General features: G+C 40.1%; 1 protein-coding gene across 1 annotated transcript; it reads left to right on the top strand.

Annotated features, from left to right (window-relative positions):
- Nucleotides 1-29,609: 29,609 nt before the first annotated feature.
- On the top strand, nt 29,610-66,743 carry MEP1A (meprin A subunit alpha). The gene is made up of 14 exons (XM_058553947.1): nt 29,610-29,678; nt 29,765-29,789; nt 29,880-29,930; nt 34,674-34,714; nt 35,236-35,311; nt 44,938-45,055; nt 48,626-48,801; nt 53,158-53,379; nt 54,591-54,740; nt 57,988-58,203; nt 61,713-62,186; nt 63,417-63,590; nt 64,116-64,416; nt 66,553-66,743. Exons 1-14 carry the CDS (start codon nt 29,610-29,612, stop codon nt 66,707-66,709), a joined length of 2,250 nt encoding a protein of 749 aa, XP_058409930.1. The 3' UTR covers nt 66,710-66,743.
- The last annotated feature ends 1,795 nt before the right edge of the window (nt 66,744-68,538 follow it).

Here is a 68,538-nt window from a genome sequence, read left to right as displayed (position 1 = left end):
TCAATACAATTGCAATCAAAATCCCATCAGGAATTTTTTTGTAGAAATTAACAAGCTGATTCTAAAATTTTTAAGGAAAGGCAAAGGAACTAGAATAGTCAAAACAACCTAGAAAAGGAAGAATGTTGGAGGACTCACACCACCTGATTTCAAGGCTTTAGTAATCAAGATAGTGTGATGTTGGCAAAAATACAGGCAAATAAATTAATAGAACAGAATAGTAAGTCAAGAAATAGACCCGCAGAAATATAGTGAATAGATTTTTTATAAAATAAATGCCAAGCGGGGCTGGCCTGGCAGCATAGCAGTTAAGTGCCCGCGCTCTGCTGCTGGCGGCCCGGGCTGGGATCCCTGGCGTGCACCAATGCACTGCTTGTCAGACCATGCTGTGGTGGCATCCCATATAAAGTGGAGGAAGATGGGCACAGATGTTAGCCCAGGGCCAGTCTTCCTCAGCAAAAAGAGGAAGATTGGCCTGGATGTTACCTCAGGGCTGATCTTCCTCACACACAAAAACAGAAAGCCAAGGGAATTCAATGATGTCTTTTCAACAAATGGAACAGGAACAATTGGCTATCTATATGCAAAAATAAATAAATAAATAAACCTCAATTCATAACTTGCACCAAATACAAAAATTTATGCAAAATGGATTATGCATTTGAAAATAAAACACAAAACTTTGATACTTCTGTTAAAAAAACAGGAGAAACTCTCTGTGGCTTTGGGTTAGGCAAAGATGATTTAGATGTGATGTATAACAGAAAAAAAAAGAACTGCTATTCAAAAGACACTGTTAAGTTATTCAAACTTGGAGAAAGTCTTTGCAAAACATATGTCTGATAAAAGACTTGTATTCAGAATATATTTTTGTAAAAGCTCAAAACAATAACATAAAAACAATCCAATTTACAAAATGGGCAAAGGATTTGAACAGATAATTCACCAAAGAAAATACACAGATGGCAAATACGCATATGAAAAGATGCTCTACCTCATTAGCCATAACAGAAATGCAAATTAAAACCATAATGAGATACATTGTACACCTATTAGAATGGAAGAAAAAAAAGAAAGACAATACCACGTGCTGATAAGAATACAGAGCAAATGGAACGTTCATTCACTGCTAGTGGAAATGCAAAATGGTACAGCCACCTTGGAAAACCATTTGGCAGTTTCCTATATAGTTAAATATACACTTACCGTATGACCCAGCAACTCCACTCCTAGACATGGACCCAAGTGAAATGAAACTTACAGTCATATAAGACCGGTATGTGAATATTTATAGCAGCTTTATTCATAATTGCCAAAAAGTATGGGAACAATCCAAGTGTCCTCAACTGCTGAATGGATAAACAAACTTGGTACATCCATACCATGAAATAAATATTACTTAGTAATGAAAGAGAAGGAACTACTGGTACGCATAACAACGCGCGTGAATCTCAAATGCATTATGCTAAATGTAAAAAGGCCAGACACGAAGGCTACATACGGTATGAATCATTTATACAACAATCCGGAAAAGATACAACTAGAACAGAAAACAGATCAGTTGTAGCCAGGGACTGGAGCTAGAGGGAAGGGTTGTCTACATAGATGCACAGGTAATCTTGTAGAGTAGTGTAAGTATCTGTTCTATATCTTGATAGTTGTGGTGGTTGCGTGATTGCATGATATATTAAAAAGTATAAATTTTACCATATGTAAATTATACTTTAAATACTGTTTTTATAGAAGGAAAGAATTAATGATTACTTAACACATATACTGAGACAAAGCTTTTGAAAATACCAGGCCCATGAGTGTTGACGGTAGAAAACGGAATATATACCAGGAATTCTTGGAGAAATTCTTTGGCAATACTTGGAGTTCAATGAATTCTCTAATTGGCTGTGCATCAAAATCACCTTTGGAATTTGTAAAAAATACATGGATTTTACTTCAGAGATTCTAATTCAGTAAGTCATGGCTAGGTCCCAGGAATTTCTGTTTCTTCAATATTTGCTGAATTATTGTGAAGTCGATCTAGGTTTAGAACTCCTGGGACATATAATTGCTAAAGTCCTTTCCAAACTAAACGTTCCTGTGACTCCACAGAATTTAGGGTGTATATGAACTTCTCTGGGGAAGAAAAGATCTTTACTTTTACTAACTTTAACTGAAATTCAGCATTTACTTTAGCTATGAATTTGGGTCACAAAATGCAGAAATATTAGCAGTTCTTGTGACTTTGCTGCACACAGACATCTCCATTATTTTCATTTCATATTAATATGATATTACAAATCATGGTATTTTGGATTATGAAATATTTTGACGATATTTCAGATATCTTAAAATATAATTAACACATCATTAGTTGGAAATGATTGTAACTATTGGAATTATCCCTGTGCCTAGTTATTTAAAATATGAATAAACATGAATAGGAATCACAAACTGTTATTTTAATATTTTGATAATTGCATCTTAATAAAATTTGTTTCCTTTGTAATCTTTTGCATTTTATTTTATTAATTTTAAAACATTTCCCTAGAAGAGGTCCAAGGCTTCACCAGATGGCCAAAGGGGCCCGTGGTACAAGACATTTAAGCCCTTTCATGGTAAGTCTTCCTGATTTGAAGTCTGATGGCTCCCCTAACTGCAGACACACCCATATTTAAATGAAAGCAGAGGGAAAAATCAGTCTAAAGTATAAACAGTGACGACTGGGTTTTGGATCATCTAAGGTATTTCTGGGGAACAACACCCCTCTGCTCAATCAGATTGGCAAGGGAGTTTGTTTACTTGTTTGAGCCAAGCTGACAGGTCGAGGGTAACAAGCTTGGGTCTGGAGAGACATGTTGAGCAATCTGAGCAATCCCATGTCACCCAAGGACCAACACTTACACTATGCACCCTGATGAAACTTCTACTATTTCAAGAGCCTGACAAATAAAACAAAGAAATGAAAGAGAAACAGCCAAGGTTGTGAACCAAGTTCAAAGACACTGGTTTGTAAAAGCAACAGATATTATGAGATACACACAAGTACACACACACACACACACACACACACACACAAAAGTACATGCACAAAATCAAACTGTAAATGTTAAGCTCTATGGGAAAGGGCCACATCATTTGTGTATTCTCTTTTAAGACACTGTATTTGTGAATAAACCCTGAATTGTTTTTGTTTTGTTTCATTTTGCTATAAAAATGTTAATTGCCCAGGGAAGAAATCCCCAGTGGAAATAAAGAAAGATTGGTCAAAATGAAGGCATAATGCCTATGTTTTGGAAAAGTGCCATGTCAGAGGGCATGAGAGCACAGGGCTAAGAGTCTAGGCTTTAGCCTGAGAGAAACGTGGGCTCCAGTGCCTCCCAGCCCAGTGACCCTGAGCCAGCTGCTAACATTTGTGAGCCCGTTTCTCCCAGGGAGAAAGGATGGAGAAAACTTGACGGCAGAAACATTTCTCAAAATTAATCAAAACCAATGGATGCCACAAAAAATAAGATAGATTGATGGAGGAATAGACGGATGGCTAGATGGCTTGATACGTGACAAAGCAAGCAGGAAGAGCTAGCAGAAAGTATAAGGGTGTTCACCACAAAATTCTTTCAATTTTAAGAGTTTTCTAAATACAATGTTGGGGGAAAAATCTAAAGACTTTTCTATAGCAGCAAAGGGCCTTTGGAAATGTTTATGGTGCCTACGAGGCCAGGAAACGAGGAGCAGTTCCTTCACGCTCTGTTGTATAGTTGGGGTTCAGGACCCAGGGGAGAGTAGACAGATCTGGGCAAGTCGAAGCAATTATGTTTCCAAGCACTTTGAACTTGAGCAATTTGGTTAGCCTGCCTTATCCTCATTTTCCTTGTTGGTAAACAGTGAAAACTATGTTGCCTCTAAGAACTAAATGCAAATGTACCTGGCACCCATGATTAGGAATTTAGAGTTATTACTATTTTTATTATCAAAGTCAAAAGGACCTTAAGATTCATCTAACTGAAACCCCTATCTTTATAGATAGACAATCAGATGCTCAGAGAGGAAAAGTGATTTCCCCAAATGTTGCATAGCTGCCTAGTTGTAGAACTAGGATTTGAATTCAGGCCTTCTGTGTTCCAGTCCAGTAATCTGTTCCTTGAATCTCTCTTCCTCCTGAGGCTTGTTCCTTCCATCTTATAAAATTCCACGGACCAACTACACGGCAATCAAATGTCAACAATAATTCCTATGCAGAAGAGAAATACCTAGCAGGAAACGATGCAGGGCTGCAGTGATGGAGTTTTCTCCCCTGCTGGCTTTGCTGCTCTGCCTTCAACACATGAGCAGTCCTAGGTTCCATAGGATCAAGGGACTTTGGGGCCGCCAGCCTTGAGTTCTCCAGGGATCTTGGGCCTGAGAAGCACCAAGATGTTTCTGTTTGGGAACTAGAGCATGGTGTGTGGCAACTTCATAGGTGTGGCAGCAGCCCTCAGCAAGCCATTTCTTGCCCCATCTCATTTGACCAGACCAGGGCAAAGAAGCAGCTCCCTCCTAGATATTTCGCTGGAGTCCCAAGGCCTGCCCACCTACGTTCCCTCATGTTGGGCTAGAGAACTCCAAATTCTTGCTAAAGTGTGGAAGAGAAATCAGAGAACTTCTACCCTCTAGGAACCATGGAACTGTTAGCAAGTTTGCACCCAGAGTTTCAGAAATGACAGAAAATGGCTTCTACTCTGTAAGCATCTTCCTACCTCCGGGGCACTCACACAGGGACGTTTCTCTGGCCGTGTCTTAACACGTGTACACATCGTGCTAGAGTTTGAGGAAATGAAGCCACAAAGGTTTCTTTTTTAATGTTCAGTACAGGAATTCTCATGGCCATATGATTCTGGGCCTCCTTATGAGTTGCTGTGAAATTTGATAATCATAGACCCTGAAGAATCTAACATAGCAAAATAACTTCCGCTGAGAAGTTAAGGTTGTGTATGAAACAGTAAAACTTGAGGTCTGGATATTATTGCTTTTACAAAATTAAGCTTCATAATATTTGGGGGGGTCTGTCTTGCCACCAGAGAAATCGCTGGAACTGGCTGGCAAGGAGCCAGCAGACACTAGATAGGTTCTTTTTTTTTTAAACAATGTTTTTGAGGTATAATTTACATGCCATAAAATGCTACCATTATAAATGCACCATTCAATGATTTTTTAGAATTTCAGAACACTTAGAACATTTTAGATCATTTTCATTACACCTAAGAGATCCTTCCTGCCCGTTAGGCAGTCACTCCCCATTCCCACTCCCAGCAACCACTAACCTACTTTCTTTCTGTGTAGATTTGCCTTTTCTAGACATTTCATACAAATGGATAAATGGGTTTTTAAGAGTAGATAATCACATCTCTATTAGTCATAAATTCTATCACTCACTTAAAGAATATATCTGAAGCACACACTGTGTACCAGGCACTATGCTGGGTGCTCATCCTACAGTGAGCAAAACAGACTAGATCCTGTCCAACGAGGAGGCAGGAAGTGAAAAACCAAAACCAAGAGAAGGTGATGGACTGCGAAAGGTGAGGCCTGGGGCTCTTGGGCCCCCTCGCCTGGAGCTCATAGTGTAATCTGAGGGAGTTAGAGGAGGCTTCTTGGAGGAAGAGGCATCTGAATAGAAAACTGAAGGGCAGGCTGGAGAAAAGCAGGAGAGCTGGGGAGAGGACTCTGCAGCCAGGGAACTGCCTTATGAAGGCTCAGACATAGGAGCGTGTGCGTTGAGTTTGAGGGACCAAAGCGAGTTTGCAAGGCTGGAGTATAGTATGTGTGAAGGAGGGGGGAAGACGAGGGCAGGTGGTGACCACGGGGGTGAACCTGGGGGTAGATGAAGCCAGGTCACAATGTGTCACAGTGTCACACTTGGGTGGTATCCTGAGGGCCACAAGAAACCTCTGAGGGGATTTGGGCAGGGTTGGTTGTGACATGGTGGCATTGCAAACAGAGTGGAGCAGGGCAAGAACACAGACAGGAAGACCAGCTGGGAAAGCGCTGGAGTGACCCAGGCAAGAGATGCCCTAGGAGGCAGCATGGCCGAGCGCTTACAAGCTTGGATTCCCAGGTCAGCCTGATTTATGAGCTGCTTAACCTTGGGAAAATTCCTTAAGTTCTCTGAATTTCTCACCTGTGAGTTGGGGGAAATAATAGTACTGTCTTCAAAGGATTGTTGTGAGAATTAAGTAATAGAGGCGTGCACACCATTTCATACAGAGACTGTGCTCAGCAGCTGTGAGCTATTGGCAGCAGGAGTCCACCGAGATGCTCCCTGCCTCTGCTTTGCTCGGTACATGTGTACTAAGCATCTGCAGTGTGTTAAGTGCTGTGACTAGAGGGGAAGACTATTCCCGCCCTCAAGCAATTTTAATTGAGCAGGGTACGTTCTTAACTGTTTCGTCCCATGGGCTCCCTTGGTTGCCTAGTGAAGCTTATAGACCTCTTCTCAGAATCACTTTTTCTTTTTTTATTGATGTTTTAATAGTTTTTAACATTGTGAAATCTGGGGTTGTACATTTTTGTTTGTCCATCACCATATATATAACTCCCTTCACCCCTTGTGCCCACCCCCACCCCCATAGCCCCTGGTAACAATACAGTTTTCTCTGTCCATCTGTTGGTTTATATTCCACATATGAGTGAGATCATACAGTGTTTGTCTTTCTCCTTCTGGCTTACTTCACTTAACATAATACCCTCCTGGCCCATCCATGTTGTTGCAAATGAGACGATTTTGTCATTTTTTATGGCTGAGTAGTATTCCATTGTATATATATACCACATCTTCTTGATCCAATCGTCAGTCGAGGGACACTTAGGTTGCTTCCGCTTCTTGGCTATAGTGAATAATGCTGCAATGACCATAGGGGTGCATAAGCCTCTTTGGATTGTTGATTTCAGGTTCGTTGGATAGGTTCCCAGTAGTGGGATGGCTGGGTCATAGGGCATCTCTATTTTTAATTCTTTGAGGAATCTCCATACCGTTTTCCATAGAGGCTGCACCAGTTTGCATTCCCACCAGCTGTATATGAGGGTTCCTGTTTCTCCACATCCTCTCCAACATTTGTTGTTTATTGTCTTGGTGATTATAACCATTCTAACGGGCATGAGGTGATAGCTTAGTGTTGTTTTGATTTGCATTTCCCTGATGATTAATGATGTTGAACATCTTTTCATGTGCCTATTGGCCATCTGTATATCTTCTTTGGAGAAGTGTCTATTCATTTCCTTTGCCCATATTTTGATCGGGTTGTTTTTTTGTTGTTCAGTTGTGTGAGTTCTTTATATATTATGGAGATCAACCCCTTGTCAGATGAATGTTTTGCAAATATTCTCTCCCAGCTGGTGGGTTGTCTGTTCATCTTGATTCTGGTTTCGTTTGTCTTGTAGAAGCTCTTTAATCTGATAAAGTCCCACTTGTTTATTTTTTCTTTAGTTTCCCTAGTCTGGGTAGGCATGTCATCCGAAAAGATTCCTTGATGACCAATGTCAAATAGTGTGTTGCCTATATTTTCTTCTATGAGTTTTATAGTTTCAGGTCTCACCTTCAGGTCGTTGATCCATTTTGAATTAATTTTTGTGAATGGCGATAGCAGATGGTCCACTTTCATTCTTTTGCACGTGGCTGTCCAGTTTTCCCGACACCATTTATTGAAGAGACTTTCCTTTCTCCATTGTATGTTCTTAGCTCCTTTGTTGAAAATTAGTTGTATATGTGTGGTTTTATTTCTGGGCTTTCAATTTTGTTCCATTGATCTGTGTGTCTGTTTTTGTACCAGTACCATGCTGTTTTGATTATTATTGCTTTGTAGTATGTTTTGAAGTCAGGGATTGTGATGCCTCCTGCTTTGTTCTTTTTTCTTAGGATTGTTTTAGCTATTTGGGGTCTTTTGTTGCCCCATATAAATTTTAGTATTCTTTTTTCTATTCCCGTGAAGAATGTCATTGGGATTCTGATTGGGATTGCATTGAATCTGTAGATTGCTTTAGGTAATATAGACATTTTAACTATGTTTATTCTTCCAATCCACGTGCATGGGATATCTTTCCATTTCTTTATGTCATCATTGTTATCTTTCAATAATGTCTTGTAGTTCTCATTGTATAGGTCATTCACCTCCTTGGTAAGATTTATTCCTAGGTATTTTATTCTTTTTGATGCAATTGTAAATGGTATTATCTTTTTGAGCTCTCTTTCTGTTAGTTCATTATTACCATACAGAAATGCAACTGATTTTTGTAGATTGATTTTGTACCCTGCAACTTTGCTGTAGTTGTTGATTATTTCTAATAGTTTTCCAACGGATTCTTTAGGGTTTTCTATATATAAAATCATGTCATCTGCAAATAGTGAGAGTTTCACTTCTTCATTACCTATTTGGATTCCTTTTGTTCCTTTTTCTTGCCTAATTGCTCTGGCCAAAACCTCCAGTACTATGTTGAACAGGAGTGGTGAGAGTGGGCAGCCCTGCCTCGTTCCTGTTCTCAGAGGAATGGCTTTCAGTCTTTCCCCGTTGAGTATGATGTTGGCTGTGGGTTTGTCATAAATAGCCTTCATTATGCTGATGTACTTTCCTTCTATTCCCATTTTGTTGTGAGTTTTTATCATAAATGGATGTTGTATCTTGTCAAATGCCTTCTCTGCGTCTATTGAGATGACCATGTGGTTTTTATTCTTTGTTTTGTTGATGTGATGTATCATGTTGATTGATTTGTGGGTGTTGAACCCTTCCTGCGTCCCTGGTATAAATCCCACTTGATCATGGTGTATGATCTTTTTAATGTATTGCTGTAAGTGGTTTGCCAATATTTTGTTGAGGACTTTTGCATCTATGTTCATCAGTGATATTGGCCTGTAATTTTCTTTCTTTTTATTGCCTTTGTCTGGCTTTGGTATCAGGGTGATGTTGGCCTTGTAGAATGATTTAGGAAGTGTTCCATCTTCCTCTATTTTTTGGAATAGTTTGAGAAGGATGGGTATTAAATCTTCTTTGAATGTTTGGTAAAATTCACTGGAGAAGCCATCTGGTCCTGGACTTTTATTTTTTGGGAGGTTTTTGATTACTATTTCAATCTGTTTACTTGTGATTGGTCTATTCAGATTCTCCAATTCTTCTTGGTTCAGTTTTGGGAGATTGTATGAGTCTAAGAATTTATCCATTTCTTCTAGATTGTCCAATTTGTTGGCATATAATTTCTCATAGTATTCTCTTATAATGCTCTGTATTTCCATGGTATCCATTGTAATTTCTCCTCTTTCATTTCTAATTTTATTTACTTGAGCCTTTTCTCTTTTTTTCTTAGTAAGCCTGGCTAAGGGTTTGTCAATTTTGTTTATCTTCTCAAAGAATCAACTCTTTGTTTCATTAATCCTTTCTACTGTTTTTTTGGTCTCAATTTCATTTATTTCTGCTCTGATTTTTATTATTTATCTCCTTCTGCTGACTTTGGGCTTTGTTCTTCTTTTTCTAGTTCTGTTAGGTGTGATTTAAGGTTGCTTATTTGGACTTTTTCTTGTTTGTTAAGGTGGGCTTGTATCACTATGAATTTCCCTCTCAGGACCGCTTTTGCTACATCCCATATGGTTTGGTATGGCATATTTTCATTTTCGTTTGTTTCCAGATAGTTTTTGATTTCTCCTTTAATTTCATCAATGATCCATTGGTTGTTCAGTAGCATGTTGTTTAATCTCCACATTTTTGTCACTTTCCCAGTTTTTTTTCATGGTTCATTTCCAGTTTCATAGCATTATGGTCTGAAAAGATGCTTGTTATGATTTCAATCATCTTAAATTTATTGAGGCTTGCTTTGTTTCCCAACATATGGTCTATCCTTGAGAATGTTCCATGCGTGCTTGAGAAGAATGCGTAGTCAGCTGTTTTTGGATGGAGTGCTCTGCATATGTCTACTAGGTCCATCTCATCCAGTTTTTCATTTAAGTCTACTATTTCTTTATTGACTTTTTGTCTGGATGATCTATCCATTGATGTAAGTGGGGTATTAAGATCCTCTACTATTATTGTGTTGTTGTTAATGTCTCCTTTTAGGTATGTTAATAGTTGCTTTATGTACATTGGTGTTCCTATGTTGGGTGCATATATATTTATAAGTGATATGTCTTCTTGGTGGAGTGTCCCTTTTATCATTATATATTTCCCTTCTTTGTCTTTCTTAACCTGTTTTATCTTGAAGTCTACTTTGTCTGATATGGGTATGGCAATACCTGCTTTCTTTTGTTTGCCATTAGCTTGGAGTATTGTCTTCCATCCTTTCACTCTGAGCCTGTGCTTGTCTTTAGTGCTGAGATGTGTTTCCTGGAGGCAGTATATTGTTGGGTCTTGCTTTTTAATCCATCCTGCCACTCTGTATCTTTTGATTGGAGAGTTCAATCCATTTACATTTAGGGTAATTATTGATATATGAGGGCTTAATGTTGCTGTTTTGTCACTTATTTTCTGGTTCTTTTGCATTTCCTTTGTTTCTTGTCCCATTTGTTTCGGACTGCCAATTCATTTGGTTGTTCTGTCTTATGACTCTTCTAGTTTTCTCTTTGTTTATCATATGTGGTTTTGTTTTGATTATTTGTTTATTGGTTACCTTGAGGTTTGTGTAAAAAATCTTGTGTATGAGATATTCCATTATCTGATGGCCTCCTATTTCCTTATACTAAGTCAATCCAATCACTTTCCTCTTCCCCTCCTAAGTTGTTCTTGTTATATCTTATTCTATCTTGTGTTGTGGCTGTGTGTTTACAGTGATGAGGTTAAATTTATTTTTGGTGAATTCTTTCCTTTGATCTTTGATCTAGCAACGATCAGACTCGTTGCTAACCTATTCTGGTAAAGATCTACTATTTTTCTGAGTTTATCTACCTATTTTTCTCCTTGCTCCAAGCTTTGTATTCCCTTTCTCTTCTTTTTTTCAGGCCTGAGGGCCTTCTTGAGTATTTATTGTAGTGGGGGTCTCGCGGCCATGAACTCCATTAGCTTTTGTTTATCTGGGAGAGTTACTATTGCTCCATCATATTTGAAGGATATTTTTGCTGGATAGAGTATTCTTGGCTGAAAGTTTTTGTCTTTTAGTATTTTGAATATATCATTCCAGTCTCTCCTAGCCTGTAAAGTTTCTGTTGAGAAATCCACTGACAGCCTGATGGGAGTTCCTTTGTAGGTTATTTTTTGTTTTTGTCTAGCTGCCCTTAATATTGTTTCTTTGTCATTGACTGGCTAGCCTTACCACTAGGTGTCTTGGAGAGGGCCTTTGCCTGTTGATATATTTAGGTGACCTGTTGGCTTCGCTTACTGGTATTTCCTGCTCCTTCCCCGGATTTGGGAAATTCTCAGCTATTATTTCCTTAAATAGGCTCTCTGTTCCTCTTTCCCTCTCTTCTCCCTCAAGAATACTTATAATTCTTATGTTACATTTCTTAGTAGAGTCAGATATTTCTCAGAGACTTTCATTTCTTTTTAGTCTTAGTTCTCTCCTCTTCCATCTGGAACGTATCTGTATTCCTATCCTCTAAAATGCTAATTCTTTCCTCCATATTGTCAGCTCTGTTCTTTAAAGATTCCAGATTCTCCTTTATCTCCTCCATTGTGTTCTTCATCTCCATCAGGACTGATTGCTTTTTCTTTATGATTTCAATCTCTTTTGTGAAGAAACTCCTAATCTCATTGAATTGTTTGTCTGTGTTGTCTCGTATTTCGTTGAGTGTTTTTATGATAGCTATTTTGAAATCTCTGTCATTTAGATTATGGATTTCTGTGTCTTCAGGGTTGGTTTCTGGGTGCTTGTCATTTTCCTTCTGGTCTGGTGATTTCATGTATCTCTGCATTGTGGTTCCTGTGTTGGCTTTGTTTTTCCTCATCCTGGAAATCTCTGGTTGCAATTTCCACCTGCTGCCACTGTGTGGTGGTAAAGGTCTCTGTAATCTAAGCCCCCTGTGCCCCGCCACGTTTTTTCCACTGCGATCCACGGATGGGATCGCTTGGTCTGGCCGGATCGCTTGGTCTGGTCTGGTTGGCTGAGCTGCAGGGTCCTGTTTGCGGGGGGGCGGGGGGGCTCTCTCTTTTGCCCTCTGGGTCCCTGGCATGGGGGGCTTCTCCTTTGCCCCTCGTTATCCGCTCTCTGGGGTGCTCAGATGTTGATGGTAGCCCTGTGGCTCTTCTGAGTCCTCTGTGTGGGAATTTCCCACTGGCTGAGAGAGCCCGAAGAGCTACAGTTTCCCGCAGAGGGCCGCCCCTCCCACCCTCTCTGGGAGCCCCCCCCGGACCAGCATGACGGATCTGATGGGGAGGGAGAGGAGTTCTCCTTACTTCTCCCCACTTCCTCCGGGGGCCCAGCACATTCCACTCTCAGATGTGTGGCAGTGTGGATCTTTCCGATCTAGCTTTTCATTGTCTGGGATTCCGTGGTTGGTCTGTGACTGTTCCTTTTGTTGTATCTTATCAGGGGAAGAGTTCACGGGAAAGCTCACTCCGCCATGACGCTGATGTCACTCTCAGAATCATTTTTTAAAAGTATAATATAAAGTATATAAAAGGTCCTTCTTGATTCTCACGTGTAACGAAAGTGGAGAACCACTACTCTAGGTGTCCGGTGTTGTGAGAGAAAGGCTTTTATGTATTCTTAACGGCCTTTCAAGTAGAATAATTCATTCAACATTTGCTGAGTACCTCCTATGTGCTGGACACTAGAAATACAACAGAGAATAAGGCAAAGTTCCTGCCCTCATGAGCTTACGTGGTGGGAGTGGGTAGGCAATAAACTAGTAAACTAGGGAATACATAGTACGTCAGATGGTGATAAGTGCTGTGGGAAAAATAAAGCAGGTTGTATTAGTCATGGTTCTCCAGAGAGCAGAACTTATAGGAGGTATCTCTCTCTATCTCTTCATTGTGAGGAATTAGTTCACATAGTTATGGAACCTGATGTGTCCAAAATCTACAGATCCAACATTCCAGTTCAAATCCAAGAGCAGGCAGGCTGTTGTAGTCCCAGGAAGAGCCGATGTCTGAGTTCAAAGGCCATCAGGTGGAAGAATTCTCTCTTATTTGGAGGAGAATCAGCCTTTTGTTCTATTCAGGCCTTCAACTGATTGGATGAGGCCCACCCACATTATAAAGGGCAATTTGCTTTACTCAGTCTATCTATTTAAATGTTAATCTCATCCAAAAACACCTCCACAAAAAGACCTAGAATAATGTTTGACCAAATATCTGAGCACCCTGTGGCCCAGTCAAGCTGACACATAAAATTGACCATCATCTGGGTTAACAGGAAAGGTGGTAACTGGGGATGCCATTTTATAAAGTGGAGTCAAGTCATCTCTAAGGAGAGGCCATTTGAGCAGTGACATAAATGAAGTAAAAGCAAGAAGCTGAGAAGGAGGATCATTCCAGGTGGAGGGAACAGCAAGTACAAGACCCTGTACTTGGGACAAGTTCAGAATATCCGAGCTACAGAAAGAAGCCACTGTGGCTGGAGCACGAAGCTGGTGGGGGGACCTCAGGGAAGAAGCTGGGGTTGGAGGGTGGACAGCAGCAGGTCCATGTAGACCTTGTGGGCCAAGGCAAGAATTGCACATTTAATTTTAACAGTCATGGAAAACAACTAGGGAGTTTTATCACGTCTCTCTGGCTACTGTGCTGAAAACAGGCTGTAGAGGGGCGAGGATGGGAGCGGGGACACCAGTAACTGAGGTTATTGCCATAATGAGGCTAGAGATGATGGTGGCTTGGGCTCCAGTGGCTGCAGTGAAGGCCGTGAGAAGTGACCAGATTATGGACATACTTTGGAGGGAGAGCAGAGGACCCACTTGTAGGGTTAATAGACAAATTAATAGACACATTAATAGAAAATAGACAAATGGTTGGGATGTATCCTATCAACCCTTTTCACAGACCTTGATCATATTTGATGACAATTCAGCTTTCACAGAGGAAATCCTTTTGCTGCAGTGGCCTCTGTAAGCTGATTCTTTTTCTGAATGACCACAGATGTGCCTACTCTTCTGGAAAGTTGCTCTTGCTTTATACATCACTGTATGCTTCTGTCTGTTTGCCAGGAAAGCTCTCTCTGCACATGCTGCCTTCACTATATCTTGGTAGTTCAGCTTTGCTTTGTGAGCTCTTTTTGGCTAGGTAAGTATCATAGACTTGTTTTGTTTTGTCTTATTTTTCCAAAGAACTGAAATGTTATTGGGGTATAATTTACATATGTCAAATGCACAAAGCTTAAGAGAGCAGTTGAACGTGCTTGCCCATGAAATCTACGCCCTAAACAGGATTAGAACATTTCCACAGCCCAAGACAGTTCCCCCATGCCCCTTTCCAGTCCATCTCTACCAGCCTCGGCTTCATCCCCCCAAACTCTGTTCTTATTTCTGACACCGTAAATTAGTATGGCCTATTGAATTTCATTTCAGGAAATCATTAGTATGCGTTCTTTTGTGTCTGGCTTCTTTCATTCAACAGAATGTATTTGAGATTCATCTACGTTATTGACTGGATCAGTAGTCTGTTCCCTGGATGAATATGGCACAATTTGTTAATTAATTCATGACGACGAACATCTGGGTTGCTTCCAGTTTGAGGCCATTATGATTAAACCTGCAGTGAAGATTATTCACGGTAGCCAAGATGTGGAAACAACATAAATGTCCATTGACAGATGAATGGATAAAGAAAATGTGGTGTATACACACATTGGAATATTACTCAGCCTTAAAAATGAAAGAAATCCTGGGGCCGGCCCAGTGGCATAGCGGTTAAGTGCACGCGCTCTGCTTCAGCGGTCTGGGGTTTGCAGGTTCTGATCTTGGGCTCGGACTGACATACCTCTTGTCAGGCCATGCTGTGGTGGCGTCCCATATAAAGTAGAGGAAGATGGACGCGGATGTTAGCCCAGGGCCAATCTTCCTCAACAAAAAGAGGAGGATTGACAATGGATGTTAGCTCAGAGCTAATCTTTCTCTCTCACACACACACACACAAACACACACACAAAAGAAGGAAATCCTCTCATACTCGGCGACATGGATGAACCTCAAGGACATTACGCTAAGTGAAATAAGCCAGTTGCAGAAAGACAAATACTGCATGATTCCACTTATATGAGATATATAAAATAGCCAAACGCATTGAAGCAGAGAATAGAATGGCTGTTGTGAGGGGCTGGGGTGAGGTAGAAATGGGGAGTTACTGTTCAACGGGAATAAATTTCACTTATGCAAGATGAATAAATTCTAAAGGTCTACTGTACATCACATCTATGGTTAACAATACTGCGCTGTACACTGAAAAATCCATTAAAAATATAGATCTAATGTTAAATATTCTTATTGAAATAAAATAAAACTCTACAATGAATATTGGGTACACAACTTTTTATTTACACATATTTTCACTTCTTTTTGGTAAACACCTAGGAGTGGAATTGCTTGGACACAGGGTGGGTGTATGTTAAACTTTATCAGAGTTTTATTTTTAATTTAGTTATCCTGCATGGAAAGCCACAAAAGCCTTTCGCTAGGTGTGTCCACTTAAGGACTTTGATCATCACACCTTAGATGGAGAACAACTTGTAGCGATAATAAAGAAAATGAAAATGATGATGAAGAGGAGGAGGAGAGGAGGCTCATGGTGATGCTTGTGTTTTGTCGTACTTGCTATGGGCGGCTTTATACATATTAAGTTATTAAATCTTTACACAATACAGAGAGGTAGGTATTATCATCCTCATTTCACAACTGAAGAAACCGAGGCTCAGAGACATTAATCAATGTTCTCAAGGTAACTCAAACCCATATTGCAAAAGCCCATCCTCTTTCTACTAATTCTACAACCTCATATAAGAAGCCCTTCTCGGGCCAGGCCCATGGCTTAGCATTTAATTGCGCACGCTCCGCTGCTGGCGGCCCGGGTTTGGATCCCGGGTGCTCATCGATGCACCGCTTCTCCGGCCATGCTGAGGCCGCGTCCCACATACAGCAACTAGAAGGATGTGCAGCTATGACATACAACTATCTACTGGGGCTTTGGGGGAAAATAAATAAATGAATAAAATTAAAAAAAAAAAAAAGAGAAGCCCTTCTTGTGAACATCATCTCTCATATCTTCTAGTGATGCCCTGACCAGCCTTCTGGGGGGCTGCTTTGCCATTTATGAGACTTTTTGAGTCCTCCTGGTGTCCAATTTGCTTGACAGCTGCTCTCTGGTATCAGAAGTGCTGACCTAATACCCATCTGCCAACAGGGTCCCTGTGATTATCAGTTTATTTGGCGCCCTTCCGCCCCCTCCACTAAATCTCTCAACTCCTTTCTCTTCCCTTCCCTTATCCCTATCAACTTTGCCCCACCCCCTTCATCATCACCACCAGCTCCTTCACCAAACTCCATTATAATTTATCTAAAGCCCACAAATGTGCATCCTTGAATCTTTTCTCTCAGTGGTTAGAAGAATCTTCTTTCCAAACTGCTTATTTACTCTCCAAAACATTTTGTTGTTTTTGTGAAGAGTTGTGCCCAGAATCATTTTCATAATGAAAACATTTGACCTAATGGCCTTATTTTGATAAAGCCACCATGTAGCATAAAAAGTATGATGCTGTTGAGTGCAGACATGCTATTTACGTGGGTACCTTTCTTCTATTTGATGGGAATTTCAAGTAAATACATTTCAGAAGAAAAAGTGGATCTTTTTATGATTTCATTTGACCTTTTTTCTCCTACAAATATCCAACTATAATTAAGATAATTAACACACATCCTGAGTCCTGATTTTTCAGCAATAAACTCCGTCCCAATAACAATAGCCTACATTTAGATTGTATTTCAAATCATTTTCATGTACATTAAATTAATCTCTATAAAGTCCTCTGAGGTAAATCAAGCAGAAGTGATGGGGAAGCACAGCCATTAAGTAGGAATTTGGTAAGTTAAGAAATTGGGGATTCTCTACAGTGTTGAATAGAACCTCAGGTCTAGCTCCACCAAATGCCATATATTTTGATGGGGTTCAGGGCAGGCCGCCCCAAGATGTGCCACTCTAGTATGAAGATTATTTCAAGCTGAAGACTCAAAGACTCAGAAAGAAACTTTGACATCCCCCTCCCACTAAATGCCTAAAAGGATTTAAGATAGAAGGCCATCACCATAGATAACTCTGGGCATGGATAGACTGGGAGGGTCCTTGCTAAGGCCATTCTTATCAAAATTCTGTTTACCAAACATTTACATTTGTAAGGGAAATCTCCATTTGTAAAGGTATCTCCCTCTCTGTGCTGGGAAGAAGCAGGGATGACCTCATCTCCAGTAACTTATCAATGCAGAAGACAGGCTGCATAATCTTACTGTGCTTTTCCAGTAATCTCCCATAACTGACTCCCCCCACCCCCAACATCCTCCTTTGTCTTTACCTAAATCTATTTAAGAAGAGAACCTCTGCCATTTTGTCGAGTTCCCCTGTTTTTCCAGATCTCTCCCATGTATACATTTTATAGTTTTGTTTGATTTTCTCCTGTTATTCTGTCTCATGTCAATTTAATTTGTAGCCCGGCCAGAAAGGCCCCAGAGTGGGTAGAAGATAGTCTCCTGTCCTTCAATTTCATCACCCCAATATCATGAGCAAAATCACAAATCCACCCCCTTTGTGGAGACACTCTTTTTAAAAGAATTGAAATAAATTTTTACTAATAATTATCTTTTGAAATAACTAAATAAATTACAAGTGCAGTTTAAATTGCCGATCATCCTGTGCTTGCTGGAATTTCCCTAAATTTAAGAGAATGATTTCTGCGACACCAAAGCTTTCATGTCCAGTTTGCTAGAAAATAGGCGCCCTCTTGTGGACCATATAGTACTAAAGAAAGACATTTCAGTCAGGAAGTATTCAACAGTCGAAAGACAGTAGCCCTCACCAATGTACACACTGAATCCCCAGCTTTGAATTATAGAAGCAAATGAAATCTTAGAAGTGGATGGTAAGTTTATGCAAAGCATCATAGAACCTTAGAATTTGAGATGTTACATCATCAAGGTGTGACATCATTTTATAGATAAGGAAACCAAAACTCAAAGAAGTTGAGTGACTTGTCCTCAAACCACAAAACATCACAAATCTGAGATTCCGCTAAGAATTTGTGACCTTTCATGAAAATAACGTTAAATGCTAAATGTCCATAAAAGACCATGTAGAGATAAGTGTCAAGAGGAAAACGTATATGTGGTAAGGCAAATATAAAAACTTTTAGCAACACCTTACTGTTATGCATTCCTTGAACGTTCTTGAAGTTTCTGACCCTACATAGAGTGAATTGGTGGGGAGGCTGGTTGGGAGGCTGATGCAGTTGTAGAAGGGAGGGGCGATGCTGACCTGTGATGGGATAGGAGCTGTTGGGAAGCGTGTTAAGTGGAGTTTTGAGAGTTGGTTATGAGGAGTAACCTGCAGAATTTACTGAGATTAATTGCCATGAGAGGGAAGAGGCAGGGATGGTTCCTAAGTTTCTGGTTTGGGGCAGTTGGGTGGATGGTAACTGAGCTAGGGGATATAAGAGCAAGAGTAGGCTTAAATGAATAAATGATGGCCAAAAAGGTTAATAGCAGAATTGTCTACATGTTTTGTAGGACTGAGACACATAGTCTGAAATCTTGTGTGTGTGTGTGTGTGTGTGTGTGTGCACATGTGTGTGTGTGAGTCCACATGGATATTTAACTGATAGCAAGGGGGTGGGAGAAAGTCCACACCCGGCTTGCAAGTGTTGATGAGGCTCAAAAAAGTCAAAGGCATAATGGAAGCTTTGTTCTTCTCTGTCTTATTCTTGCCAGTAAACTTTCATAAAGCCCCTGTTTTAAGATGTAATTACAATAAAATTAAATTAGCTCTAAACTACATAATAATGACATTAGGTTTTAATTATGATCACTTATTGATTCAAGCCTCCTACTTGACATTTGTTTGCCATGTAATTGCAATGGTGGGCAACAGGTTAGGCCTGGCTGGTCTCCTTATTCATAGTCTAAATGATTAGACACATGTTCTGAAAATTCAGATGGGCTGTACCTTTGGAGAGGGGGCTACATGTCTGATTCCTTGGCTTAAAATATTATTCTTTCAAGAGTTTCAGGATTTTATAGGGGTTCCAAAAAAAAGGGAGAAGACTTTGGAACACTGGGCAAAGATTCTTTAATGGTGGATTTTTTAGGAACTAAAACAGATGATAAAGGACATGTCTTGGGGCCTAGAAGGGCCAAATAGAGTGTCTCAAACTACACTTGAAAGACAGTCACCAATTTTCCCTCTTTGTAGAGTAAGGGAGATAAAGCAGATGGAACATGGGCTGTGACAGCAGACTGAGGTGAATTTAAAAGCTGATTACCCACCTACTGTGTGACTCTAAACAAATTAGTAATCTCTCTCAGTCAAGGTTTTCTCATCTATAACAGATGATGGTGATAATTCCCACGTGGTATTAGCCTGCTTGGGCTGCTATAACAAAATGCCATAGACGGGGTGGCTTAAATAACAGAAATTTATTTTCTCATAGCTCTGAAGCCTGGGAAGTCTAAGATCAAGGTGCTGGAAAATTGGGTTTCTGATGAGAGCCCTCTTCCTGACTTGTATACGGCTGCCTTCTTGCTGTCTCCTCACATGGCCTTTCCTTGACGGATACATGTGGACAGAGAGAGTGAGCTCCTGGTGTCTCTTATGAGAATCAGGGCCCCACCCTTATGACCTCATTTAACCTTAATTACTTCTTTAGAGGCCCCATATCCAAATACAGCCACACTGGGGCTTAGGGCTTCAACATATGAATTGAGGTGTGGGGGGTACAAACATTCAGTCTATAATGCACATCAAAGGGCATGAGTGAAGATTAAGTGATATAATGATGTAAACACTGGCTCTGTTCTGGTTGTAGCATACAGACAACAAAAGTTGACTTCCTTTGCCCCTTAAAAGACTTGTCACATCTATTGTGTTCATAACCATTATCCCATATGAAGCGTCTGTTATAGGAAACTTATATTTTGCTAGTCTTGCTAAATATATTATTACTTGTTTCAAACTATCTAACCAAAAGTGGAAGAATGACATTGCTTTTTCCATGTTATTAGCCCTAATATTTCTCACTTTTGTGTTGCCTTTTGTAAGCCACCAAACCATAGTAAAATTACTGTGTTTCTGTCTTAAAAGAGTTAATTCCTGCGTTCTTAGGGTCTTTAGCTAAAGGAGTTCAAACTACCTTCACCTTTCCGTGACATGCTTTCAGAGGGTGGGGGAATTGAAGATCTTTTGTAATCACATTCCTTTAAAAAAAATAAAACAACTCGGTACATTTTGACTCAGCAATTCCCCTTATTGGAATTTGTTCTAAGGCAATAATCTGAGGTACATACAATGCAAATGCAAGGATATTGATTGTAGCATTGTCTGTGCTAAGCAAAATCAACTGAAAATGACCTTTACATCCACAACACAGGCTTGGTTAGTTAAATCCAGTATATCCATTCAATGGAATTACATGTAGTCACTGACAAGCATGTTGTTGAGGAATATCTATCAATGTGGGGAAACATTTGCAAGCAAGGCTATAAATCTAATGTAACTAAAACATTTTTATGAAGAAAAATAAGCACGGGGAAAATCTAGGACATACACCAAGATGCTAGCAGTGGTTATTTTGGGTAGTGGGATTAAAGTTAGCATTTTCCTACTCTATTTTCCTGTTTTTTGATTGAATAACTGTTAATTGTGATTATTGGAAAACTTAATAAACATTAGTTTTTAAAAAGCGGAGTCATTCGAGGACCTACAGTGTTTTTGGTGGGCTCTGCACTGGTGAGAGCTTGCTGGGGGAGGACTGAGCACTGATGAGCATTCCTCGAGAAGGATAATTTAGGAAAACTAAAAGACATTCTAACTCAATGACTTCTTGAAAGCGTTAGGGGCCAAAATGTAAGTGGACAAAAATTTATATTATTACAAAATATATATTTGTAAATAATAAAAAAATGGAAGGAAAGGGATTATGTGTCAAGAGTGGGATTCATGGTGATTTTTCTGTTTTTACATATTTTTTAATTTTAAAAATATTCCATAATGGATGTGTTTTAATGTTATAAACTTCTTTTTTTTCTGACCCAGTAAATGAAGAGGCTGAACTCTCAGGAAAAGTTAAATGTAAAGGTCTTGAGTACAAGAAACATGCAATATTCTTCTTCGTTTCCCCCTCAGCATCCAGCATGGCTCCAAGTGTGTTTTGGTGACTGGATCAAATACTGGCTGGATGGTTAATATGTCAAGATGGATTATCTGTGCTACTCATGCTCCTTCTTAGTGTGACTAGTTTCAAAATTAGTGACATATTGAACTGTAAAATGAGTAAATTAAAATAAAAATTTGTGGCATAAGAACTGCTTTCAGAATTGAGAAGAAAGTAGTTCTGCTTTTTCAGGAAAATAGCCAGCACTAAAGAGATAAATCCCTGGATGAGACTCAAGGAGTTTTCTAAACACACGGCCAACCATCAATTGCTTATTTTGTTCTGTGATCAGGCTCCATGGGTCCACCCTCAGCATTTGTCTCCCATCCAGCCAGACGGGGGACACAGACTTGTTAATTATGTAGGGATGTGTGGTCATTGGCAAAAAACTTCAGAAGATGATGTTTCCATCTGCTCAGTCATTTGATGGTCCAACTACAAAGCAGATGGCCAGGTCTTCTCTAAAACATGCTGACACAGGACTAGGAAGCCCCATCTCAGCCTCTGAGGCTGCCCTTCCTACAAGAAGATCAAAAACCAAAATGTTATGAAACTTATCTAATTAAATTCACTCTAGGCCGCTGAGAATTGAGACAGATGGTCTGTCAGTGAGGGAACAATAAAAGTAAGCTACATATTTACATAGCATTTAATGTATAGTAAAGCTTTTCTCCTGCACATTTGAAATTCTCTTGACCTAGCAATAAAAGAGGCAGAACGCTCTCATTAGCCCCATATTATAAAAGAAGAAATCAAAACATATGTTCAGTGTTTTGACCAATGTCATCTGGTATGTTCAGTGGAAGAGGTGGGATGCGGACCCCGGGGTTTCTATTTTTTTTGTCAGCTTTATTGAGGTGTAACTTACATGCAATAAAATTCACCAATTTTAAGTGTACAATTCCTTGAGTTTTGGCAAATTTATACAGTTGCATAACCACCAACATAATCAAGATATAGAATATTTCCATTACCCGCAAAAGTTTCCTCTTGCTCATTGTAGTCAATCTCCTTCTACTCCCAACCTTGGCCCCTGGCAACTGCTGATCTGGATTCTATTACTATAGTTGTTCCTTTTCTAATATTTTATATAAGTGGAATTACACAGCATATGGTCTTGTATCTGGCTTCTTTCACTTAGCATAATCCTTTTGAGATTTGTTCATGTTGTACGTATCAGTAGTTCAATTCTTTTTCATTGTTGAGTAGTATTCTGTGGTGACAGTATTCTACTGTGTATTCTACTCTATTCTAGTAGGAGTCTATTGTGATCTACGAATATATCACAATTTATTCATCTATTTACCTGTTGATCTATCTTTACTTTGAGATCTACCAAAACGCTGGTGGATGCACGCCTCCCCATGATGTTCAGCTCTATCTAAGCTCCCTGAAGGCAGGGGCGGTGTCAGTGTCTGTCTGGTGTGTGGCTGTCTCTGCAGTGCCTAACACAATGCCTGGCACAGGGGATGCACTCAATAAAAATTTTATGGATGAATGCAGCGACGAACAAATGAGTGAACGAATACAATATATCAGTATAGCTAATCAACTGAGAATGGAGACTGCCCTGGAAAGGGAACCACATCATTACACTCATTTCTCTATTTTGATCTTTCTCAGGTTCTGGGTACTATATACAACCTCTCTGAGCTCAGTCTTTTATAAAATGAGGGCAACAATTCTTACCTTAAGGGATTGTTATGAGAATTAAATGAAATAGCTTATGTAAAGCATTTTACACAGTGCCTGCCAGGTAATAAATGTGTGATAAGTCAACTGGTTATCATAATAATTGTTATTATTTGAATAAGAAGAAATGCCATTCAAGGTAGAGAACTTGGTAGAGGGTTAGTAAACTGCTCTTCCCAGAAATTCAACTGAAACACCAAGGCGTGGTTGGTTTTCTTCCTTTCCTGGTGTGTAGTGACTTAGCCCATCTGCTCACAGGTTATCAGTGACTGCCATTCCTGTTTGCATGTCTGTGCAAAGCTGTCCTATTAGTGTGTGATATGTGGCATTGCTTTGGGAAGTGACTGCCACTGTAGTCTTCCCCACTGGTAATGAGAAGATCAACTTATGTTTAAAATTTTGATTCCACATATGAACATAAACAGACCTGCTACTAATTCAGGAAGCTTCCTTAGCTAGTCTATTTACTTGAGCCAATTACCCTTAGAATTTCCAATAATGCCCCCCACAGGCCCTCCTCATACCTTCCCCTTGTGTTAACTCAGATTCCTGTTGAAGTATCAGATAATGCAAGTGGCCATGAACAGAGCTGCTGGCCACTTGCATAAAAGAATCAGTTGCACCAAAAACAATTTTGTGGTTTTCAAAGGGAAATGGGATAACAATTCCCATTTGTTTTCCAAGAGGGCTGAGCTGCTTGTTCTCTGGATCAAGTTACATATGGGACTTACCACCATCTTGCTTCCATTAAATGACCTCAACACTGAATGACTTCTCCCAGGACAAAGAAAAAGCCCCAAACCAAGCCCCACCTATTCTTTCTCCAACACCATCTCTCTGAAGAATTTCATCTGTCCACGCTTGCCTCACCGCCAGCCTACAGCTTTGGCATTATTCTCTATGACTAACACTGTCTCCCTCCTTAAGACACTTTAGAATCCAAGAATCCTCAGATGACCAGGAAAGTCTTTGTATCTAACAATTAAGTGTCCCTTTTGCAATTTAAGCATGTTTCCTTGTACCCTAACTTCAGGCACAGTAGTGTTGAAATAAATTTCTAGGCCCCAGATGCAGCCACTCCTGTCTGGTGTACCATGTCAACAAACCAAACTTTCATGTTCCTGTAAATGCTCCCCTTGACCAGAAATGCAGTATATCCAGTATATACATAGCCAATCCCCGAATGCCAAGCCAACTATGGGCTCCATACTTACTTCCTTGTTCCTTGATCTTTCTAAATAAGGTTGGATATGCAACCCCAGCCAATCTCACCTTGTTTCCCTGTTGCCTCTTCTAACGCTCTATTAAACTCACGCTTGCCCCATGTTCTTGGGAACAGGGCTCCATTGCTCGTGAGGCACTAGACTCCCCCAATCCATGGATTGTTTTCCTTTGAATAAAGGACATCAACCTTGTTACTAAATTGTGTTAGTTTTATCATTTGACAGTAAACAGCTAGACTTCTTCCTCTTTAGAATCACATTTCCTTTCAGAGAATAGCCCATCCCAATTATGTCTTCCCTTTACTCAACTATTCCCACGTGTTCAGTCTTTCCTCTCAAATGCCATGGTCCAACTTGGCCTTTGGACAGCAGTAACTCTTGTAATTAGCAGATGTTAGAGACTTTTCCTGAAATCAGGGGACAATCTTGTAGCTCTCAGCGGAGTCTGCTTCAATATCAAGTACTCTAGGGGGGTTCAATAGGTAGGAAGAGAATTGGCAAAAAATGAAGTAAGCCTCTTGTCTGATTCTCCCCCACACCATGAAAGATGGGCCACAATGTGTTCTTTAGGTCTCATAGAGGAGGAAAAGCTGAATCCAAACCCACTGAATGCCCACCTGGACATGGAGAGTAGCTTATCAGGGACCTCAGTGCCTGGGAGAATAAGAAGTCTCTGCTTGGCTCTCCAGTGGGGCCCATGGGCACAACGGGGTCTTCGCATAGCCCAAAACAGAGTTTTCTGCAAAGCTCAGTGGATCTCACATTTTCCATATAGGATTCACTCCCATACTCATTAAAAATGCAGGTTCTCAAGCCATCTCCAGAGAGGCTGTTCCTGGAGGTGTTCTGAAGTGGATTTCTGCATGGAAGATCTCTCTAAGTCTTAATACCTGATATGTCCCCACTAGGAAACTGGAGGCTGCTGCGGTCTTTTGAGTTTCTTATAAAAAGGGAAGTAGGGGGAAGCTATCTAATAACCATAATGGGAGTGGAAGCATCCGGTTAACATAAATTCCCTAGAGCCTTGTTTATCAAAGCGTATTCCACAGACTACTTGCATTGGTATCACGGGGGTGCTCATTAAAAACGCAGATTCCTGGCTCTCACTCTCCGACCTGAATCAAAATTTCCCTATTCCAGGCCCAGGAATCTGTACTTTCACAAGCTTCCTAGGGGATTTTGAAAGACTCTGTAGCTTGGGAACTGTTTTCCTAGAAGCTAAGTCTTCTTAGTAAACTGTTGGAGATGGAACCATGTGGAACATGGGGCCCTGCATGCTGTAGCTTGATGATGGAGGCCTCACCCCTAGGCTGCCGGCACCACTCCTAGGTAGAGAAAGCTGCGTCTCGGGTGGTATTCTAGGAGCATTGCCAGGAGCTGTGTGACCTTGGGCAGGTTTCTTAATCTTTCTGTCTCTCCATTTCTTAATCTGTAAAATGGGGATGATAGTAGTGCCTACTTCAAATAATTATTGTGAGGATGAAATGAGTAATTACGCTCTAGATCCTTAGAACAGTGCCCGGCCCACAGTAAGAACCATGTACATGTCGGTTGCTGCTGCTACTCCTGTTACAGTTATTACTATCTCAATCTCCACCATCTGGGGGGGTCAAGTCTCTAAAACCCAGGGTCAGCAAACTATGACCCTTTACCTGTTTTTGTAAATAAAGCCTTATTGGAACACAGCCACACTCTTTCCTTTAGTTGCTGTCTATGACTGCTTTCCTGCTGCAACAGCAGACTTAAAAAGTTGAGACAGGGACCCTATGGTCTGCAAAGCCTAAAATATTTACTCTTTGACCCTTCATAGAAAAAGTTTGCCAACTCTTACTCTAATCGCCTTTGAGTCCCTGTTAATATGTTGATTGCCCAGAGGAACAGCAAAGGCAGTTAGTTTTTTTAGAGGTTAACAGTTGAGAGCAGAGCTCTGTGAATGAAGCAGAAGGACGGGTGTCTTGAAAGAGGGTAGAAGTGGAGGAAGCAGAGGGCAAGGAACAGCCCCAAGAAGAGGTTGTGGGGAGAGGACTTCGCCAGCCTCCTAGCTCAGTCCCGAGTGGGTCCTGGCCTGGGCTGGAGAGTGCCCTACAACAGTTAGGGGAGAGTTTTCCCTCGTCCCACCTGCCAATGGCTTTTTCTTCCAATCTTCACGCTGCCAATTTTCAGTTTATAAAATGCTCTCACTGACATCAAAGCAAGTCACTGCATCCAATACCTTCAAAGAAAATTAGATTTTACTGTATTTCATCCAACATGATCTCTAACTGCCTACTATGCACCAGACACTGGGGGAGATACAGAAAATAAAACGTGGACCTTGCCCAGCAGAGTGCATAATCTACCTTGTAACTACAAAGCCATAAACCCTTCAAACCTAGGATTTAAGTCTCCAGCCTCACTCACTTGATACTCTGGGACATGAAGTGCCTAGGATTGCAAATAACTGGTAACTAATTAACACCCACAATCAAGATCATAAAAGGAAAATCACCGGGGGCAAGTTGTGTCTGCTGAAGACCTATGCTCCCGTCCGCAGGGTTCGCTGAGCAAGGAGCGTGCTGAGATCTGAGTTCTTATTGCCTGTCCTTTGCTAGGAGGTAGTGTGCTTGGATAGAAGGAACTATAGTTTATTGAGTGCGTCCTGTGTTTCCGGTACCTGTGGTTTACATACGTTACCCCATTGGATCCTTACATTAGCCCCATGAAGTAGGCACCGCTATCCATTTTACACATGGAAAGCAGATGCTCAAAATGTGACAGGTAGTCAACGGTAGAAGGATTTCAATTCCTGTCTATCTGACTCCAAAGCCATCATTATATTATATTGTTCATATTAAGAAGGAAGGGAAAGACAAAAACAGATCTGGCTGGAGGCAGGGGAGGGTGGAAAGAATTAAACAGCCCTACTACTACCTGTTTGATCCTAACGTCTGAGATTAGTAGAGAGCAGTACCAAAACAAGAGTATTGCCCTTTCTTAAGAAAACAAAGTAACGGAGTCCTAAACCCCTACTTCTTGGCCTCCAAAATTAACAAATATTCATTTTTGTCACCATTGTTTCATAATTTGAGAAAAACCAAACAGTACATTCAAGAAATAAAGGTCTCCTGTGTTTTCCTCCCCTATACTTAGAGCCAATTATTCTCATTAAGTTCATGTTTATCAAGTCCCTCCCACCCATGTTTTAATCATATAGATTGTATTTGCTAACCTAAGCCCTTTTAGCTGTTGAGCAAGTTCAGTTCTTTTTGGAAAACACTGGTGGCTTCCAGTGGTTAGACAGGCTGGGAGATGACTCTATACCTTCTCTTACAACCTCACTGTCAATAGCTGTGGTAAAATGGAAGTAAGCTGCAGAAGCTGGCCCCCTGCTGTCACGCCTCCTGTTTCGTAGCGCAGGAAGCCCCACTCTCTGCCTCCGGAAATGCTTTTCTGACAGGATATACTCTTCTGACATCAGGACTAGTCCACTTGCCCTGGTAGTCGGTCTGAGGTGGAGACATGCAGGCTCTAGATCTTGAGGATTGCCCCTTACCAAGGTGCCTTCACCCCATGCATGCAACAGAAGGAGGGTGTGCAAACATATGCAGTCCTGTGCTTGGGCAGGTGGAGCTCACGGTGCACATCTCTTCCCAGCACTGCGTTCAGTGATGTAGTGTTGGTAGCTTGAAATTGACCGTGGTGCAGTATTTATAGCCTGGAAATCAGCAAACACTACAAAGAAGGGCTTGTTTTTTTAGAGATCTAGTTGTTAAACATGCATGACTGCATATATTCCATAGTTTATTTTTTCTTCTAGCATACACACATTTTTCCAGTTCTTTACTATTACAAAAAAATACTGCAATGAATATATTATATAGTACTTTGTGTACATATGTGTGCATTTCTGTGGGTATATACCTAGAAGTGGAATTTCTAGCTTATAAATTATGCACATTTCAGCATTCTATCATCAAATTGCTGTCCCACCCACACCGTGTAAGATTTCCTGTTCCCTTACGCTCCTGTCGACACTTGGTATTGTCAGACCTCTTCCTTTAGGCCAAATTGAGCTTGAGGCAGCGTTTCATTGTTGTTTGAATTGATAATTTTCTAATTACTTGTGAAGTTGAATATCTTTTTATGTGTTTATTGGCCATTTGGGTTTTCTTTCTCGTGAATTTCGTGTTCATATTTTTTGTCCATTTTTCTTTTAGATCACGTCTCTTTTTTTTACTGATTTGTAGGAATTCCTTTACAAACCCTGGGTAACTTACTCTTATTCAATTAGATGCAGTATCAATATCTTCTTCCATCTGTGGCTTGTCTTTTAACTATATTGTTGTGTCTTTTGTCACCAAAAAGTTTACGTTTTGATATAGTCAAATTTATTATGATTTCTGTGATTTTTTTTCTTGTTAAAGCAATCTTTTCTGACCTCAAAGTTAAAGGTGTTTTCCTATGTTTTCTTTTTCAAAGTTTAGATTTTCATATTTACATCTTTAAACCATCCAGAGTTTATTTTTGTGAATGGTGTAAGAATTTAATTTTTTCCTCATATGGAAATGCTATTGTGCCAACATCATTATGGAAAAGACCAAAGTTTTCCTATTGATTTTTTGGTTCCTCTCCTATATGAAATCCCCATATATGCTTGCATCTGTTTTGATATTTTTTATTCTAGTCTATAGACCCATTGTTCGTTCTTTTTTGGCAATATCTACCATAACTATAAAAATTTTTGATATTTTGCTAGGGCAGTTCTTTTCTTCTTGTTCTTCCTTTTCAGAATTTTCTCATCTATTTTTGGAGGTTTACGCTTTCATGTGAATTTCAGAAAGAATTTGTCAGTTTGTCAACTTCCACAAAAACTTTGTTAAGATTTTTATTGGAATAACATTGAATTTATAGACTAATACCTACGTAAAGACCATCTTTATTATACTGAGTCTTCCCATCCATGAATATTTCATATATATAGATATATATGTATATATGTGTATAGACACACAGATTTTTTATGTCCTTCGATAATTGCTTTATATCACTTCCATAAAACTCTAATTCAGTTTTTATTAGATTTAAGTACTTTATAATCATTTTATAGATTGTTTTTATTTCTACTGTGAAATGGATCTTTTATCTGTTATATTATATGAGCAGTTATTGCTGGTGTATGGGAATGTTATTGATTTTTATATGCTCATCTCAGTATTAACTTTTTCAAACTTTTCCCAACTTTTCCCTGATCCCTGGAACTTGAGCTTTTATGTTAAGTTTAGTATCTGTCCTCAAAAGGATCAATGACATTTTGACTACTTTTTTTTAATGCTACATGTATGGAAGGGTCAAAGTTCTAATATGCCAACCAGGGCAAGGTCCAAATGGTATTTATCACAAGGTGTCTTTGCTAAAATCTATTCACTCGCAACAATGGTTTGGAGTAGAGCTACTTGCATTCTCTCTTTCATCTTGCTTTTTGCCTACATAGCAGCTGTATCGGTAAGTTGAGTTCTGCTCTTCAGGGTATTTAGAAATACTAATACTAGTATACACGATCCATTTTCTGTCTATTTATTTCCTTTCAGATTAAGCATCTTTCTGAAGGAAATGGTAAGAATCAATTGAAATGCATAGAGTGTTTCTGAATTTTTTCTCTTTTGTTCAGCAAGACTAATAACAATTTTTTCCTACTTTTACCAGTCCACGAGACAGATTTTGATGAACAGAAGGATATTTCAGAAATCAATTTAGGTGGGTTCAATTTTTACATTATTAATGCCTTGAAATAATTTTAAATTCTGTGATAGAATTGCTGAAAAACTCTTACCTTCATAATATGGTATTGGGTAACTTTAGCGGAGAAATATTTGTTGGTGCTTTATTAGAATTTGCAGAGTTTCTGAAAAGTGGAAATGTGGAAAGAGAATGATGGTTAGACCAAATTTTCTAGGAGAACTAATTAGTGCTCAATCGATCTAGAAATATATAACGAGATATTTATTTATGAAAATTTCATTTTTTCAGTTTCCATTTTGAAAAACAGGGAAAAAATGGATGATTATTCTTCTTTCTAAAGAAAAATATAAGGAATATGCCTTTGGTTATACTTAGTTGGGAAAAAACCCCAACCTCTCTACGGGCCCATCATAGGCACTAACAACTGTTTGCTCGGAACTTAGAGAAAATCGTTCTAAAGGTGGTTCCGTTTCGACATCTTGTCCACAAACACGTTTCTTGAGGAAATCTTCATCATCGAGAGGACAGAGAAGCTGAGTTATCATCTCTCTTTTCCATCTCTTATCTTGCTTCTAAAAGGAGAGAGAAACCTCTACATTCTGGGTGTCTTTGGTTAGGATTGGTGGGAAACAAAAGTATTCATGACCATAAATACCTTATAGTTTACAAAAGCTTTCAAATCCAATTGCATATTTATTTGTCAAATCCTGTAGTGGAGTAAGTACCATGTCATTTTGCAGGAAGGAATGGGAGGCTCTTTTTAATTAACATGACTCACCCAAAATCACAGATGGCAGAGACGGGGCTCACCTCCAGGTCTCCTGATTCATAGCTCAATAGCTCAGTGCTATTTGAAGACTACAAAACTATAAAACCCCATACCTAAGAGTTAAATTCCTCTGGCTTTGTCGCATTTATAGGAAAGGCAGGCTAGTTGATATTTAACTGGAAGAGCTTGAGAATGGCTGCATGGGCAGAGTAGAAATAGTTTAGCAGGGTATATGGGTGACTTCAGAACCAGGCATCAAATTATCTCTCTTTAGAGTCAGACAGTCAAGGTATATGTAATTCAGAGGATCTGCTGTACTTTAAGGGTCCTGAGGCAGGAAAGCCTTGGTGTCGGATTAGTGCTTCTCAAACTTGAACATCAGAATCTCCTGGACATCTTGTTAGGCACAGATTAGATTAAATTATTTCCCCTGGATTAGGCCTGGATTTTCCTAGTCTCATCCTTATTTATCTAGTAAAAATTAAATCTTTTACCTTAGAGCCATTTCTTGCTCTTCAGCTCCGCCACCATCCCTGAACTGAGACCCCAGTGAAGAAAATTTACCGTGTGGATCCATTCTCTTTTGAGGTCATTCCAACCAAGCTACCAGGATTGATTGGGTTAGACACATAGTGAGATTCTAAATCACAAATTGGTGGGGGAAATCATACAGAGAAAGTTGTCACGTTTTTCTATCTTCTCTCCATGCCTTACCATGCTGATTTAACCTTTCGACCCCAGACCTGCTCCTCTCAATCTTTTTCATTTCAGTAAATGCAGCTCCTTCTAGCTCTTTATCTCAGAACCTCAGAGCTACCCCTAACACTTGTGTTTCTCTCACACTTTACACACAATCTGTCAGCAAACGCTATTAGATCTAGCATCAAATTATATACAAGTTGTGACTTTCCAGCGCTTTCTCTTCTCCTCCCATGGCCCACACCGCCTCCTCTCTGGCCTGGTCCCTGCAGTGGCCTCATAACTGCTCCTCCCTTTCTGCCCTCACCCCGTACACGCTATTCTTCACAAAGTAGACAAAGAGCTCCTTTTAATACCATACAGACCATGTCACTTCTCTGATCCAATCTTCCAATGACTTCTTATCCAACACAAACTAAAGGCCATAGAGCCTTGATTCTCAGTGTGGTCCACAGGCCAACATCACGTGTACCATCCAAGAGCTGTCTTAGCAATGCAGCATCTTGGGCCCCACTCCAGACCTACAGAATCAGCATCTCCATTTTGAGAGACCCCAGATGATTCCTAGGCACATTAAAGTTGAGATGATCTGACGCCAGCCACCTCTCAGACCTATTTTTTATTACTCAACTCCTTACTTACTCAAGCTCTCCAGCCACCCTGACCTCATGGCTATTCCTCTACAAAAGTGTTTCACAATGTGTGGTTGCCCAACCAGCATCATCAGCATCATCAGGGAACTTGTTAGAAATGAAAATTCTCAGGCCCCACCCCAGACTTACTGACTCAGAAACCTTGGGGGTCGGGCTGAGCAATCTGTGTTGAACAAGCCCTCCAGGGGATTCTGAGGCTGAAGTCTGGGAAGCACTGCTCTAGGACATCAAGGCTTTCCTGCCCCAGGACATTTCTATTGGCTGTTGCCTCTGCCTTCAATACTTTCTTCATTCCCATTCCATTGGATTTCGGCTTAAATGCCACCTCCTCAGAGAGATCTTCCCTGACTACCTTTTATAAAAGATCAACCCTCCCACACCTCAGCACTCTTTTTCTCCTTACCTTATGTTTTTCTTTTCAATTTTACTTTTCACCATCTGTCATACTCTATATTTATTTATTTGTCTCCCTTCCCTCCCAATTCAAGAGTGTCATCTCCCTGAGGGCTTTGTTTTAGTCTCTGCTATGACCCTGGCATCTAGAACAATGCCTAGGACACATTAGGCATTTAATAGGGATATGCTGCATGAAAAAATTGGGTAGTGAATAGAGTGAGGCTTGCTTTCAATGGATTTGTACTTCTTTGTGAAGTGCTCTCCTGCTGCACTCTCTCACCCTCTGTGACCCCATCCATGCTGTCCAACCACTGGGGCCATGGTCAGGTGGCCTTTTCTACATAGCTCTGGAAGACCCCTCCCCAGACCCCCATCCTTAATCCAGGCCAGGTGTCAGGAAATGCATACTTTTTTTCATGACAAGCCTAGGTAAGAGTGTGGATGGACCAGCACATAGTACACCTACTGAAAATACAATTCAACACCCAGGTCCTAGTGCCAGTGGGCCCGTGGTATCATTGTGTTGTTGTTTAATTGTGCTGTTACCATAGGAATAGGTTAGGGTTATGGAAGTTAAGCAAATCTAGGAAATGTGTGCATGAGGAAGGGGGTGATGCAGGGACAGCCTTAGTTAGTCATTAGTAAGTGAAACCAGGATGACTTCTAAAACCTGACACCTCCATGATGTCATTTACAGAGACTGAACCCAGCTCCTGAATGAACCGTAGGCTTTGCCAATGGGACCTGTTACCACGTGAGGCTGTGGTGATCATTCTCTAGCTTGATTTCCCAGCTGGAAATCAGGGGCTGTCCTCAGGATGAAGTACAATCCAATGATCCTGTCTGGACTTGTTTGTGTTTTATAGGGGAGGCTGCTTATCACACATGAGGGTTGTGATAAGAAGTGACATTTTTCAATGCTCCTCAAGTTTTCCCACAAGGATCTTCCCTATTAAGGACCTTATTTTCAGAAACCGTATGAGGCCAGAATTAAGGAATGACATCAAGGAGAAAGTATATTCTGCTAAACTCCTGACAGCAGATGTTTGGAGATCCAAGTCTGAATGGATCTCTCCATATTTGCCTGGTCTTTATTAGAAAGGCAGCCCCTTGAACTTGGCTTTGGAGGGTACCACTCCTTTTCCATGGGAAAGAGCAAAATCAACCCGTTTACCTAGGGTCAGGAGGCAGGATGGTACAATGGCAAGAAGGGTCCTGGATGGGAAGTCAGGAGTTCTAATGCTCGCTCTGCCACTGACCACCTAGTACATCACTTCCTGCCTCAGGACTCCGTTTCGTCCCCTGAAGTATGAGAGGTTTGAAGTCAATGATCAATAAGATCCCTTCTTTTTTTTTTTTTGACAATAAGATGATCAAATTTTTATTGAATTCTAGAATTTTTCTGGCTGCAAATTTAGCATCACCAACCCCTACGAAAGATTCTTTCTTTCTTTTTTTTATTGCCATAACATTGGTTTATAACATCATATAAATTTCAGGTATACATCATTATATTTCGATTTCTGTGTAGATTCATTCCATCATGTTCACCACCCAAAGATTAATTACAATCCATCACCACACACTTGCGTAATCGTCCCTTTTGCCCTCCTCCCTCCCCCCTTCCCCTCTGGTAACCACCAATCCAATCTCTGTCTCTATGTGCTTGTTTGTTGTTGTTTTTATCTTCTACTTATAAATGAGATCATATGGTATTTGACTTGCTCCCTCTGACTTATTTCACTTAGCATAATACCCTGAGTGTCCATCCATGATGTCGCAAATGGCTGGATTTCATCATTTCTTACAGCTGAGTAGTATTCCATTGTGTATATATACCACATCTTCTTTATCCATTCATCCCTCGATGGTACCTAGGTTGCTTCCAAGTCTTGGCTATTGTGAACAATACTGCAATGAACTCAGGGGTGCATGTATCTTTACACATTTGTGTTTTCATGTTCTTTGGATAAATACCCAGCAGTGGAATAGCTGGATCACATGGTAGTTCTATTCTTAATTTTTTTGAGGAATCTCTGTACTGTTTTCCATAGTGGCTGCACCCACTTTGCACTCTGCACCCACCCTCGATTAGAGGGAATTTTTGCGTTATTTCAAAACGAGTTTCGCCACATAACGATTAACAATGAAAGATTTACAATGGAAAAGATTAATTTTATTACGAGAGATACCTTTTATTAACACTCATTCAAATATTTCTTTTTAAAAATCCATGTCTAGCTGCAGGCTTGGACCTGTTTCAAGGGGACATCCTCCTGCGGGTGAGTAGCTGCCAATGACACAACAGTGATCCTTAGGACCGGATGTGTCATAGGATTGTGAGCCTCCGCTCTGTGTCCGGCCCTGAGGTGGGCACTGTGAAGGAGATGAAGAATCTAATCTACAATCTGTACCCACAAGAACGCCCACCGTGGTTGGTCATGACAAAAACAGATGAAAAAATTAGAAACAGTACAAAAGAGTCTATAATTATTACTTTGCTTGTCCACCCAATTTTCCTAACATGTGAAGAATGAGAGAGAAGGAAATGCACCAATATGTTTAGTGTCTATCTCAGTTTTTAGGAACTGCAAGTCTCCTTTATTTTGTTGTTAATAATTCCTCTAAATTTTCCAAATTGCCTATAATCAACTTTCATCACCCTTATAATCAGAAGACAAATGCTATGAAATTGTTTGAATTGTGTGACAGGTTGCTCGTGGTGTGAGAGTCTAGCGAAGGAGGAGGCCAAGGAGACCTCGAGGATCAGCCTTCCTAGTCATCTTTGCCTTTGTTTCTACAGAAATCCAGAAACGCCCTGAGAGACTCCGACGCCAGATGGAGCTTCCCCATTCCTTACATTCTGGCTGACAATCTGGGTAATATTAACTGTTTTAATTAGGAACTTTGGGTTTAACTCTTCTCTCTTCCCCCTCCTCTTATTCATCAGCTTCAGATTGAGAGTAATTACCAATGTAAAAAGGGTTTCCAAGCCCTGACGATTCTTTATCTCATGGAATGAAAGGCATAACTTTGCATGGAAACCAGAGCTGCTCAACCAGTCTGAGATACAGAGTATCAAATAATAATTTTAAAAATGCAGAACACATTAACATGTTAATAAGACCAGGAGCAACAGAAAGAACAAAAACACAAGGAAAGATGATTTGACATAGTAGCAATGAAAAATTTGCACTTTATTTATTTATTTTTTTAAAATTTTATTTAGTTTCATAGCAATGAAAAATTTGCACTTTATTTTTTTTCCCCCAAAGCCCCAGTAGATAGTTGTATGTCATAGCTGCACATCCTTCTAGTAGCTGTATGTGGGACGCGGCCTCAGCATGGCCGGAGAAGCGGTGCATGGGTGCGCGCCCGGGATCCAAACCGGGGCCGCCAGCAGCGGAGCGCGCGCACTTAACCGCTAAGCCACGGGGCGGCCCCGCACTTTAAACAATAGTTTGTTTAGATGCATCTAAATATGGTGCGAGGATACTATTTTCAGCATATTAATTTCTTCGTTTTTTGTTACAAGACAAATCTGCCACACTTTTGAGAAATAGAAGTCTATATTTCACATGTTCCTAGTCCTTGTTCCTCAGTATTAATAATTTATATTCTTTTCACTCTCAAGATAAAGGAGTGAATAAGTTATATTTTACTCATTGTTGGAAATAATGAAATATTAGCAGCCACGTGTGGACACTGGCTGACCTCAAGCAGCTGACTGACAGCTGAGCAGCCACGATGACGCAGTGCCTGCGAGGCCCATCTGTGTAGACAGAGGAAGATGAGAGAGGAGAGGGGAAGCTAGGACAAGGTTGCTCAATCTTCATGGGCTGTTAGGCTGTTCCCACTCTGAGGAGGCGTAGATTATGTTTCAATATTTTCCGTCACTGTTATCAGGGCTGCCTCCAATCTCTTTTCTGGAGAAGAGCTAGATATAAACCAATGCTGTTGTTCTGTTATTTCACAGAAAATTGAGCTGCTGTTTTTCCACAGTGTTTGCCAGCACACTTGCAAATTCATGGAGTACTCATATTTATTGCAACATGATTTAAGAAACATCAACTTTAAAAATGTTATTTTGCCATGACAATTTTTCTTCCTGTTTGTCACACCGGTGTGCCCCTCCCATCAAGACATAGATAGCTTATTGAATCTCTATTATATGCCAAGCACGGTGCCTTCACTTGACATTGTATTTACCCTTCACTGTGCCTCTGTGAGGTGTACTAGTGCTCCTCAGACTTTAATGGGCATGAGGGTCCCGGAGGATCTCGTTAAAATGCAGGGGAGATCAGAGGCTGGGCTTGAAATTCTGCAAGTCTAACAATTCCCCAGGGCATGTTGATGCTGTTGGTCTGCTGACCACACCTTGAGTAGCAAGGTCTCTTTAGCTGCAAAGTAGGTGAAAGATTAACAGAGAGCAAGACTGAAGACAGGTGGCCTGAAATAAGACAGCAGCAGTAAGGATTCAGAGGCAGTTCTCAAGCAGCACCATGTAAGAATCAACTTTATAAATTTGTGTTTGTTTGTTTGTTTTGTTTTTTGTTGATTAGACATTGCTGTATGACATACAGGAAAGTTGTTAAGAGAGTAAATCCTAAGTATTTTCATCACAAGGAGAAAATTCTTTTCCTTTTTGTTGTATCTATTTGAGAAGATGGACGTTAGCTGAACCTATTGTGGTAATCATCACAATATATGTAAATCAAACCACCACGCTGTACACTTTAAACTTATACAGTGATGTATGTCAATTATTTTTCAATAAAACTGGAAAAAAATTAAAAAAAGAAAAAGGGAATCGCCTTTAGAATTGAATTCAGATACTTGGGCCCATACTATTGAGAAAAGTAAACATGCTAATTAGAGTTCAATATTTGTACACAATTCCTTTATTAAAGTTAAATTTACATAGAGTGAAATACACAAATCAGCATACAGGTCAATGGCTTTTGATAAATCCATAAACTTATGTAACCCACACTTCCAACACTCCAGAAAGTTCTCGTGTGTTTTTTTCCAGTCAATCCCCATCCCACTCCTCAAGAGACAACTACCATTCTAATTGTTTCCCTATAGATCAGTTTTACTTGATTTACAACTGATTTACACTTACAGGGAATCACATAGTATGTGCTCTTTTGTATCTGGCTTCTTTTGCTTAGCACTGAAGTTTCTCCACATTGTTGTGGGTCAGTAGTTAATTTTTTTTTTACTACTCAGTAATATTCCTTTGTATGAATACGTTGCAATTTGTTTATCCATTTTTCTGTTGATGGACATTGGGTTCTTTCAAGTTTGGGACTGTTGTGAAAAAAGCCACTGTGATCGTTCTTGTATAAGTCTGGGTGGATAGATATTTTTTCATTTATCTTGAGTAAATGTCTAGGGATAGAATTGCTTGATCATTTGGAAAATGTATGTTTAACTTTATAGGAAAATGCCAAATAATTTTCCAAAGTGGCTGTGTCATTTTTCACTTTCACTAACAATGTATCAGTGTCCTATATGCTCTGTATTTTCTCTAACATTGGTGGTGTTAAACTTTTTAATTGTAGTCATTTTAGTGGTTGTGAAATGGTATCTCACTGTGACTTTAATTTGCATTTCCCTAATGACTAACGATGTTTAGCAGCTTTTCAGGTGCTGTTGGCCATTTGTGTAACTTCTTTCATGAAATATCTGTTCAACTCTTTCATGATTTTTTTTTTATTGTATTGCTTGTCTTTTCATTATTTGTAGAACTTTATATATTATGGATAAAGTCTTCTGTCAGATATACACAGTGAATATTTTCTCCCAGTCTGTGACTTGCCTTTTTTTGTTTGTTTTTTAAGCAGTGTATTAAACTTTTGACTTATTTATTTTGTCTTGCTTTTCTGCTTTTTATTTTGTTGCTTTCTGCTCTTATCTTTATTATTTCCTTTTTTCTACTTCAGATTTAATTTGCTCTTTTTTTTGTATTTAAGTTAGATGTTTATATCATTGCTTTTAAATCATCTTTCTAATATAATATTATAAGATAGCATCTAAAGCAATAAATTTTATTTGAAGCACTGCTTCTACTGCTTTCCACAAATTTTGAGGTGTTGTATTTTTATTAAAATTTAGTTTAGATATTTTCTAATTTCTGTTGTGATTTTTTAAATTCCATGGGTCAATTAGAAGTGTGTTTTTAAGTTTCCAAATATTCGGAGCTCTTCTAGATATTCTATTTTTGATTTCTAGTTTAATTTTGTTGAGGTCAGAGAACATACTCTATAAGATTTCAATCTTTTGAAATTTACTGAGACATGTTTTGTGGTCTAGATAGACTTATGGTCTTATCTTGGTGAATGTTCCACGTGCACTCGAAAAGAACTTGTATTCTGCAGTTTGGGGGCATATTATTCTACCCATATCACATAGGTCAAGGTGATCGTTGGCGTTGTTCAAATATTAATATCTGTATTGATTTTTTGACTAATTGTCTTATCAATTACTGAAAGAGAGGTATTAAATCTTGAACTATAATTGTGCGTTTATTTCTTCCTTTAGCACTTTCATGACGCTCTGTTATTTGTGCAAACACATTGTTATACCAGCTTGAGAAACCGACTATTTTATCAATTAAAGGCATTTCCCTTTATGTCGGGTAATCGTCTTTGTTTTGAAGTCTACTTAAATTAAATACAGCCGCACCAGCTTTTTAATACTAACTGTTTGCATTGTGTATGTTTTCCCATTTTTTACCTCCAAGCTATTAATGTCTTTATATTTAAAGTGTATCTCTTTTAGACAGTATATATATTTGGGTCTCACTTTTTTATCCAGTTTATCAACCTCTGAATCTCAATTGGAGTGTTTAGTCTATTTATAATTAATGTAATTATTGGTATAGTTTGATTTAAAACTATCATTTTGTTACTTATCTTCTATTTGTTCTTTTTTTCTTCCTGTTTTCCTCCTTTCTTTGGTTAAATCCAATATTTTAATGTTTCATTTTGATTCTTGTTTTGGCTTTTTAGCTCAACCCATTTGTATTTTTTTGTGAGACTTTGCTCTAGGGATTACAATATGCATCCTTAACACATGACAGTCTCGTTAGACTTAATATTGTGTGATTTTGCACAAAATGCAAGCATTTTATGACAATATAATTCCATTTATACCCCTGCCTTTTGTGCTATTGTTGGTTTATACTTTTCAACTATATACGTTATAAACCTCACAAGAGAGTATTATAATTTTTGCTTTAATCAGTCAGTTGTCTTTTAAAGTAATTTATAAATTTGTAATTTATAAATTATATATAAATGTATATATTTATATATAAATTATATAAAGTATATTAAAAATTATATACAAATATATATTTAATAAATATATAAAATATGTATAGAATTACACATACAAAAATTTTATAAAATATATAGAAGTAATTTATAATTTTAAAGTAATTAATAAAAAAATAATCTTTATAGTTACTTCTATACTTGCAATTTCTGATGCTCTTCAATCCTCCTGTAGATCTGAATTCCTATCTGGTGTCATTTCTCTTCAGTCTGAAGAACTTCCTTTAGCATTTCTTGCAGAGCAAATCTGTTGGTGACAAATTCTCTTCTTTCTTCAAAACAGCCTCTATTTTGCCTTCATTTTTTTTTTTTTTTGGTGAGGATGGTCAGCCCTGAGCTAACGTCCATGCCAATCCTCCTCTTTTTTTCTGCTGAGGAAGACTGGCCCTGGGCTAACATCCATGTCCACCTTCCTCTACTTCATATGAGATGCCGCCACAGCATGGCTTGTCAAGCAGTGCCTCAGTGCGTGCCCGAGATCCAAACCCAGGCCACCAGCAGTGGAGCTCGAGCACCTAACCGCCACGCCATGGGGCCGTCCCCTGTTTTGCCTTCATTTTGAAGGATATTTTTACTGGAAATAGAATTTAGGTTGGCAGCTTTTTTCTTTCAGCATTTTAAAAGTTGTAATCCATTGTCTCTTTTCAACATTTTATTAAGAAAAATTTTAAATATACAAAAAGCTAAAAGTATTATAGTGAACACTCATATACTCACCACCTACATTTGCTTTATCTCATCTACCCATCCTGTTCATCCTTCCATCCATCTAGCAATCCATTCTATTTTTGGTGCATCTCAGAGTAATTTGCAGGTACCAATACGCTTTATCCCAAACACCTTAGCATGCATATCTTTAACTAGATTTCAATATTTGTTTATGGTTCTTTTTTACATAAAATGTACATAGAGTAAAATGCAGGAGTCTTATACGTACAGTTCAATGAGTTTTAAAATATTTATACATTTCTGTGATTTATATAATATATTTCATTTATACAATGTACAAACATTTATACAACTCCTATCAAGATATGGAGCATTTTTATCATCCCAGAAAGTTCTCTCTTGCTCCTTCATAGTTACGCTCACCCTTCCAGAAACAGCTACTCTTCTTTTTTGTTGTTGTTGTTTTAATCATAGATTAGTTTTGCCTGTTCTAGAATTTCATACAAATGGAAGCTTTTTTGATTAAGGCTTCTTTTATTCAGTAAAATGTTTTTGAGATGCATCAGTGTTGTTACGTGTATCAACAGTTTGTTTCATTTTATTACTGAGTGTCATTCCATTGTATGAATACAAGATATCACAGCTTGTTTAATCATCCTCCTGGTGATGGACTCCTGAATTGATTCTGTGTTTGGGCTATTATGAATAACACTACTATGAATATTCTTGTACATATCTTTTTTGAATATATGCTTTCATATTCATCTGTCTGGTGTAAATACCTAAGAGTGCAATTGCTGGGATTTAATATCGATGTAGGTTTACTGTTGGACCTCTTTCAAATGGCTTGTACCATTTTACACTTGCACAAACAATGAATAGAGTTTGTTTACTCCACATCCTTGCCAACATTTTGTGTTGCCATTCTTTTTAATTTTGGTGGGCATGTAGTGGTATTTTATTGTGGCTTTAGTTTGCATTTCCATGATGACTAATGATGTTGACCCCCTTTGCGTTTATTCATTGGTCATCTGTATATCTTCTCTTGTGAAATATTCATTCAAAGAGTTTACTCATTTTAAAAATCAAGTCATTTGTCTGTTTATTATTGAGTTGTAAGAGTTCTTTACATATTCTGGAGACAAGTCTTTTGTTGGATATGTATTTTGCAAATATTTTGCCCCAGTTACATCATCTCTGGTTTCCAGTGTTTACTGATGAGAGATTAGCTACTTTTCATATTGTTGTTCCCCTGTAGTAACATGTCTATTTTTCTTTGCCTGTTTTCAATATTTTCTCTTTCTGTTTGTTTTTTTAACATTTTGACTGTGATATGCTTATGTTGGTTTTCTTTGTGTTTATGCTGCTTAGGTTCACTAAGCTTTTTAGATCTGTAAGGTAATGTTTTAGATAACCAAATCTGAGAAATCTTGGGCCATTAGTTTCTCAAACATTTTTTCTGTGCTTCTCCTGTCCCTCAAAGACTAATTGTACATATGTTAGACTGCTTGGTATTTTTCCCATTGGTCACTAAAACTCTCTTTATTTTTCTCAATGTTTTTCTCTCTGACTCTTTTACCATCTCCAGTCTGCTATTAAACTCATCCAGTAAATTTTTCATTTTGGATATAATACTGATAGAATTTTCATTTGGTTCTTTTATATAATTTCCATTTCTCTGCAGAGATTCTTTGCATGTTCATATTTTTTCTTTAAATCCTTGAACAAATGTATAATAACACTTTAAAGTCTCTGTCTGTGAATTATAACATACAGGTCATCTTCAAGTCTGTTCTCATTCTACTGACTGCTTTTGCTGTTGTCTACAGATTACTCTTTTCTGTTTTTTCACAGGTTCAGTAATTTTGGGGTGTATATTAGACATTGTAGCTATTACATTGTAGAGATTTTATATTCTGTTATTTTCCTCTAACTAGTGTTAACTTTTGTTAGAGTAGTTAAATTACTGTTTGATCATATTGGATTTATGAAGGCTTTGTTTTGGTTTTGTCCTTAGTTCGAAGTAAATCCCTTAGTGCTGGGACATAGTCTTTACTCCTAAGACGCAACCTCTCTGGGGTTCCAGTGGAATGCCCGAGAGTTTTCTCAGCCCTTCTAATTGACATGACTCAAACTTCAAATTCTCTCCTCACTATGGTGGGCAGCAGCTGAGATATCTCTTCAATTTAATCAGCCTTCCCCCTGCTCCTTTCCACTAAGCTCCTTGGAGTCTTCTCCCATTCAGGCAAAGTTCATGGGTCAGACAAAAGATTGGAGAGGTGTTTATACACAGATTTTGGAACCACTAGCCCTCAGCCTCCCAATCAGTCATGGCTCTTTCCTTTGCAGGATTTCCTCCCTTGATTTTCAGCCACTCAGGCAATCCCAAACTCTTCCCTGTGATACATCAAGAAAATACAACCGCAGATTTATGCTTGAGTTCTCTCTTCCTTGCACTGAAAACATTGGGGGTGCCTGCATGCAAAAAGCTGTATAAATGTGAATCTTAACCAATAAAATTTCCTTCTTTGAAGAATAAATTCTCCTCCAGATTCTGCCTGTTTTAGCCATTTTCTAGGGCGTCAAAGAATTTATTTTCTTAATTTTTCCCAGAGTTTATCATTGTTATCTGCGGGAGGATTAGTCAGATTCAAGCTCCTCCACAATTAGCAGAATCAGAAACTCTCTCAAAGGATTCTTAGACTGAATGGAGTTAGCCTTCCTACGCTCATCCTCCAATATGTAGAGTCATTGGTGTCTGACCTTAACTCTTCTTATGTTGTTTGATCCAAGGTTAAAGAGGGCTAGTGGTGTTCAAAACTAACATGATTGTTTAAGACAGAGCTATGTAAAACTTACTAGGCCAGGGCAAAGTAAAGAATTAGGAATACAACAAGGCAAAAGATAAGCTCCTTCCTCTCAAGGAGCCAACAGTGTCCTGAGTGGATCAGACCTCCTACATAAAGAGAGCACACAAACATCAAGTGTGGCTTTCAGAGGAGGTGCACTCAGGGTTGGCTTCATGGTGAAGAAGGAGGCTTCATTTCCACTTTTTTTTCTTTTGAATGATGTTGGGACACTTTTTACAAAATTATTACAAGGTTGTTTAGTTCCTTTTCTACAACTTATTCAGGTGTGGGGAGGGCAGAAGAGCTGTGATTTTAAAATTAACCACTCTCAGAACTCCCACCATTTGGCTTGAGGATAGCAAAAGCAACCTAACCTTATAGACAGCTTGACTTTAGTATAATCAAACTTTTTTTTCTTACACTTTTGTGATGACCAAGCTGTCTTGTGTACATATCTTCTACTATAGATGTCACTAAGTAAGAGTAGGTAAAAGTCCATGAAAACCAGCCAGTAGGTTTAATGGATGATCTTGCTGTTATCTTGTTGTTTTCACGATTAATTTACTGATTATTTCAATGACTATTTCTTTAGTGACCTTGATATGATCTTATGACATCTGAACTGTGGAATCTCCAACTTGGTAGTTTGTTAAATGAAATAAGGGCCAAGAAAACATGAGATAAGGACTTGGTAAACTGCCAAGAATTATAAACTCTTTGAGAGAATGCACAAAATCAAATGTGCAAGAAATATAATTTTGTGTAACTTAGCTTGATTTTTAACTTAGAGACCTACCTTCAATGAGTTGATAGAAGAAAAAAATATACACACACAAAGTAAAACATAATCTCTGTTCCTCTGGAGTATGTTTCTTCTCCACCCCATCCTTGCCTTATGCAACACCAAGGTGTATGCATGTTAGATGAAAGAAAAGACGTTTGATCTTTGGTCATTGGTCCACACAGGTTATGAGAAAGCATCTATTGTTCTTACGCCTTCAAGCCCCAAACTTGGGTTACAGAAATCTTTTCTAAGGCTGTCTGCAGTGCTGCTTGTCTAGCTTTGCCATCTCCCCAGGGGTCTTGTAAGGAAGCAAGGTAAAATACCACATGGGCTCGTTATGCTTTCAGAACCCACAAACCTCTCTAAGCTCTGCTCTCTTCCTCCAGTACGAGGCGATGTTTTTTTAGACTGGAATAAGGAACACCATTCACACTGCTTCTCTCCAAGATACTTTACCTATTTATCCAGAAGACAGAAATGGCTTGCAGTCACTTCTGTCTTCTGCTCTGCCATGTGAGTCTCCTGAGGCAGTGCACTGAGAATCTCTGCATGAATGGGTAAACAGGAAAGGGAGAAAGTGGGAAAATTATTTTGTGATTTTATTCAGCCACACACACACACACACACACACAAGTGTATTTTTATTTTTTAGTTATATTTACATTACTTTTTTAAAGTATACACTTATTGTTTATATCCACAACTAATTTTTTAGTTTTCAAGGAATCTATTTACCACCAAAAACATCTATAATAGACCTCTGTGGATTTTATGCAGTGGCATGATTTTCTCTAAACTATGTTATGTATATTATCCTAGAGCTAAATAACGCTCATTGATATTTTTACTGATTTCTGCAGGGCTGAACGCCAAAGGAGCCATTCTCTATGCCTTTGAAATGTTCCGCCTCAAGTCCTGTGTGGATTTCAAGCCCTATGAAGGAGAGAGCTCGTATATCATCTTTCAGCAGTTTAGTGGGTTAGTATGAAATTTTAGAGTGTGAAAATCATGCATCCTTTGGTTTATAAAAAATGACACATCTCTTTCAAAGGCTAAAAGAAGAAATTGGAAAGAAACTAAAAGCAAAATCAAAATTTTCACTGTGGATTTTTAAATCACATAACGTTTTTAATGTATTATGTAGAGAGTGAGTTGTCTGGATACTTGTGGGCCCGAGGGAAATTTATCTTAATTCTTTTTCTAGGTTTAGGTCGTGTTTTAAATTACAGTAGTTTTTTCAAGTCAGGTTTATTAAAGTATAAATTACTTTATGGTACTATTTTATGGTACTATTTTAAATTATGGTACTCTGCCTGGATCTCTTGAAGAAGTTCTAGATGTAAATTTGCTTTTCACAGTTATTTATTTCCAAGAATAAATAAATGGTATATCAAGAAAGAAGCCCTTTTTTTCCAGTGGTGTTTATGTCAACCAACCTGGGTTGATGAGGTTGGGAAGTGAAGCTACCGTCTGCCCTGCCTCTATGTTTGTGTCTTCGAGCCCCGCCCGGAGGTATTTCTTCTCGCTGCATTTCCCATCACTGCCTCTAGGTGTCGCCTGGATTTGGTGGTTCAGTTCTGACGATGGGGTTTTTGTTAATCATGGATGGATAACAGAGACGAAGGAAGTTAGCACATGATTCAGGCTCTTAAGAAAAAGTATGCAACAATTAGCAGTGGGAAAAAAAGTAAAATTCTGATGACTACTTAGATACAAGTGCCTTACTTACCTTAGTTATTTTCTTAGCTCATAATTTTATTAAAAAAGAAATTTCTGAACACCTACTATATGCCAGGAAGCGTGCTAGTCTGTAGGTACAAAGAAGCATGAGACACAGTCTAGACTTCACAAGGTTTAGAGGCAGCAGGTGAGGGTGGTGGAGAAACAAGTAAATAGTTATAGTACGCTATGGTGAGTGTCGTGGGCTCTAGGAGGACAGAAGCAGGTATGAGGTGAAGCGTCAGGGAGAGCCAACCTGAGTGTTAGGGAGATGGAGAAGGGAGAGGACATCGAGGCAGAGGCGAGGAAAGGACAAACGCAGGGGTGGGAAGAGAGTGGGAGCAGGAGAGAAGTGGGGAGGAAGAAGAAGAAGAAGAGAGAAAGGGAAGAAGAAAGAGAAGAGAAGAGCGCAAACATGAGTAGAAATCTGGCTTACTTGGAGAATTCATTGAGGTCAGTATGTCTGAAGCTTTGCGTGTAAGGGGGCAGAATGATGAGTAACGGAGCCAGGACGATAAACAGGAGCCTGGCAATAGAGAATCCTGTGTAAGGGAATCTACTGTTTTGTGCAAGATTCATCATATGTTCAGTTTTCCGTTTTAGAAAGATTACTCTAGCAATAGTGGATAAAGAATTGAAGTTGAGGAAGACACATGGCAGGAGACCAATTAAAGGATATTCCAATCCTCCAGGAGAGAAGTGAAAGGGACCTACACTAAAGAAGAGGCAGTTGAAATACAGAAGAGGGAATAGATTTCAGAACTATGTAAGGAGGTGGACTTATTGGAACCTGGTGATTAGTTGATGTGAGGGATTAGAAAGAGAGAGGAATCAAGGATGTCTCCCAGATTTTTGATTTGGATGACTGGTGAGTAGTAACTTCATTCCCTGAGTTTGGAAATATTGCCAGAAGAGTTGCTTTAGAGATAAGACAGTGAATTTGTTTCTGGACATGTGCTTTATTGTTTGAAGTTCTGGTAGGTCATGAATGGAGGTTACCAATGGTATTTGGACAGTTTCTTCTTATGTGAAGGGAAAACATGTAAAGTATACCTCAGACCTTGCCAAGAACACAGATTGTAGAGGTCCTCTGCTTTTGACTTCCTCACCTTGTCCCTTGGCAATCTCTGAGCTTCCAGAAAGTCCCAAAGCCTTTAATCACTTATTAAAAATTTCAGGAATAAATTTCATTTTCTAAACACTTTTATTTCCATTTTTTAACTACTACTTTTTTTTTTGAAGTTGTCTCCCTTAAAAATAAAACAAAGTTGATCTGATTACCTTCCAAGAGTTGTCCCTTTTCCAGTAAAATTCTCTTGGCTTCTTTTCATTTTGCAACTCAGTCCCCAGGTACCTGATGAAGGGGTGGGCCAACTTGGAGGGACATTTTCTGTAAAACCTGAATCTGGGGGACTCGTATAGCCTGGGCCAGGAGGTGTCTCTGTTACATTTAAGTTAGGGGAAGTGAAAAGGAGGTAGTTTTGGAGAAGCGGCTGGACCAAAATGTCCCAAACACTTCAGGGCCTTGGTCCCCTGAAGCTGGAGGTTAGCTGAGCTCTTTCAGAAAGACAAGGCAGAAGATTCACAGAGTGGCAGAGTTACAGTATTTTTGCAACTTATACCTTTCTGTTAGAGAGAGATGTTAAAAAAAAAAAGATAATAAAGAAATAAATGCTTCCTCTGGATGGTGGATATCTTGCAGAGTAAACTCTGATTCGGTAATGAAATGCTACTGTCAGAGAGGTAAGGTGATCATGATGATGTTTGCACAGCTCGGTAAATTTACTAAAGATCACTGAATTGTATACTTAAAATTGATGAACTTTATGGTATGTAAATTATACCTTAATAAAGTTGTTAGAAAATAATTCAGATCCATCTTTGAATAGAAATCAAATCTATTAGCATTTGAAAATATTTGATGTTAGCAATCTCAGGGAAACAAGGGCAGGTAAGACAACATGAGTTTTACCAAGGAACTTGCAATTTGTTGGTTGTGTTTAGAACTATCGGCAGACGTCTTATCCTGCTGAGCACGGATTAGAGTCTAGATTCTTCTTCCTCACCTTAAAGCTGGTTAGGAGACAATTTGTGGGAAACTTTGAGTTTGCTAATAGCGGTGGAAAATTGGATTTATGAGAAAAGACAGAAACAGTTGGGGAAAAGAGGGCAAGAGTTTAACACCATGAGGAATTTAGAGTCTCTGCCAACAGTTTCTGAGTCCACTGTTTCCCGAGGGAAGGTACGTGTTCTCCTTCAGGAGTAAGCTGGGCAGCCTGCTCTGTGCTATCATCATGCTGCAGATCGGCTTACATCCAAAGAAATGGACTTGATTAACTCGCTTTTTTAAGGAAGTTCTTTTTCATGAGCATAAAACATATACCTGCTCATTAAAGAAAATTTGGAAATTCATTTAAGTATAAAGGAGAAAATTTATATCGACCACAGCCACCACTCAGAGACAACTTAATGTTGTGGTATAAAAGCAATAGCATTATTCTTTGGAATGCCTTATGGGTTTGTGAAGGTGAGGAAGAATGCCAATTTTTACTTCTTTCTACCTGATGCGTTATTAGGATTAATTTGCCTCTGCGTCTGTACCACTATTTTGGTGGACCATCACTTTTAAAGTCTGCATAACATTCCCTCCAGGGAATATTGCTTATTTAACCAGTCTCCTATGTTGAACCATTAGCCTACGAGAATACTATTGATAATTTCTTTTTTTCATTGAACTTAACTTCCTTCCAATTTGTGTTCTGGAATCTTCTGAATTACAACCTCTTAAGAATTCTCTAGAAGAAAATTTCCCTCTTCTCCTCTTTAAAGGTGCTGGTCTGAGGTTGGTGACCAACATGTGGGACAGAATATTTCCATTGGCCAGGGATGTGACTATAAGGCCATCATTGAACATGAGATCCTGCATGCTTTGGGATTTTACCATGAGCAGTCAAGGACTGACCGAGATGATTACGTGAACATCTGGTGGGATGAAATCATTTCAGGTGTGTATGAACCCAAGGTGGTTGGGTGGGATTTGCTAATATCTTTATCGCTTGCTGAGATCAACCCTGGGATGACCTGGCCAAATCTGTGTGTGGATGGGGGCTTCAGCTTCTCGAGTGGGAACACACAATAGGAAGAGGGTATGATTTCTTGGCTTCTCTTGTGGACTATACTGATCTAATCATAACTGATCCCAAATAAAGGTCTCAGGGAATGGTGTATGTTGGTTAACTCAATGTGAGGGTTAACTGAAAGTTAATGAGAAGGTTTTGCTTTGTTTCAGTGTTTTTGCTGAAAATCTATCTAAAATGCTGTGTATTTTCCTGTCTTAGTGAGTCAAGTGAATTAAGTCTCTGAGGATGTCGGGGTCATTTCTCCGGATGTGAAATCTTATGTAGCTCTAGGAGACTCCATGAGGTTTAGCTGACTGTAAGATGACTTTAAAACACACTCAAGACTTTTTTTGGTGCTTTACCAAGTCAATGATAGGTTTTAAAAAAACAAAACAAAACAACAGAAATGAATACTTTTATCTGAAATTGTACCCCTAATTATGCTAATTCTGGCTAATAGTCTGAGTTCTAGTTAATCAAAATGTTCTGGTCCTTTCTTTCTCTTTCCTGAGCACCGCTCTTCTGCCCCCAGCCTATACTATGCAAAGGATGACCAGTTTTATTTCACATATTATTATGCAGTTGTGTTATTCTCACAATTTCCATGTTCTTTAGTTTTGTTAGACTTCCCTGGACACTACCCTCCTTAATTGTTTGCGGAACTAAGTCGAGTGTTTTCGAGCACACTAAAACATTATTTGTCGAATACTTTCCCAGTGTGCTGGGGGAAAAGTCAATGCCGTGTTTCTGAAAACATCTAATTTTTAATTAGAAATTAGTTTAGGGAGCGGAAAAGCATTATTTTTGGCAGTAATAGATTAATGAAATTTTAGTATATCAGAAATGCCTTTATTATCACACGTGGTTTTTGTAAGGCAAATAATTGCGTTGTAATTATCTGTTTTATTTGGATCCCAATATCATATATGGATTCATATACTGTAGTGTATCTCTAATAATTTTACCTTTAGGGACTTGGAAGAACTGGCCATATTTTAAAATTAAATATGAATCCCAAAAGACTTCTGCCTGAACTAGCTCATTTTGGAGTGAGGTGGATCAATGGTTCTCACGTGAGTTAGAGGTGGGGATGGCTGATCATATCAAAATCACCTATGGGTTTCTCAGTCTCTGTTCATCCCAGTACCTCATAGTCTGATATTCCTGTGAATATGGAGTGCTGGCGAAAGGAGGAAACTGTGTGGTTTGTAAGCCTAATACATCACCAGAATTAGACCTACACACACACTTCTACCCCTCCGACCATCCAACCACTGAGCTAGATGCCAAGTCATTTCTTCTTTGCCTCCCAGTCCAATCTTGAGAAGTCTTAGAGAGTATTCACTCAGATATGAAATAACAGATAAAAATTTAATGTATTTGTCTTCCAGTGGTAATAGCTGGGTCTGTGTAGAGGGGAAAGGAGAGAGGGGGTCATAGGTCAAAGATCAAATCTCTGCTTGTGAGACTCAGGGCACTCTTAGACTTTGTCTATATTTGCCTAGAGGCTTGAATTTCTTACCTTCCAGTATACATACTTGCCTCTGCTGAAAATTACACGAGGAAGTGGAAAACATCCACATTTTTAAGTATTGAAGAACACAATGCTTAGTGCTTTTCAGATGGTTTTAGGTCAAATGAGGTTCCCTTTCTCAGAGGGAGCCGACACATTTCGCCAGGGTAGTTTGCAGACTTGCTTCAGTCCTGGGTTGAGCATGGGTTACTCAACACATTTGCTCATCACCTGTCTGTATTTTCATCAGGCATAATTCCATATCTCTAAATTGCCTGCAATCACTGGAGAATGGTTCTCAAATGAGACATCAAATACAATAAAATCATAAGCAAGGTCAGTATTATTGCTCAGGGTAATTTATGACTTTTTTTGCATCTCGTCTTCAGATGACAATCTTATTGCTTAACCTAAGAACATACTGTACTGGCAGTGTACTTCTCTCCCCAAATCCGTCTCCATTTGTTAAGTCAGAATTGTGTTTTCTGGATCTGTTTCCTCCCATTAAGGAAGAAATTCAACTTCTGAAGTCTAGGAGGGTTCTGCAACTACAGCCCATGGGCCATATCCACTTGCTTTTGTAAACAAAGTTTTGTGGGAACACAGCCATGCCCATTTGTTTATGTATTGTCCGTGGCTGCTTTTGTGCTACGTGGCAGAGTTGAGTAGCTGTGACAGAGACCATATGACCTGCAAAGCCAAAAATATTTGCTATCTGACCCTTTACACAAAAGGTTTGCCGACTGACCTCTGGTTTACAAGACCGCTCCGTCTTCAAGGCTCTCAGCTGTGAGTTTGCCTGAAGGCAGGACCATGCCTGTTCTATTCACTGCCGGGGCCACCTCCTACCTAGCACAGCTTCCAGTATATTTTAGGCATGACAAAAATGTGTTGAATAAATTTTTTAAAATTATTCAAAACATTAATGGGGTAAAGCATTCTGGTAAGAATCCTTGAATAATAATGAATAAAATAATCTATTCTAACTTGATGATTTTATTGAAAGTTAAAGAAAACACATCCAGTGAGTTGAAAGTGCTTTGCTTAAGCTGCCACCAAGAGTCACCAGGAGATTCCAGACCCAAGCCCCAGCCCTCACACCACCTTGAAGCTCTTTATAATTCTACCCCTCAAATGACATCCTAGGACCAAATGATCTGGAAGGAGTTACTTTCCTCCTTCTCTGTTTGGGTCATTTATTTCTTTCAGTCCCGTCCCACCTACGAAAATGCTTTGATCCCTATCCCCATAAAATCCCCACGAGGTGGGAGGATGCAAGATCAGTCTTCTCATTTTATAGTTAGAGCAAGGTCTTGCTCCAAGGGCTTCATTGGCTTTTCCAAACGCATTTGGAGACTCTGTCTGGCACATGCTGGACCCTCACGAGGTTGCCCCACACTTCTTCAATTCTAAATGTACCCACGTTGAAGTCTTTGAAAGATGGTTACATTTTCTTTTCTCTAATTGTTAAAAACAACTGGATGGGAGCTAGAGAGGAGAAGAACACGAGGACGGGAAGTTAGCGGAAGAGTTATGAGCATTCTCATTCAATTTTTTTTGTGTGTGTGTGAGGAAGATCAGCCCTGAGCTAACATCCATGCCAATCCTCCTCTTTTTGCTGAGGAAAACTAGCTCTGAGCTAACATCTATTGCCAATCCTCCTCCTTTTTTTTTCCCCAAAGCCCCAGTAGATAGTTGTATGTCATAGTTGCATATCCTGCTAGTTGCTGTATGTGGGACTCAGCCTCAGCATGGCTGGACAAGCGGTGCCTTGGTGTGCGCCCGGGATCCGAACCCCGGGCCGCCAGTATCGGAGCGTGCGCACTTAACTGCTAAGCCACAGGGCTGGCCCCTCTCATTCAGTTTTCCTGTCACTGCCCAAGAAGGAAATTAAAAATCTGTGAACTTCCCATTATTGCAGCTGAAACAGTACATTCCCGGTGGCTAGCAGGTGAAAAGAGCATCTGTCCAGCTTCTCATTTCAGCATTCCACATTGCAATACATATTAGCTCACTTGCACTAATCTCGTGAAAATGGTTTCCTTTTCTATTTTGATAGGAAAATAAATTTTCTTCTTCCTATTTTATTTTTGTCTCCATGGGGCTATTTCTGGAACAGAAGAGTATGAGCCTTGATTGACAGGATGCCCTTTTCTTGCCAGCTGCTTACCTTTCCCTCTGCCCCTCAGATTACCTTTCTCTAACCCGTGGAAGAACTGGCCAGGTACAGCTCTTGGTGGCTGAGGTACTTGACTATTAGCAAGATGTGTCAATCCTGAATATTTTCCTGAATTCACAAATTCTTGCCATTTGGAATATCTGCCTCCACTTGGATATTTTATCTTCTCTTTCTGAAAGTCTTATACATATACATTCACACAGATATATAATGAATCTTCTATTTCAATAAACACATACATTAAATAATATATAATGTGTATATATTTATATATTAATTATAACATGTATTTTTATACTCATTATAATAATTTTATATACTATTATATAATATATTAATATCATAGTATTAATCAGTTAATAGTGATTAATATGTATTAATTTTATATACCTTATGCTAACTATAAATACATTAAATATGTAAATACATTTAAATCAAAGATACATTGTCTCCCTTTTTTTTTTGATCTCTGCTTGAGAACCTGGTCAAAGAGGGTAGGACAGGGGAAATGATGTGACCGAACAGGACCTGTGGACTCTCTCCCTGACAGGATACGAGCACAACTTTGACACCTATGATGATGACATCATCACAGACCTCAACACGCCCTATGATTACGAGTCTGTGATGCACTACGGGCCTTACTCATTTAACAAGAATGCAAGTGTCCCTACCATTACAGCCAAGATCCCTGAGTTTGACTCCATCATCGGGCAGCGCCTGGATTTCAGTGCCATCGATTTGGAGAGGCTAAACCGAATGTATAACTGCAGTGAGTACCTCTGGGTATGAGGACTGGGTATACGAGTCCCCACAGAGAGTCCTCCAACCTTATCGATTTCCTATACATTTCTTTTCCTCTTCGTTTGTGTTATAGTTAAGGGAAATGAACAAACTACATAGCCCTAGTTTCTCTGTCTCTGGAGTAGAAAAAATTACAACACCCACCTCATAGGATGGTTATGAAAATCAATTGTGTGGTTGTGTTTTGTAAAGTGAAAGTATTGGGCCAATGTAAGGAGCTGTAGTTGTCTCACTTCTTTAGCTTCCTTTTGAAGGATGCTTCACTATGTAAAGCTCAGGGTCGGTGATAGGCTTGAAGGTGTTTTGTATCTTGCCAAATTCTTTACCCAGGTTAGTTGTTCCTAGAGTAACCTAATGCTCTGGGACAGCATATTTTCTCAGATGACCCCATGTTGGAGGAGGTCATAGAAAGGATGTGATCACCGGTTGACCTTTGAGCTAGACCTGGGCACTCTGAGGCTTCTCACCCCTCCCCTGTCCTTAAAGTGTACAATACACCCACCATTCCCACAGCCAGAGCCATTTTCAAGGACGCAGCCTTGAGAGAGCAATGTGTTGTTGAGACCGTGTGGATGGTATATGTTACTGAACCCAGTCAAGGCCTCTATATAAACCTTCAAGAATCTAGTGGGTGAGTGTGGAGATCTACTCATCATGAGGCTCCCAAGACAAGACTCATGTGTAAGTTCCCTTGCTTATTAAACCTGCCACCTACCAATCTGGAGTGGTCTGCCTCTTTCTTCAGTCTCTCCCTGCCTTGCATCAGATCTCAACTGGGAAACTCCCACAGTTGTGAACCAACAACCCGCTAGTCTTCAGAGACACATTGTTTAATTCTGTTCAGTATGTATGTACAGAAGACCTACTAAATACAAAGCCCGGTATCTAGGTACCTCGTTCTTGATCTAAAGGAGTTCATGGTTGGCATTTACATACCAAAGCATGATTCTCTTTATCATGTGACTCTGTGATTCTGTGAGGTAGGTAGGGCTGCATATATGTTGGCAAGTTTAAGATCTAATGGATGAGAGTAGGATTTGCATTTGCGAAAAAGTCAAGACAATGAAAGGCTCATGATTCTACTGTATGTGAACAATGAGGTCTTAGGTACTCAGATATTAAGTATTTGAAATGAGATGACTTAACTTTTTAACCAGGTGACAAAAATATCATTTGCAGCCACAACGCACACCCTTTTGGATCACTGTGCATTTGAGAAGACAAACATCTGTGGGATGATTCAGGGTACCAGAGACGATGCTGACTGGGTCCATGAGGACAGCACTCAGCCTGGACAAGTGGATCACACCTTGGTGGGACAATGTACAGGTTGGTGAAGGTAGAACATGAACACATTGAGTTGGTTCACCAGGTTCAACTAGGTGATGACTGTCAGCATGTTTTGCCTCCATTGGAATGCTAGTTATTAAACCTGGAAGTCTGAAAAGGACAAAGAACATTTCTCATATCTTATTTATTAACTCAATAAAAAGAATTCAGGTTCTGGGCATGCAAAAGAAATATGCATGTAAGCAATGATGAAACTGATACAGACAAATGGTTGATCAGACATGACTTTGCAAATAAGGGTGATGTATCTAGAGCAGTGCCCTCCATAGAACTATAATGCAAGCCACATATGTAATGTCAAATTTTCTAACAGCCACATGAAAAAGAAACAAAGAAAATTCTCTTTAAAAATATATTTTATCGGGGCCGGCCCTGTGGCGTAGGGGTTAAGTGCGCGTGCTCCGCTGCTGGCAGCCCGGGTTCAGATCCCGGGCGTGCACCGACATACTGCTTGTCAGGCCATGCTGTGGTGGCGTCCCTAGAGGAAGATGGGCATGGATGTTAGCTCAGGGCCGGTCTTCCTCAGCAAAAAGAGGAGGATTGGCAGATGTTAGCTCAGGGCTGATCTTCCTCACAAAAAAATATATATGTATATTTTATCTAACCCACTATATCCAAAATATTTCAACATGTAATCAATATTAAAATTATTAATGAGATACTCCACACTTCTGTATACTAGGTATTTGAAATCTGGTGTGCATTTTACCCTTCCAGCACATCTTGGTTTGGACTGGCTACAATTCAAGTGCCCAAAAGCCACATGTTTTGTAGCTGCCGTATTGGCTAGCGCAGCTTCAGATAGTTCAAAGATGGTTTGTGTGGTGAAAAAGCCATCAAGTCAGACAGACCTGGGTTTGAAATCGGGCTCCACCACTTGCTACCTGTGACCACAGGAAGTTGTTTTTATTGCTACTTTTTAAGTCTTTGCTTTTACAAGCCTCTCTGACCATCAAGAAATTGATACTTAACAGTGAGGATGGAAGGAGATAATGCATGCAGAGCTTCCAGCTGCAGACCAGCAACTTCACTCCGTAGTTTTTCCCCATGTTCTGTTTCTCTCCAGAGGTTCCATTTATTTTTTATTTCTATTTTGACAGCCTTTTATTATGTGCCTGTCATTGAAATCATCTCAACCCTATTTGGAAGCAGGTGGGGTTATAGATTATAATTGATTTTTTTTTTCTTTTGGTGAGGAAGATTGGCCCTGAGCTAACATGTACCAATCTTCCTCTATTTTGCATGTGGGATGCTACCACAGCATGGCTTGATGAGTGGTGTATAGGTCCGTGCCCAAGATCCAAACCCTCGAACTCCCGGCTGCAGAAGCAGAGCATGCAAATTTAACCACTACGCCCCCTGGCTGGCCCCTATAATTGCTTTTTAAAGACTGGACTATTATGAAGTCCTTTAGTCTATGCCTGTGTGAGAGTTGGTTGGAGTTCCTTCATAGAAGGAACCCACCTTGTCACTCAGATCCCAGGTCACCAGGGAAAAGAATATCAGAGGTCATAAAACATTACCACTGTTCCTCTGGCCCTTGCGAAGGGTGAAAGTCTCTGTCACACATCAGATTATTAAAGATATAATCTTAAGTGTCCAAAGGGTGATCCAAGCCTGAAGTTCTCTCTAAATTTCCATCATAGCTTTTATTCCAATCTCTCCTGTGAGATTGCTGCTAGGCTAATATACAATTTCCAGCGAAACAGAAAGGTGATCTTCATGTGAGAGGAACCTGCTGGAACAATGTTCTAGCACCTTAATAGGAAAGGAAAGAATCACACCCCAGAAGAGACATCTAGAAAAGCTTTATCAGGTTACTTTGACCAGCCATTATGCTTCTTCCACAGGAGGCACTTGATGGGACCGTGTTCCCTCTGCTAGAGAGCACTGGCATTGTTTAGCAGATGCATAGACTTGAAGAGCTTGAAGGATAGATTTCCCATTCGAAATCCAGAGAGATGAAGAACACCTAGTTAGTGGCAGAGCCAGGGCAAGAATTCAGGTCTCCTGACTCCCAGGCCTGAGTTGTTGGACTTTCACTTCCCATTTCCAAGTCCACTTGGGTGGAATTCCTGAGCAAAGACCACCCGGAGACCTTATTAGCCGTGTGAGTTCTTGTTTTCTTTAAGCCAAGCACTCAGTAATTCATAATGCAGAGGTCTCAGGCTACTAAGTTCAAGTATTGAGAAGAACATGCGAGAAAATATAATTTTTCCAGGTGTAACATTAGAGCTCTTATGATAGTTTTAAGCTTTGTGGAAAGCTTATTTAAGCATTGATGCTCTTTACCAACAAGGAAGGCACACACCCTGTGTGTGAGGCAGGATGGAGCAGAGAAGCATGTTGCCACAATATCTAGAACTGTACTAGACACTAACTTCATCTTTACTTTGAGAAATGTTTCGAGTGGAGCATTTGGTAAGAGATTGAGTACTGGAGCAAGTTTAAATGGCTTCTTTACATGCAAGACCTGTTCATTGCGCTTGACTTTGGAAAGTGTGCTGGTTTTCCAAGTGATGTATCCGTATAGGTGCCAACTTGTTTTTGGAGAGAGAGTTTTGAGATTTCTGACTTGGGCAAAACCAAGCTCTGGCACAAATGTAGCACCTCCCCCCTCTTTTTCAGTGTTCTTTCAAAGATTTCTTTACATTCAGGAGAAATCCTCAGTTAGTCCCTAGTATGCCTTGAATGCCCCTTCTTATGACATGGTAAAGATGATTCTTTACCACTGATAATACACCCAGTTATTAGGCTAGAAACAGGTAAAATTGAACCTTTATCATTGTGAATATTTAAACCCCAATTCCTAAACCTTTGATCCCACAGTTTCTTATACAACTAGGAGGCTAGCTCTTCCTCGGAGTGAGTCTCTAGTTTAAACAATGACATCGGTGAGGAAAATGGAATTCATCTCACAGATGCTAAATTCCATCAAACTTTACTTGAAGCCTGTATTTCCTTAAGTTGGAGGTACACATTTCACAAGCTTGGGAACAAAGACAGTCAAAAGCAGAGCTGGGTTACGGCTTTAGCCAGCGAGTCTGTTCGTGGAGAAAAACAGAATATTTACTGACAAACAACCTTCTTTTTGTTTTCCCCAGAAGAGTTCTAGCTTTTGTTTCCTGGAAATGGCTGTTCACATTTTCACTTGGCCGGGTCGAGGGTACCCGGGGTCGAGGGTGTGGGCAGCCAGAGATGGGACGTTGGGGTGCTCTCTCCATAGGTGCCGGCTACTTCATGCACCTCAGCACCAGCTCAGGGTCGGCAGAAGAGGCAGCCCTGCTGGAGTCTAGGATTCTTTACCCAAAGAGGAATCAGCAGTGCCTGCAGTTTTTCTACAAAATGACAGGAAGCCCTTCAGATAGACTCGTCGTCTGGGTCAGGAGGGATGACAGCACGGGCAACGTTCGAAAGCTGGTCAAGGTGAAGACCTTTCAAGGTACTTGGAGGCATCCGTGCAAGGACTGGTTTGGCTTAAAATCTGAGATCCTGATCCTCTCCTTTCCCTTCCCCTCCCTTTTCCCCCTTCGCCCCTCCCTTCTCCTTCTCCTCCTCCCACTCTGCTTCCTCCTCTGTCTCTGCTTCCTCCCTTGTCCTCCACCTCCCTTCTTCCTCTTCTAAATGCATAATGTCTGGCATGTTTCAACCACTCAAGGAATGTTTTTACCCCTCAGAAATTAGAAGCAGCATCCAGGGTTTAGATGAGGCTGAAATACACTTTGGTAAGAAGCCAATCAGAATATATAAATTCAGTTTTCACTAGAACTTTGGAGAAAGCGAGAGCAGAGAAAATTGATGACTCAGGGGTGCAGTTTGGAACGTAAAAGGGAAGCAGGGATTAACGCTGCTGGAGACCATAAGTCTTTCGGTGTCTGTTTCACACAACCAAATGATACCGTTATTTAATTCACTGAAGTAACTTGAAGCCTACTTGTGAAGTTGATGGGAAATAAGCCATTTGTATATATTAGTTCCATTATCATCATTTACGTATTCCTAAGTGATACTTTCTGTATTTCTATAAGAGATTCAGCATGAAAACCTTAAAATGCTACGGTAAGCAGTTGGATGTGAGGGTAGTCTGGCTGTAAATCAAGATGCAAGGTTATAAAGCTAAGTATTTACATTCTTTTGTTGTGGTGGTGGTTCATTCATGAGTACGAAAAGAGAGACATGCTTTCCTATTTTTCCATTCAACAAAGAATTTCTCAGTTAAGATGAGTCCCAATAAAGGAAGCATTCTTTGTGAACGTCTAGATGAAGCCGCTGCTCTTGAAGGGTGGCAGCTTCCTTAGAGGCCATTTATAAGAACAGGTGCCCAATTGCCTCCCCCGGGCCACTCTGTGGGCTCCCTGGGAACAGAAAGGGTTTTGAGGGGTTCACTTTTCTGGCTGAAATGTACAGAGCATCTTTATCAAATGGAGGGATGACAGCTAGGTGCCCTTTAAGAGTTGAGAATTTGCTGTTACCAAGGATTGGAAATATTTAATGAGACAATGAATTAGAGTCTCAATAATATTGATGGGATCTATTATTGCTCGCTTTCATATAAAGCTTCAATATTATCCTCGTAAGCATAAAATCAACCAAGCAAACTTCTCATGCTTTCTTAGTTCCTTACACAGCTATGCTTTGAGTTCCACTGAATTCAAAGTGTGTCTCTGTAAGTTCCCTGGAAGTGTCATATGAATGGATTTTTTTTTTTGGTGAGGAAGATCAGCCCTGAGCTAACATCCATGCCAATCCTCCTCTTTTTGCTGAGGAAGACCGGCTCTGAGCTAACATCTATTGCCAATCCTCTTCCTTTTTTTCCCCAAAGCCCCAGTAGATAGTTGTATGTCATAGTTGCACGTCCTTCTAGTTGCTGTATGTGGGACACGGCCTCAGCATGGCCGGAGAAGTGGTGCGTCGGTGCATGCCCGGGATCCAAACCCGGGCCGCCAGTAGCGGAGTGAGCACACTTAGCCACTAAGCCACAGGGCCGGCCCCTGAATGGATTTTTAAAGTAGTACATTCTGATACTGACTTGTTGATGACACTTTTGTAAAAGTTTAGTTGAATGTCATTTAGTCTTCATGTGTTATTCAACTTAAGAGAGTTGCAACTGTTTTTGAATAGCTTTTGACTTTTGCAAAATGTATTTTTTAACCAAAATGCTTACATACAAAATATGTGTTTCTGTGTGTGTATGTATATATGTATGCTTATATGCCAACTTACATGCAAAATTCTTACACACAAATATGCATATGTACACACACACACACACACTTATGTTTTTAGTGAGGCCAGGATCCCCTTAAGGATGACAATTCTGAACTAACAGGGATGAGCTTTGTCTTCTCAAACAATCTCAGTACCGTTTATTGCCTGCCTGATTCACAGCTGCTCTGTGGGAGCATGTAAATGGAACCTTCTTAATGACTTTGTAGAAGAGTCACTGCCCATCTGGTAATGGCCCCTCAGGTCTTCCTCTCAGTACTGTGTTCCCACATTTCAACCTCATGGTCAACCCATATGAAGAAAAAAAAGCACTTAGTCATTAGCAAGAAAGGGATTCTTGTTCTCTTTTCAGAATTCCCATGATCTATAACTCTGCTGATTAAGTAGTTCAAATCTTATGTATCTGTCCCTATTCTGGACTTTCTGACACCATTACATTTCAAGTCCACGTGGCCTCCACTTGGCTGCACTCCTGTCCCCAGGAGATGGCAGTTAGATCAGTTCGTATGTTATAGACATGGTCGCTATACCTTCTCCATCTCTCTCCTATGTGTACATGTAACCCGACTACACAGGCCACAACCAGCTCCACCTCAGGAAAAAACCTTGTTAGACCTGTCCCTTGGAGACAATCACCGAGAACAGAGGGAGATAAAAGGGCTCTTCAGTTTTGGGGAAAGTACAGCTCTGTAAGTAGATTACCAGTTACAACACACAGAAAGAGGATAAAAGACCCTTTCAAAGCCCTCTGGTCAATTGTATTTCAGGTTAAACTTCTGTAACACTCATCTGTGTGGATTCATTTTAGGCAGCATCGTTCCCTCTTGTGATGTCACATGTTTCTTCTCCTCTCTCAGCCCTAGGGCACACCCTGGGCACAATCCCGAAGATCTTTGGGGAACTCTGAGTTGCTGGCCTGGCAGCTTCTTCTCCCCAGACGCTCCAGCTCCTTTCTGGCTTCTTATGCTGTCCAGCCCGGGGTCTCATGATCTAGAACAAGCTTCTCCCTCCTACCTAAGCTCTTTAGTCAAAATTTCCACTTCCCCTTCAGTTTCAGGAAAAAAGCAGGTAGATCTAATTTTCACTGCACTGTGCGTATCTAGATAGTGGTAACTCTATTGGGATTATTTGTTTTTTAAAAGAGGAGGGATCTCCTACTTGGTGGAATTTCAGATAATATGAGGAAGATAAAAAATTGGATGTTAGAGAATGAGTCAGTTTTGTGCAGAGGAGATCCAGCTGGTCTTGCAAGTTATCTACTCTAGAGCCTGCCATATATCTCTCTGGCATTAAGTCGTTGCTCGGACTCTATGAAATTGCCATTATTTGACTTTTGGCTTACAAAATGACTATTTTATATGGTTCAGCCTAATTCTTGGGTATTCAGGTCTAACATTTGGAGGTGAGGTGCATTTAGGCCATCAAACCCAGGAGGAAACCCAGAACCTGTGGAATTAAATGATAATGGAAAACAAATTCATGATTAAGTTGGAATGCGAATTTTAAAATGTCATAATGTGTCATTTTTTTTAGCTATTTTCCCTTAGTAGATATGTCACTTTGGAAAAGTCCCTTAACCAGTTTATAACAGTACCTGTCTCCTAGGGCCGTTGTGAGGACTACATGAGATGATTCATGGAAAGCCCTTGGCATGGTACCAGGCTCAGAGTAAGTGCTCAATAACTGTTGGCCACAGTTGTCACCCTCCTTATTCTGTGTCCTCAGGAGACAGTGACCAAAATTGGAAAATTGCCCATGTGACACTCAGCGAGGAAAAGAAGTTTCGCTACCTTTTCCAGGGCACAAAAGGTGATCCCCAGAACTCGAATGGGGGAATTTACCTGGATGACATCACTCTGACGGAAACCGCCTGCCCCACAGGGGTTTGGACAGTACGGAATTTCTCCCAGGTCCTTCAAAACACGGTTAAAGGGGACAGCCTCCTGAGCCCTCGATTCTATAATTCAGAGGGATACGGTTTTGGGTTGACCTTATACCCTCATGGTGCAATAAGCTCCAGTAGCTCTGGCTACACAGGACTTGCATTTCACCTATGCAGTGGGGAGAATGATGCTATCCTGGAGTGGCCAGCGGAAAACAGACAAGTGATAATGACAATACTTGACCAGGAACCCGATGTCAGGAATAGAATGTCCTCAAGCATGGTGTTCACTACCTCAACGTCCCAGACATCTTCAGGTAGGTGGTTGTAAGATCTGCCCCTCAACCTGGAAGGGCCAACAGACGTGATTCTTCTCTGCATAAGAGAGATTAATGCTCCTCTCCGTTAACATTTCCTCTGTGGGCTTATCAACAACGCAGCCACGTTGGAGCATTAAGTTAAAATTTTCAATGTCATCTTGTCTTCCTTATCTTTTCTGAATTCATTCATCAAGCATCTTTTAAGGACTTGCAATATGTCAAACTCTATGCTAGCCACTTAGAATAAAAGCAAATCAGACAGCTTCTCCTTTACGGAGCTCAGTCTAAATGAGAAGACAGATACTGCTAACCATTTATCAAATACTCAGGATTTGCTTGGCTCTGTGCAGAACTAATGCACTGACTCCTAAAATATTGTTACCACCCCAAAAGGGGGTTTGTCTGCCTGCCGCAAGACATGCCAATAGTCAAGAGGTAAGGTAGTTGGAGAGAAAGGACTATTTATTACAGCTTGCTAGCAAGGGGGAAGATGGCCAACTAATGTCCAAAAAAACCCATCTTTCCAAGATTACAGGCCAGTTATATAGGGGGCTGGTCTCCAGGTGGGGGCAGACATCTAATCTTAGTTCCTGATAGTCTTTTGTTTTACTTGATATGCATCAGATACTGGGGCAACACCCTATACCCTGATCTTTCAGTTGTCATTGATGACAGCTATCAGCATAGACTCTCTGCCCAGGGGTCATCACATTCCTAAGAAAACCAAAGAACAAAGGCATCAACTTACAACAGCTGGGAGGGGCCGTAAAACCTATAGAGCATGTCTGAGTTAGTTAAACAGAGGTCATTCAAAGTTACAATAGGGTTTCTTTTCTACGATATGGCTTCCCTTATGTCAACCTTGTGTTGAGCTGGTATCAATATTACTGATCATCAGTATGTTCATGAAACAAACTTGCATCGATAAAGAAATGGGCAGACTATTTTTTTTTCAAATAAAGAGCCTTGAGCCTTAAGCCTGTAGATGTTCCTCCCTCTTCTTTGAGGAGGTCACTCAGGAGTGGACAATTGACCATTCAGAGCTGTGGTTCTCTGCGTCTCCACCCTTCCAATTCTGAGTTTTAATTCTCCCGGAAAGAGTAATTAACCTGATTTTTTCCAACATAATTTTTTCTGAATAACAAAGCTCTATATACTCATTAAAGACAAATTGGAAAGTGAAGTATAATGACATAACGTGATTTGATGCTACCTATAACTTTGCAGCAATAAATAACTCCGTCATCTGGGACAGGCCATCCGCTGTGGGATCCTATTATGACGACTGTGATTGTTTTAGAAGCATCGGTTGGGGCTGGAGTAGTTTCATCTCCCACCAAATGCTAACAAGGAGGAATTTTCTTAAAAATGATGACCTTATACTTCTTGTGGATTTTGAAGGTACTTTTGCTGGTCTTCCTGAATAAATAATCCTATGCTTTGGGTGTTCTACTGATTTTGCACTGATTTTTAAACAATTCATGGAGGCTGGGGGTATTTTTTGAGGACTAGCTTGAAAAAAAAGATGTGTTCTAAGAGAACCACATTTTACTCTATTGCTCAAGAATTCACATCTTTACTTTAACTTTCCTTGGGAGAAACTAAAATGTTATTGTCACCTTTTTCGATAATTTATCAAACATGACAGTTCACTGACTTCAATCTAGTTTCAATCAGTCTATTTATGCTTACTTTGTGCTTCTTTTTTCAAGTTAAATAAATAAAAATGTGATTGGACTACTTTAAAAATAAAAATAGCCAGCATTATGAGACTCAGCTGGATTCAAAGCCACTTTTCCATGTCACTAAAGGTGATGTCCATGAGGGATAGAGGTGGCCCAGGGAACTTTCTCCATAAGTGGAAGTGAAGTGTATTCAGATATTAATTGTAGATCTTCCTCACCATCCTTTGTCCGTTTCCTCAAGATATCACCCACCTTAGCCAGACTGAAGTTCAGACTACTGGAAGAAGTGTGATTTCCCAAGGCCTCATTCTCCAAGGCCAGGAGCAGCAGGCCTCAGAAGAAGGCTCAGAAAAGGCCTTGTTAGAGGAAGCCCTACCTGGCAGCCTGGGCCAGGAGCAGCCCAGCCGACGGAAGCGGTCAGTGGAGAACACGGGCCCCCTGGAGGACCACAACTGGCCACAGTACTTCAGAGACCCGTGTGACCCAAACCCGTGCCAAAATGAAGGCATCTGTATGAACGTGAAGGGGGTGGCGAGCTGCAGGTAGGCTCTGTGGCCGGGGGAGGCAGGTGGTGGGGCAGCAGACGTGAGCCGATTATTTGTGTAACCCTGGTAATAGGCGCTGCTTTCAGGTTGGGGCAAAGACCCCATCAGATGGTCTACTGGATGTGGCTGTCCCTGACTCCACAAGGCTGTGCCCTGAGTCAGTGGGCTTATGCTGTCAGGGCAGAGCAGGGGTCTTGCCAGGGCAGAGGGGTCCCAAATCACCTGTCTCATGACTTTTATCCCTTTCCCACCTGTGGGGCATTGTCAACCACATCTTCAATCCTGTTAGGATTTCAAACTCCACCGCAGTGCTCAGAAAAGACCCAGAGCTTTTAGCCGAAGGACTTTCTACTCCATGACCTGCCACAGGGGGACTCAGGACCAAGCTTCCACCTTCACTGACTGCTGATGTTATCTTTGGTTGTTAATTATTATTTTTATTGTCCAATAGTTCTGTTGTACTATTATTATAGTTATATTTTCAATAATAGTAATAAGAATATCTGATAATTTTACTGTTTGCTATGTGTCATAAGCTCTCCTGAGCAGTATACATGCACGATCTAAGTTATTCCCCACAGTCACCCTATGACATAAGGGTCCTTCTTATCCCCATTTAGTATATTAGGAAGTTGAAGCTTAGAGAGGTTAAGTAATTTGTCTAAAATACCCGGATGGTAAATACTGGAGCTGGAACTTCCATCCAGTTCTGTCTGTCTGCACGACTCACTATGTTTAATAGTTCTTTTTATAATGTTTGCCATTTGCTTAAAAATATTTCATAAAAAGATGTATGTGACGACAGAAGCATCAGTTACATTTGACAGAATAGCAACAGACGGAGAAACCACTCTGCTTGGCTCAAAATATCTATATTTCATCTGAGTTCTTTTCGATCTCCACTCTCTTTCTTCTTTTTTAACTTTTATTTGAAGCAATTTTGGATTTAAGGATACATTGCAAAAATACTACAGAGTTCTCTTATCCTAATGTTAGCATCTTACATAACCAAAGCACAACTAGCAAAGCCAAGAAATGAACATTAACTAAACTAAATACTATTAGCAAGTATTAACTAAACTACAGATCTTATTTAGATTTCCCAGTTTTTCCAGAAAACATCAGTTTTCTGTTCTAGGATCCAATTCTGGACCCCACATTACATTTAGTTGTCATGTTGTCTGGTTTTCTCCAATTTCTCTAAGACTAGAGAATATAATCAAACTCTTTTTGGAGGGACTGGGCCAGAAAAAATTGAACAATTCTTACTATTACTCACTGGTTTTTAAGAAGCCAATTCCTAGACTAGAGATGAGACTTTTAAAGGTAAAATAGTTCCAGGATTCATAAAAGGAGGCTTTGACTTTTAATCATCTCATTCTGCTCTGTGAGTAGACTCTGTGATAGGAACATTGTTCGAAACAAAGGCTAGAATTGTTCTAATGGAAGGGATGAAACACTGCACTCAATGCCTTGTTTCTGAGATTAGTTGATCTCTATACCAAATAACATTTAAAAAAAGGAACACCAGCGCATAGCCATTGTGTGCCAGCTGTGTGCAAAACACCACGTGATAGACACAATGTGCTCATTATCTACGAGAACTTCAGGCCAACCTGCGAGATAGGTGACAGTATGCTCATCTGACGGTAACATTTTAATTGATACTGTCTAGAAGTTTCCAAGCTCCAGCTAATCCACTGAGTCAGACTCGATCTGGAGAATTTCCCCTATGGCTTATAGTCTGAGCCAGTGTCAGGCGACATGTTCTTTGAGTGCCCCAGACCTTTCTTCTGGACGTTGCACATGGTGGGCAAGAGTGCAGAGTCTGGAGACAGACCTCCGGGGATTAGACTTCAAGTGTGAAACACTTACGAACCATGTGACCTTGAGCAAGTTATTTAACCTTTCTGTGAAATGAGGATGATGAGAATGACCTGGTAGTAACGACCACCTCAAAGGGTGGTTACAGGATTCACTTAACTGACTCATATAAAGCACTTTGAATGGGGCCAGGCACGTGGAACCGCTCGGGAAGTGTTTGCCGCCATTATTGCCGTGTTGGTGCTTGTCACCGGGAAGCGCTCGAGGCTCAGGTGGGTCTCACACTCCCTCTGTGTCCTGTTCCCCCAGGTGCATCTCCGATCACACCTTCTTCTACACAGGGGAGCGCTGTCAGGCCACACAGGTGCACGGCAGCATCCTGGGCCTGATGGTTGGAGGCATGGCCAGCGTGGTCTTCTTGACCTTCGCCATCATCTTCCTCCTTCCCCGAAGGCCATGGCAGTGACCCACCTGCTGACATGGGCCAAACCGCAGAAGCACCTCCTCCACTCAGACCGGTTTGGAGTGGTTCCTATGAGCCTTGCCTTGAATAAGCCTCTGAGGACCAAGGCCATCAGCCTCGTGTGTGACCATAATTGTTTTTCTTCCCTGCTATGGTTCTGTTACCCTGTGACATGCTCAGAATGTATCTAGTGTGGCCTGTGACAACATTCATTGCACTTCTTTGTAAATCACTTATCCAATCGTCTGTCTTTCCCATAGACTGTAAGCTCCACGTGGTCAGGTCCTCACTTACCACACTAGCCCCAGGGCTGGAAGCATGCCCAGCTGGCGCGTGTGGGCTCTCAATACGAGTGAATGAATGAACCAATAATTGAATGAATAACTAAGATAGAGAAACTCTCTCATTTCTACTGCAGATAAGATACACACAATGAAACTCATATGTTGTCTGTAATAGAATCAAATACTTGTTTTTCACCAGACACAATAGTGCTATTACTCTTTGAAGGTCTTATGTGTTAAAGGATTTCAAATAAAGACTCCTCCTGGCAGTGGGACTTCATGGCATTTGCTTTCCTTCTCCTCTGATTCTAAGGAAAGGTCTTTAATAAATTCAGTAAATATTTAGTCAGTACCTTCTATGTGTCCAGCATTGTGTGTAAGTTTGTGTGTTTGTGGAGGGGGGAGGAGGAGAGTTGTCCAAAAGCTCTTTCTCAGATCTTTTTGAGTTTTAAAGTATATTTTATATGCTATTTGTGTATAAAATTATTATATCAACAAACTGGAAGTATCTGGTAGAAAAGAATCTTGAAGAAGTATGTTTAGATACACTTTCTTTCCCAAGGAGATAAAATCTGGCTGGGGCAAGAAAGGTCCAAGATAGATCAAGTCAAAGGAAAGCTGAGGTTCCCATACCCACTCAGCACAAACCCCACAAGAGCTGGCTCTGGAATTTTACTAAAAGGAAATGTTTCAAAGAGCCTGAGCAGTCCAGGCTTTAGGTAACCAGCTTCCTAAATATATACTTTATGACCATTCTGGAAACAAATATGAGGGATTAAGAAGAGTCCCTTTAACGCGAAGGTGTGAGAAGAGTTTGTAGCGCGTACCAACAATACCCCAATGGGCTGACTCTCAAGCCTGAGGTGCATCAGTATCCTCTGGAGGGTTGGTTAAAACACAGATGGAGGGCCGGCCCCATGGCTTAGCGGTTAAATGTGCGCGCTCTGCTGCTGGCGGCCCGGCTTTGGATCCCGGGCGCGCACCGACGCACCGCTTCTCCGGCCATGCTGAGGCCGCGTCCCACATACAGCAACTAGCAGGATGTGCAGCTATGACATATGACATACAACTATCTACTGGGGCTTTGGGGGAAAAAAAAGAGGAGGATTGGCAATAGATGTTAGCTCAGAGCTGGTCTTCCTCAGCAAAAAGAGGGGGATTAGCATGGATGTTAGCTCAGGGCTGATCTTCCTCACACAAAAAAAAAACCAAAAAACAACCAAAAAAAAAAAAACCACTGATGGAGGGCACCACCCCTAGAGTTTCTGATTCAGTAGTTCTGGGTTGGGGTCTTGGTTGTTAGGTGTCATCAAGTCAACGCCAACTCCTGGCGACCCTATGAATGAGTGATGTCACACTGTCCTGTCTTCAACAGCTCTACTCAGCTCCTGTAGACTCATACCTATGGCGTCCTTTATGGAGTCAATCCATCTCATATTTGGTCTTCCTCTTTTCCTACTCTTTTGCAGTGTTATCGTCTTTTCCAAAGAATCCTGGCTTCTCATGATATGCCCAAAGTAGGACAACCTCAGTGTTATCATTTTTGCC

The sequence above is a fragment of the Diceros bicornis genome, chromosome 14 (assembly GCF_020826845.1).
Source record: "Diceros bicornis minor isolate mBicDic1 chromosome 14, mDicBic1.mat.cur, whole genome shotgun sequence".
Lineage (NCBI taxonomy): Eukaryota > Metazoa > Chordata > Mammalia > Perissodactyla > Rhinocerotidae > Diceros > Diceros bicornis.
This window is presented reverse-complemented; position numbering and strand designations above follow the sequence as displayed.

Coding starts and splice junctions, on each gene's coding strand:
- MEP1A (XM_058553947.1), top strand. CDS start 29,610: ATGGTTTGGAGTAGAGCTACTTGCATTCTCTCTTTCATCTTGCTTTTT. Junction 35,312..44,937: donor CATTCTGGCTGACAATCTGG/GTAATATTAACT, acceptor TGATTTCTGCAG/GGCTGAACGCCAAAGGAGCC. Junction 54,741..57,987: donor CTTGGTGGGACAATGTACAG/GTTGGTGAAGGT, acceptor CTCTCTCCATAG/GTGCCGGCTACTTCATGCAC.